General features: G+C 46.8%; 5 protein-coding genes across 7 annotated transcripts; 3 read left to right on the top strand and 2 right to left on the bottom strand.

Moving 5' to 3' along the window:
- Positions 1 to 11,226: 11,226 nt before the first annotated feature.
- LOC101769685 (G-type lectin S-receptor-like serine/threonine-protein kinase At2g19130) lies at positions 11,227 to 14,020 on the bottom strand. The gene has a single exon (XM_004957918.4). It carries the CDS (start codon positions 13,982 to 13,984, stop codon positions 11,510 to 11,512), a length of 2,475 nt encoding a protein of 824 aa, XP_004957975.2. The 5' UTR covers positions 13,985 to 14,020; the 3' UTR covers positions 11,227 to 11,509.
- Positions 14,021 to 14,026: 6 nt separating this feature from the next.
- LOC101768466 (mitochondrial pyruvate carrier 4) lies at positions 14,027 to 25,698 on the top strand. Of its 3 annotated transcripts, none has more exons than XM_004957917.3 (6): positions 14,027 to 14,164; positions 17,142 to 17,260; positions 17,678 to 17,776; positions 17,903 to 17,955; positions 25,160 to 25,233; positions 25,321 to 25,687. In XM_004957917.3, the coding sequence occupies exons 2-6, from the start codon at positions 17,209 to 17,211 to the stop codon at positions 25,370 to 25,372; spliced, it is 330 nt and encodes a 109-aa protein (XP_004957974.1). In that variant the 5' UTR covers positions 14,027 to 14,164; positions 17,142 to 17,208; the 3' UTR covers positions 25,373 to 25,687. The 3 variants fall into 3 exon arrangements, with proteins under 3 accessions (XP_004957974.1, XP_004957972.1, XP_004957971.1); XM_004957915.3 differs by lacking the exon at positions 14,027 to 14,164 and adding an exon at positions 14,975 to 15,125 and having other exon boundaries at positions 25,321 to 25,698; XM_004957914.3 differs by lacking the exon at positions 14,027 to 14,164 and adding an exon at positions 15,133 to 15,463 and having other exon boundaries at positions 25,321 to 25,698.
- Positions 25,699 to 33,607: 7,909 nt separating this feature from the next.
- On the top strand, positions 33,608 to 34,861 carry LOC101770089 (serine/arginine repetitive matrix protein 2). The gene has a single exon (XM_004957919.2). It carries the CDS (start codon positions 33,762 to 33,764, stop codon positions 34,428 to 34,430), a length of 669 nt encoding a protein of 222 aa, XP_004957976.1. The 5' UTR covers positions 33,608 to 33,761; the 3' UTR covers positions 34,431 to 34,861.
- A 2,597-nt stretch (positions 34,862 to 37,458) lies between these two features.
- On the bottom strand, positions 37,459 to 40,896 carry LOC101770485. Its single transcript, XM_004957920.4, has 5 exons — positions 40,360 to 40,896; positions 39,686 to 39,749; positions 38,616 to 38,780; positions 38,137 to 38,202; positions 37,459 to 38,043 (listed from the first exon to the last, which is right to left on the bottom strand). Exons 1-5 carry the CDS (start codon positions 40,845 to 40,847, stop codon positions 37,816 to 37,818), a joined length of 1,011 nt encoding a protein of 336 aa, XP_004957977.1. The 5' UTR covers positions 40,848 to 40,896; the 3' UTR covers positions 37,459 to 37,815.
- Positions 40,897 to 42,468: 1,572 nt separating this feature from the next.
- On the top strand, positions 42,469 to 46,046 carry LOC101770897. Its single transcript, XM_004957921.3, has 2 exons — positions 42,469 to 43,801; positions 45,643 to 46,046. The coding sequence occupies exon 1, from the start codon at positions 42,577 to 42,579 to the stop codon at positions 43,795 to 43,797; it is 1,221 nt and encodes a 406-aa protein (XP_004957978.1). The 5' UTR covers positions 42,469 to 42,576; the 3' UTR covers positions 43,798 to 43,801; positions 45,643 to 46,046.
- The last annotated feature ends 16,274 nt before the right edge of the window (positions 46,047 to 62,320 follow it).

Below are 62,320 nucleotides of genomic sequence, written 5' to 3' on the forward strand. Positions count from 1 at the left end.
TTTAACTTGCACGGAGTCCTTGAATATTGGTTGCCAACTTACAAGCCTTTACATGATTCTTCTCAAATAACTTTGACAACTACTGCAGTACAACTGATACTGAAGATTAATATGATTTCTACTTTTCGGTAAAGCTCACAAAACTGCTAGACAAACAATATCCAAACTGCCTACTTTTTTTTTTGATAAAAAAACTGCCTACTTTTTATTACTCATTCAAAGTTTGCTTTGGACTCATAATCATTCCCCAAGGCAGAAAAAGCCCATACAGCACTGCAGCAGATATCTCTGTTCCAATTGGTGCATATCATCATATGAACCTTTTTGTTCTGGAAAACTTTCCACAAAAGTCATATATACGTGAAACCATCATTATACATGTTATATAGTAAGTTGGAGTCCCACTGGCATCTATCTGCCCAACCGTTTCACAGTTTAGAGTGTGAAAAACATATTACCGATTAGCAAAAACATCATGGATGGATAAAGTTGCTACAAGTTACTCTACATATCGGGCCATAATTTTTCTACGAAAATATGTCAGAATCATGGTGAATTGATACCTGAATTTTCCGTATATGAATTGATCTTGTTTTGTCTACTCAATGAAATAGACAACCAAAAGATGATGGTTCTAAGAAATTTGTGGCTTCAGAGTGCAGAGTTGCATCTAAACTAGTGTGATCACAGATAAATGGATCCTCAGCTCAAGCCTGAATCAACATTAGGTACCTGATCATAGAGACACCCATACAATGTTTCTTAATCAAGTTACCTTCTTTCATCTCATGTCTTAACTATCGTACTAACTTGGCCATAAAATAATCGAGATTGCGCCTCGTTCAGATGCATGCTTTCGTAGTAACAAGCTAGAAGCCTGGCAAACAGGTATGAGGGCTCCATGTGCAGAATACATCGGGTGCCCTATACGCTGGATCTAGAAAAGATGAGCTTGCTGTATACACGCATCGGTCGATTTGAAGGTATCTGAATATTCTATCGGTGGTTCGTTCAAAAAAAAAATCTATCGTTTGGTCTTAGAATAAGGGTATGACACCATCGGCCCTTCAAGCGGCATCCATCTGTGATGCTACGCAACTGTTTAGGTAATGTGGAAAAACATTTGCAAGTTTTGTCTGCGAGAATAGGGAAGTTTTTTTAAGAAAAATTATTTGGATGATGGAAATAATTGAGGCCCTTCACAGGGATCCGATCTAGTTTGGCAGTTTGCTATGATTTTAGAGACCAGCACTCAGCAGCCCATGCATGCTAATCAAATCGATGAAATGAAATAGAGCAATATTCCAGCCCGGTGCACTAAAAAAGAAAGGAACATCACTGGGCTAAATATGGCCCAGGTGACGAACATCCCAGTGTCCGCGGGCCCATAAGGTCTCCTCCAACAAGGACAGACAGGTCAGCTAGCTCATAAAGATCCACATCAGCATTTTGGTTACGAGAGAGAATACCCGGAGAGAGAAAAACGTCCACGCTTAGCTCGAACGGAATACGAGGTCCGACGGGCCTGCTAGCACACCCCCTCTCTCTCCGTGTCTCGCTTCTCCTCTTCTCCGCCCCTTCGCATCACCAAGGACGCAAGAATGGGGCTATCGGCGTGCGAGGTGATGCAGAGCTTGAGCGCGGGCTTCGTCGGGGCTGGCGGTCGCGGGGTTGGGCACGAGGTGGGGCGGAGCGTGGGGCGGCCACGGGTCTGGCACGCGCGAGCCGGGGCGGAGCGCGGCCGGCCTCATCGGGGTCGGTGGCCAGCATAATCACCGCGCAAGGCGAGCGTAGTGCGGCCGACTTCACCGAGGCTGGTGGGGTGGTAGCGGCCAGCACGCCCGAGACGTGTGTGACCCGACTGTGGTGGTGGCTGGCGCGCGAGGCGACAGGGAGCACGGCGGACGGCCTCGCCAGCGGCTGGCATCGTGTGATGCGCGTGGGAAAGGATGGAACAGCGGAGACCCGGTGTCTCTTGGGCAGATTCCTAGCGATCTCTGACTCCATGTTCTTGTTGTACGTCTGCGTGAAGAATTAGATGGAGCCATGGAGGAGAACGAATCTGATGGAAAGACAAGATAATACACTGTATCTGGTGGAAACCAGAGCCACTGTGCAACCTTGAAAACTCTGAATCAAGGCTACAAGATGCTCATCCAATGGATAGGGTTAGAGATGGGGTTAATTTGCACTTAAGCGCCCGCCGGCTAGCAACACAAAATGATATTTTGCGAATCCCCCCTGGACCCTGCCCCCTCCAAACCCCCCTGCCATGGAGTCCGATGCGTGCGGCGTTTCGTCTCTCACACGGACCGAACACGCCGCCGCCATGGACCCTGTGCACGGGCAGCGGACGGACGCACTCTCTCAAGTCGTTGCCATTGATCCCATCATCGCCGTTGATTCTGTCTCCATTGACACCAACAATGTCAGACTTACAGGAAGAAGTTTTGAGGCTGCCGCCATGGATCATGCTGTCATCACCGTCGACGCCGAAGTTGGAGGACTCATAGGAAGAAGGTTCCATGCTGCCAGGCGCTCCGATGTCCAATGCGCCGTGTGTAAGCAATATAATCACGCAGAGTTGTTTATTTACACCCATTGCAAAGAATATTTGAAGCCCATGGTTGGAATGATGTTTGATACACTCACGGATGTGGAGAAATTTTACAAATCGTATGCACATGAAGCTGGTTTCTCTGTTCGTGTTGGTCAGCACAAGAAGCAAAATGAGGAAATATTAATCAAGCGGTATTATTATTCAAGGGAAGGGTACGGAAAGGAGAATGTAAAAAATATTATTGATGAATCCGGAAAAAAAGAGAAAGACACATAATATGATGGAAACCAGATGTGGTTGTGAGGCACATATTGTTGTCAAGCTTGGCAGTGACAAGAAAAATCGGATAGCTTCAATGGTTGAGGAGCACAGCCATGGTTTTATATCACCAGATAAGAGGCATTTGCTAAGATCCAACCATAATGTTAGTGACAGGGCAAAGAGTGCTTTGTTCAATTGTCATAGGCTAGCATTGGCACCTCACAGGCATATAGACTTCTCCATGTTAGTGAGGGTGGGTTTCAGAATGTTGGGTACACGCTGAGGGATTTGCAAAACTATTACCGTGACCTCAGGACCAAAATCAAGGATGCAGATGCACAAATGTTTGAGGCACAACTTGAGCAAAAGAAGGAAGTAAATCTTGGCTTCTTTTATGACTTTATGGTGGATGAACAAGGATGACTTAGAGGAGGAGAGTGGGGTGTGCCAATGAACAAGGAGGGAAAATCCTGGCTTCTTTTACAACTATTACCCTATAGCTAGCAGGGTGCCACGTCAGCACGTGGAACCCACTAACCGTTGACCCATTGATCGGGCCAACACTGACATCATCAGGGCCCACTGATGACGTCAGCAAGACGCGTGGCACGCTCTAGTGTTGCCACGTGTCACGCCTGTGATTTTCCTATTTTTCGCAAATTATTTTAAAATCTTGAAAATGATTTCAACTTCAAAAATTCATAACTAATTCATCTTAACTCCAAAAATTATGAAACCAATTTCATAATTTTTCTAAAATCATAAAGAACACAATAGACTAGTCCTTGGACTTGCTCCTACGGAACCAAGATTGAAAGGATGAAATGATTAACGAGCATTGCGATACTGATCCAATGTGTTTTGCAGAAATGTTTAAGGATTGGTCGTGGCTGGATTTATTGTAAATTTATTTCAAACCTAAATTTGGATTTTATGCTATTTTATAGAAAATAGAAATACTTCATGATGATGGATCATCAGGTTAAGATCGAGCTAAACCAATCCATTTTTTCTATAAACATACGACATGCCAACGGTTAAACAACTTACTAGAAATGCAAGACAACCAATACGAAATGCTAGAAAATCGGCCGCGCTTAAGGGATGTCCTCAGCATCAAGAAACATGTGCTAGGGTGTATGTGCGACTCGTTCAGATCATGAGTTCAAACAAATAAGAATTTTTTTTGTTTTGGTCTTCTTTGGTTCTCTTTTGGTTCTTCTTTGCAAATAGACCCTTGGTAATTATGATAATCACGTAATTAGGAGCTGCTGAAGACTCGGAGTTGAACCCGGAGCCGGAGCCGTTCAACGATCACTATGAGGAGGAAGAAGACTCGGAGCTAAACCCGGAGCCGGAGCCGTTCAAGGATCACTACGAGGAGGAGGACTACTCAGGTTCACGCCCATTCGATTTGAATACCCATTAGGCATTGCTACTAGTACGCTAGTGCTTTATTTCTTCGTATGATGATGATGAACCATGCATAGCTTATTTTATGCCTTGAATCCTTGCTTGACCTACTACCATACTACTATATTGCGATGTGCAATGCTTGCATGTGTATAGGATATCGTGAATAGGATTCTTGGCGTGAGTGGGGTTAAAACCGGCAGGAGAAGGTGTTTTTGGAATACTTGACGAGGGTGAGCTTTACACTAGTCAATCTTTGGATTGGGGGCTTGGGTTCGTTCTCGGACGTTCCCTATTTGGTACTTGTTGTGAGTACATGGTTGAGGAGCATATGAGTTGGTGGTGATACCTATTATGGGTACCGTTGCGATTCATGTGGTGGAGTCACTTTGTGGAAGTTAGGAGCTCGTCCCGGTCTGAAACCGAGTGGGTCGCCATGCTTCACGGGAATATGTTAAACATACACGCCACTCGCCGAAGTATGGGTTTAGGTCCGAGTCAAGACTGGCAAGTGCGGTACCATACCTGCCGCAAGATAGACTATCAGTGTAGGGGGAAAAGGTGTTGACCTATGGCCCCCTGATTTGCTTTTGCCTCTGATTGGCCCTGGTGGGAGTGCTTCACAGTTCTAGGGTGGTCCACTACAGGGGATCGCATCCGAGCTTGGTTGCAGGATGGTATCGTAACTCTCAGGTTCTTCGCTCGATAGGGTGATGTTCTCTCGGTCGACGAACCGTTTGCGCTCACCCCGAGATGTGTCCAGGTGTATACGCTCTGTAGAGTTGAAACTATACGTATAGTCACGTCCTCGGTCATGGACAACCATGTGACATCACAACTCTCCATTGTTTTAGGATTCTCTACCTTCCCCTTTTAGCTACATGTGTGTGATGTGAGCCGCAACTACAGACGGGAAGAGGGGAAGTTGCTCCCTTTTTCTTTAGGATCCGGCTGTAGTTGTTGAGAGGCGAAGAGAGGGAGTCTTCACCTCGAACCTAGTTTGGAGTTAGGATGTTGGTGATAGGGATCCCATTGAGGCAGGTGGACCCGATGTGATGAGAGATTGGGATGATGGATATATAGTTTATCTTTATGCTTGCTGCTGCTTAGGAAACCCGAGCCTACTCCTTGTCTACTTTTTGACCCTTAGACATAGGCCACTTAAAGCTTGCATACGGATGGTGACGTGGACCTGTCCTATTCCTTGGGACAGCTCGTGCGTTTGCAGGTTACGAGTCCAACTTTGACAACAACTTCGATGGATGGTACGATTGAGGGCTGACTGCTACGCTCAAGGATGCCTGTGGGGATGATAGTGAAGCTAGAGGCACCGCCAGAAGCTAGTTACCACTGCGTTGGTTTTTATTTGTGTCGTTTAGCCCAAGGGGCATGTACCAGATTGTACTCTCATATTCTGAGATGTAATAAATAACTTGTATTGTTATCATTGTATGGATGTGATATTATGCTGAAATGAGTTCTATATGTGATAGCTACTGATCTAGGGATTATCACGAGGATACATGGAGTTAGGCTTTCAGAAATGAAAACCCGGTTCGTTTCAGTTTGACACAGCTTTGGAGTGCCAGCGCCAAGAGTAGTTGAAAGCCGACAATATAAGTCTTCACACCACTCCTAAATTGATGACACCATGGGCCATGAAGAAGCAATGTAGTGTGATATATACACATGAAGTTTTCAGTAAATTTCAGGGACAAATCGTAGCTGCAAGAGACTATTGCATTATTCAAGGCATTACAGAGTGTGAGATATAAAAATTGTCACCATTAGCAGTCTATCTGGAAAAGAGCTAGTGGTTAAGTTGAACAAGTCAAACATGTTTGGTAGGTGCTCCTGTAAATTATGAGTCCTATGACATCCTATGCCGTCATATCATACAAGTGCTTAGAGCCGAGAAGCCAAATGAGATACCATTGATTTATATTATGAAGAGATGAGAGAAAAGATGTAAAATATGTGTATTGTATGATTTTTTTGTTGTTTTGTACAATACTTCCACCAAATGATATCAAGTTGAAAGGGAGATGCAAAAGAATTAAGGAGAACAAGGAGATGAAGACTGTAAGTAAAGGTAAAAGTAAATGGACGTGTGGAAAATGTAAGCAAGTAGGGGATCTTGATGCACGCAATTTCCCAAACAATATTATTGGCTGATATTTCAAGTTCGTGTAACCTTTTAAGATGCTTCTTGTAAATACTTTTTTTTACTAGTGACATCATTTAGCTTATTGCTACTAATTTTCAATGTTTCAGTGCATTATACAACATGGACATGGAATTCACTGCAATTTATTTGATCAATGCATTTGCATAAATGTCATTGCATTTACATCCGTACACAGAAGTCAATACACAGAAGTCAGTACATATTGCTCAGATTCTATCTCATACAGCTCAGATTGGATATATTGCTCAGTGCATTATACACAGAAGTCAGTACATAGTTCAGGCATTACACAGAAGATAGAATTGGCATTGGCAATACACAACACCGAGCCGCCACCCATCTCCGATGACATGGCCGCACCACCCTAGCCACCGTGGATCTCTACGCTCGGGCGGCGGTGGGTGGCGGTTGACAAGCTCCTTGAAGGCGGCTCAATCACCAAGCCGTCAAATCAACAGGCCGGCAGGGCGGCGCCATAACCATGCCGGGCGGAGCGGCACGCCACGAGCGGAGGGCGCCGATGGGCCAGCATGCCACAGGTGGAGGGGTGTCGACAGGATGGCACACCATGGGCAGAGGGGCGTCGATAGCGCCTTTACCAGGCCAGCAGAGCGGAGCACCGCGGGCGAAGGGACCAGATGGATGGAAGGGGCGGGGGGTTTAGAAGGGGCAGAGGCCAAGAAGGATTCGCAAAATACCGTTTTGTATTGTTGGTTGGCGGGCGCTTAAATGAAAATTAATCACATCTCTAATCCTATCCATTGGATGAGCATCTTGTGGTCTTAATTCAGAGTTTCCAAGGTTGCACAACGGCTCTGGTTTCCACCAGATACGGTGCCAAATTAAGAAATAGCTTATAAGTGGGTCCCGCAAAACATGGAGAACTGTGATAAAAGCTACTCCCACCATTCCAAATTATAAGTCATTACGATTTTCTTGGAGAATCAAAACACAAATTTGACCAAATTTATAGAATAAAGTACTAACATTCATAATACCAAATAAGTACCATTAGGTTCTTCATTTATATCTATTCGTATAATTTTGGTCAAACATAAAATAAACTTATAATTTGAAACGGAGGACCCGTTGGGTGTTCTATCTTTTGTGCTATCTCAGGTCTGTTTGGTTTCACGGACTAAAGTTTAGTCCTTTAGATACTAATTAGAAGTATTAAATAGAGATTAATTCCAAAACTAATTGCACAAATGGAGGTTACAAATCTATTAAAACTAATTAGTCCATGATTTGACAATGTGATGCTACAATAAATATGTGTTAATCATGAATTAATTAGGCTTAATAGATTCGTCTCGCGAATTACCTTCTATCTGTGTAATTAGTTTTATAATTAGCTCATGTTTAATCCTCCTAATTAGCATCCGAAGATTTGATGTGACCTGGACTGAACTTTAGTCAGAAGCGCCGGTTTTTGAGCTAACAGTTAGCTCTTAGGCCTTGTTTAGTTACCTCAAAATTCCAACTTTGGCACTATGCAAAAAGAAGATTTCCCATCACATCAAACTTACGGTACATGCATGGAGTACTGAATGTAGACGAAATCAAAAACTAATTGCACAGTTTGGTTGTACTTTGCGAGATGAATCTTTTGAGCCTAATTAGTCAATATTTGGACAATAATTCATAAATACAAACGAAACGCTATAGTAGTTAAGTGTTGGCACGGTGATTTTGGTTGTTCAAAATCGGGCAACTACATAGAGCCTTATTGTTGGAAGGGCCTAACCCAAATTCCAGCTCTTCCCCCTGCCCACCGCAGGCGGCGTTCCGCTGTTAGCCTCTCGCACCGTGTGGGTCCGCCGCACAGTGCCACCTCTCGTCGCGTCCGGAGTCGTCGGCTCGCCGACGCCGCCCTGCCGGTTGCGACGGTTGGCGGTTGCCTAGCAAGCAGCGGTGCTGGCGCCATTCGCGGGGCGTGGCGCCGCAGGCAGGAAGCTCCCGCCTGCTCCCGCTTCGTCTTCTCGCTCCAACCGAATCCCAAGGTTCGCCTCCCTCCACCTGTCCCATCCTCCCAATGTTTCCAGTTTTGCGCTTCCATTCGCCGACCCATCGTGTCCTCCCAGCAGTGCCTGTCCCGCGTTCGTTTGCGCGTGTGCGGTCCAATTAGAACTGCGGAATTTGAGCCCCAGATTTCACCACCGTGGTTGCTAGTTGCTTGTTGCTACGGAAAGTTAGTTGCTAAATTTTAGTGTTGTACATTGCAATTTGCAAATGTCGGCTGGAGTGGGCACAGTGAATCTCCTGACAATTGGCGCAAAATATGTGGGCAAATTAGTTCTCATCATCGCCCTGCCATACAAACTAGGATGAGGCTATTCTGCAGAATTGCCAACTTTGTACATGAAGCAATTGAACACACCTTAAGAGCTGCATTAGTTTTACACGGGCCGGATGTGCCTCCTTTCTCATTTTTATTGAGTTTACTTAAGGGACTATACCCCCTGCCCATATGCATTGCAACAAGACAAACGTTCAGTGTTATTTTTTGAGGAAACAGAAGGGAAACCCCTGCTGATTATATATTAATTGAAAAAAAAGGACAGTACAAAAAGCTACAACCTATGAGACAAAAAAAGAGACAAAAAAATCAAGAAAATTACAATGTGTGCTCTAGCCATTCAGACATAGGTTGCTTCCAAGCTTCTTTCACACGGTGCAAAAGCAAACTAAACAAATGCCTGAATCTAAAATTTGTTCCTTGAGAAATGCAAGGTGCGGCAACACTTGCCTGAATGTTCCCCAAAAAACAAAAGCCTGAGCCCCACGGTTGATAGATAACCCCAATTCAGTTCCAGAAACTGAAGCATTCAGACAACAGTGATCATGTTACTTGTGCAGTGTTATCGTGTTAATTGTCTCTGATGAAATAGTGAAGTCTGAGCTACAGCCTTAAAGTGATTTGACTGCTTCTAGGAATATAGTCACTGCTTTAATAAGGTAAAATTATAAATTCAAATAACAGGAATATATTGTTGATTACATAGCAGTACATAAGCATACTGATTGGTGAGTACTGCTCTATATTTTCACCCAGCTTGAGTTTTAGAAATTTACAGTGCTGTCCTGTTATGAGTGCCGTAATAATTAAATTAGGTATTACTGTATTTTTCCTCCACTAGTTGTTGTAGAAGTACGGGTACTGGGGCCACACTGACATCTTGCCCTGCAAGATTTGAACTATTTGTTGGATCGTTGGCCTGTGAGCCTCATTGGTCTGAATGCACCGGCACGCAACCTTGCATGATCTCTCTAGCTCTTGAATATCCGCATCATTTAGTCTGTGATCCAAGATTTCAGAAATGTCACCTTCACTTATCCTAATTGTGGCCACACTGGAAAGTACCTTACGGTTCAATTCTCCATCAACTTTGAATTCCTTCTGCCTGAAATTATCTCGAATAGCATCATTCATAGCTGTACACATCTGCTTTTGGTGTTATGGGAAGACCTCCAATCCATTCTAGTGCAGATACTCTATTGCTCCTCTCATAGTTGTCGATGCCCTGCTAAAATGTCGATCCATAACTACATAAGCTTCGCCACACCAAAATCAGACACTTTTGGACTGAATTCTGCACAAGAAGTACATTTTCAGGCTTTATATCACAACGTATGATGCGGTCATGGCATTCATCGTGGAGATAATGTAATCCCTTTGCAACACCTAGAATGACTAGGAATCTTGTGTTCTATCCAATATCTTCTCATTCTTGAAGAGATGAAGATGATATCTAGAGATCCGTTCACCATAAAGTCATACACCAGCAGCCTTTCGACTCTGCTCAAGCAGAACCCACTTAGGTGAACCAGATATTATGGTCAATTTTCCCTAAAGCCCTCACCTCAGTGTGAAATTTCTTCTCTCCTTGTTTCATGCCTTGAAGCTTCTTGACAGCTATTGGTTTGGAGTCTGGGAGCAACCCTTTGAGCACTGAACCAAAGCTACCTTGCCCCAGTTTATCTGAGAAATTCTTTGTGCAATGCTGTAAAAAGGAATAGTCATAGATGATGAGAGTGTCATTATCTGATAAAGTCTTTTGAGATGAAGTCCTCCTTTGGAATGTCTTAACAGTTATGCCAAAAGCAAATAGTGCCATAAAAATACTACCCTGGTGCAATTAACACAGTAAGCCTCTCAGGAGGATCGTGGAAGCAGTGGTATTGTTGTGTCCAGTCCTTTATTGTATTCAGAAAATAGGTTGGGTGCGTCTCTCTCATTGTTCCATGCCTACAATCTACTAGCTCTTCTTAATCTGGAGTCTATAATAACTTGACCAAATCTTCATCTCTCTCTAAATGATCCCATGGTTCCACATACATCTTGAAACAACTCGAGTGATGAACAATACTTTGAAACATTAGCGTAATAACACTGAAATCATCATGCGTACTGCAAGAGTGATGTTGTAATTTACAGCTACCATCCTTATAATGATGCCAGGCTGTGGCTATTCAGCCTGGGAAATAGAAATTCATCAGCAAAAGAATACATGCCCGACTCAGATGTTACAAAACATAGCCCCTGTTTTTTCCCCTCACTTAGCTGGCTATCTCATCGAAGTTGATTGATTGGGATGCTTAAGTTTTCATATAAACAAGGAAACAGTAACACGGAATTTGTTCGCACAGAAATTTGGGGTCCGCTTGCTTATTTTGTTATTTTATTTTCATTTTTGAAAAATCAATCTGTACCTCCTTTTTTTAGAAAAAAATAATTTCAGCCTCATTCACCAAAGAGTATGCGCACGCCTGAGCTGATGTTAGGAGCAATTAGTCAAAAACATAACTGTAACAAAAAAGCGTCTATATTCAGATTCCAATATATGGTTCAAAGGTGAACTCATCAACTCAATTTTACATTTAGTAGGACAAATGGGGAAGATTGCATGTGTACATGCAACAGTGGTCCCTTTGTTATATTGGTTACTACACTCTGCACTAGATCTACAGTATTAAAGCATAGCACAGTACAAAAGCGGAGCATATTAGGTTCTAATTTATGTACATCTTCACTCACTCATAACACTCTCCAAGTATTTGCCCTAACCAAGTGCAGATTATCTGATTTATATACTTTGGAAGTGTGAACCGCCTGAAGTAGCACTGTGTGTCTGGGAAGTTGTCGTGCTGTCCTGTGTCTGAGAAGCCTGACTTGAAGATATATCTGAAAAGAAGTTCATAACATCAGGGCTTTCACCAAGAACTCTCAATGACCTTGGAACAGGAGGCATGTTAACGTCAAGGAATCCCTCGAGGATTTGAACAATCTGGCCAGTTGTGGGTCTAGCACTTTCGTCATCTTGGATGCACCAACAGGCAACCTTACAAGCTCTTGTGAGTTCATCAACATTTGCATCTCCATTTAGCCTGGGGTCCATCAAGCTCCGCACATCCCCTTCATGAAGCTTGCTTGCAGCGAAGGTTGGGAAGAAGGTGGATCCACACTTTTCACCATGATCAGAATTTCTCCTGCCTGATATGAGTTCGAAGAGCATCATACCGTAGCTAAAGACATCTGCCTTTGCTGTTATGGCCACACCACTGATCCATTCAGGTGCGAGGTAACCCCTTGTTCCTCTCATTGTTGTCAATACACGACTGAAGTCTCTGCCTAAGAGCTTCGCTAGACCAAAATCAGCAACTTTTGGCACAAATGACTCATCCAAGAGTATGTTTTCTGGCTTGACATCACAGTGTATAATGCAATCCCTACATTTTTCATGCAGGTAATTTAAACCTCTTGCTGTTCCAAGTGCTATTTGGTACCTGGAAGCCCAGCTCAGTTCCGTTGTCTCACCAGGAAATAACTGCAAGTCCAGGGAGCCCTTCGGCATGAACTCATACACAAGCAGTCTCCGTGATCCTTCAGAGCAAAATCCAAGTAGACGGACCAAATTGACATGCTGGATTGTCCCAATGGTGCTCACCTCAGCACGGAATTGCTTCTCCCCTTGGTGAACTCCGTCTAGCCTCTTCACAGCAATGGCAGTTGAATCTGGGAGCTTCCCTTTGAACACTGAGCCAAAGGCACCTCCACCAATCCTCTCTGAGAAGTTGTTAGTAACATGCTGCAGATCACTGTACCTAAAGGAGATCAGTGTGCCCCCAGCAGTCTTGGATATCCGAAGAGTCCTGTCTCGGCGGTATTTCTGAAATAGGAAGTACGACACAGTAGCAATGGCTATTAAAACTGCAGCAACTCCACCAACAACTGCGCCAATGATCACTGTCTTGCTCTTTTTGGAGTCTGGAAGCTCAGAAGCTGCAATCCTGAGGAAGAGTGTGCCTCCTCCATTTCCACTGTATTGGTCTTGGAGGTTAATCAGGTCCCCATGCCAGACAAAGCAGCCGCTACTATTGTAAGTGTATGCATTACAAGAGCAATTGCTCAGACAAGTCACCTGACAGTCTTGAGAGCTCGCAGCCACAGCAGTCTGAGCATTATCAGGTAGCCTCACACCTGTCATGGTATAGAACTTATCAGGCTTGGCTTGTGCAGAACTCGAATTTGTCTGGCACTGCAGTGGTACTCTCCTTTTACAGCCACCACTGAAATCCTGGAGGTCCCAATCACTCTGAACCTTCTGAGTGAACCCCTTGATGCAGTTGCAGAATGGGAGGGCATTGAGGTTGCAGCTGCCATATGCCCCGCAGACAGCATACACCTCACACTGTGTCCGTGGCTGGGCCCAGAACATGATCCACGACTGTGAGGCGGACACCCATGTCTCCTGCTTGATCTGCCCATTCACATCAATGATGAACCGTGAGATGACATTGTTATCCTTCATCGAATAGATGAAGTAGCTCTCTGTGTCGTTGTTGATGAATTGGAAATTGTAGTTGTAACCGGCCGTCATCTCTGGCACAAGGCTGAAGATATTGCCATTCCAAGGGCCACTGGTCCAGTAAGTTTTGGAATCCTTCCACTGGATGAAGTACTGTGTTGTGCCGTTCGGGTCCAGCTCCAGCGAAAACAAGCCGGGAGATGGGTTTGCCATGTTCCTCCATGGAACAAGACGCTGACTGACCCCTGTGGTCTTGTTCAGCCCAAGTTTGCCCCCCGGAAGCCATGTGTTTGTGGGATGATCTATGCTTCGCCAGTAAACTATTGATGAATTGGCATCAGTGAGGTCAAGGCTACCGTTATCTTGGAGGACGGCAATGGTGGAGTTGGATCCAATGCTCACGTTGGTCGACCACAGCAGCCGGTTGTTGGATCGATCAAGGAGGACGAGGTTGCCATCGTTGCCGATGGTCAGGGCTGCGGTGGTCGGGTCTGTCACCGGGACGTCGGAGTTGGCCGTCCACACGGTCGTCTGCTGCGGTATGTTGCTGTACCATATGGCGATGTAGTAGTTGCTGGTGCTGGAGGAGGAGGTGGTGTTACCTTGGGTTGGGGTGTAGAAGCCCAAGGTGAACTTGTTGCCCTTGGACACAATCTTCTGCGGCCCGGACAACGGTGTGGAGGAGTTGATGGTGTCGACGGCTGCACAGAGAAGGATCTGGCTGAGTAGGAGGAGGAGGAAGAAAGGAGCCATGGATGGGAGCTCGAAGGAGCAGCCAAGGCTTGGGAGGTGGGGAGTTTGGACTTCTGGAGTAATTGAAGGTGGTGGTGGTTGGGCACAGATGTTTTGATGGACAGCAATGCTCCACTTCATCATGGACTAATACAAAAGGTGGCGTCTTTGACCTGGTATTGCAGCTATGGTCTTTGACAGGTACACATCCAATGCCCTTCTGGTGTGGGAATGATAAGAGCGATTAACATAACTGCTGTCATGTGCTGAAAATGATTGCACAAGAATAAATTTAGGTATTTTGCTAATGAATTCGAAGGAAAGAAAGGTGCATGCAATTTTTTTTGTCTTCTGAAAACAGTGGCTGGTCATTTTAATTGATTTCTGCAGCGCATTCAATTGGGTCGTTCTACAGCTGTAGGCGGCTTACATTATCTTATCTGATATTTTCTTGATTCATACCTGTGATTGAACAGAAACGCCAACGTCTGCTATGATACTGACCGTTGGTTGAAACTATCGTTTCTAGAAAAAAAGAAAGCGAATGGTTTGAAGCCGGAGAAGTGCTGCTGACTTGTTGCGGCGGCGGCGGCTAAAGCTCCTGAAGGCAGGGTTGCTTGAATAGTTTAACGAGGCTGGTTGTTCACGGCGTATGTTTTAAGACCTCTCTTCAAAAAAAAATGTTTTGAAGACTTTGTCCTCTTGCGAATACTTGCTAAATTTTCCGGTTTGGACTGCTGATTATTCAATCTTTGATCTTTTTTTTTTCAAAGAAAGTTAAACATATGATCTGGTGGCCTCTTTCCTGAACACTCGTGATGTTGCTGCTTTCTCAGATAAGGTCTTCTAGAATGGCACGGTAAGACAAGAGAACATGGCAGCACGCCACCAGAGTTTTGGGTGCCTATCTCTACTCAATGATAATGCTGTCATGTGGCACATAGAGTATTTTTTTAACGAGTCATGTAAGAATCAAACTTATTCATGTGAAATTCCAGCGAATATCCTGTATGGAGGCGGAAAGGAGATATTTTGGCTAGAGAGCCAAAGCTGGTGGGGTGGCTGGGCGCAACAGACTAGCTGGAGAAGAGAGTGGCCGAGCTTTGACGATGGGCAGTCTGGTCGCGGTCCTCCTTAACTCGCCTGTCAAAAGCATGCATCTGTGAGCACTCTCTTTCCATGCATTCAATTCTGGAAACGTCATTTTAGGGAGACCCGGCCCACCCTTGTCTTCTTCTTCCTCCCTCGTTAGTCAGATCCGAGCGTAATCACCAATCGCCATTCGGCCATTCCCCCAATCCCTCTACGGCTCGACCTGCCCCATCCTTCCGGGCCCCTGGTCGTCTCCGCCGTATCCTGCCGCCGCGCCCGGACTCGCCGGCGGCCATCCGTATCCGGCCACGGTTCGGGATTGCCCGTCGTATTGGTTCCTCCCGCTCAGCACGTCGCCGGCACCACCCGCCCCCTCTCAGCCCGTCGCCGGTGCCGTCCTTTTCACCCGTGCGTCCTATAACCCTCCCATTTGGACTCGTTCCCGTTTTGCAATTCGCGTGGCGCTTGGAATGTGCTGGGTTGTGTCTGAATTATTGTGAGCGCAATTTCAATTGGAATGGCAAGCAGGAAGCGACCCTTTTTGTCGAGAAAGAAACAGAAATGAGACTGAGTCTACGATTGCCGGATGATGAACAACCTACCGACTTTATTTGATCCACTTGTTGAGTTACATGCATAAGTATTTATGTAGTCATTGAATCAATCTTGTCCATTTTTTCCTTCGCGCAGAATTCTGATTTTTTGTGACATTGTCCTGATATATTGATGTTATTGTATCAGTGAAAACTCATTCTTACTACCAGTTATGTTCTAGCTGGAGTTCTCTAACTACTTGTTAGCAGTGCATATTGCATTTTCTGCTTGAGCAGTTAACTTGTATTTATAGAACCTATATCAGAATGGTTCTGAATCATATAGCTATCATTGGTTCAACAAGGTTTCAGTCAGGTAAATTCGATCTGATTGTGCTTGATGTTCCTGGCAATTGATGAGTACACTGTTTCCTCATGGGATGTATTAGCGAAAGGGTCTCTAGCTGATTTGGTTAGATGGCCTCAGAAGCACTCCTCAAGTCGTGGGTTCGACTCCCCGTGGGAGCAAGAATTTAAGGCTGGGGTTAAAAAAATCCCCTCGTCTGTCACCGTAACCAAAGCAAAGGTCAAGGCCCGGCCCAGGTCGTAGCTGTGGGTGGTTTGGACCCTTGTGTAAGGGTGGGGCAGAGGTTCGGGGGTTTTCTCTGCCTGTGTGAGAAGGTCGTCTTCTTAGCAAAAAACCCGGGGGCTGTCTTACCCCCCGCAGGTCAAGTTTTTTTTTTTGTATCCTGAATTCCTGATATCACACGACTTTGATCTCCTTGCCCTAATGGTTTACCCATGTCATATGATATCCAAGTTGTTGCATCAGCAATTAGCATATTCTGCTCGATTCTGTTTATACCCTGTATTTAAATGGCCTCTCCAGAAATTTGTAAATTGAAATGGTGAGCAAGAAGATGTCCTTTGTTCAGGAAAGCAACAAGGATAATGTAGAGGCTCTGATTACTGGTTGATGAACAAACTGCAGTATATTAAGTCTTGGAATCAGCCTTTTCCTGTCTTTTTACTATAGAGTGCTTATTTTGTATGTCCATTTTAGTGATATTGGTGTCACTATTGCAGTGAAAACTCATTTAGTCCAATTAGAGTTATGTTATAGCTATAATTCTCCAACTACATATAAGTGCATGTATTGCAATTTCTGTTTTAGCGTTTGGATTTTGTTTGCAAACTTATATCAAAACGATTCCAAATCTATATAGTGACCGGTTTGATTTTTTTTAAAAAATCATTGTAAATCGGAGCTGATTGTGTTCTGAGTTCATGGTATCAGGTGAGTATACATTTTTTTTTATGGACTGTGTTATAGGAGCATGTACCATGATGCATTCATACAATGTATCGCATGCATTTGATATCCTTGTCCTGATGGTTTATCCATATGATAAGATATTCAAGTTATTGCGTTATCATACTCTGCTCGAGTTTTTCTATGCCATAAATGGGTGTTCAGAAATTTATATGCCTATTTCTATGACATTTCTCATATGTTGAAGGTGATAACCATGCTTCTATTTTTTTGCTTGCAGGGGAGCAGTAGAACAAGTGACTGTAAACAGGTTGTTCAAAAGCACAGAAAAGTGTGTGCTAGTTTAAATGGCTTCGAAGCTCCAAGCCTTTTGGAACCATCCTGCTGGCCCCAAAACCAGTTAATTATCTCCACATCGCTCCTTTTCTTTTGCCGCTTATTGTATCCATGATCAATGGCATTCTTATTTATCGTAATCTTCCTTTTGTCATTTCTGATCACGGTTATCTGCTTTCCTCTCGTTACACGCACATAGCTATATAATGATCATTCTAGGCTTCAAGCTAGCTTATGGCATATTTCATGGCATACCTGAGATGCATTCTTGGGTGTATGATATTGAATTTAGCCTTACATTAGTCTGGATTGACTGATTGAGGCAAGTGTAATCTAACTTGTGACTGTGAAGCATGGAACAATTCAGGCGGCCCATATTATTCTGCAGTTCCTCTATAGTAAAATGGGATGCATATATCAGATGCTGCATTGTGCTAGTAATTGCTACCTGAGACTTTAATCAAACATTCTCTATTGCAGTTCATTTCTGGGCTCCCACATTTAAATGGGGTATCAGCATCGCCAACATTGCAGACTTTGCAAAACCACCTGAAAAGATATCCTATCCTCAGCAAATTGGTATGTTTAAGCTGTCCAATTACTTCATCCTGTTTCTGATTTTCGAATTACAAGACCACTACTTTGATTTGCTTCCTCATGCCATGCTGAGAACATAGCATGCTTATTCTGTTGAATTGTATGCAGCTGTGGCTTGCACTGGAGTCATTTGGACACGCTACAGCATGGTTATCACACCAGTAAGGCCTCTCGTGTATTTGCACAATCCTTTGTCTCTATTTTTCTCTGGAACTCGTGATTCAGCGTTCATTGTATCTTCATCTGAAATTCAACTTGTAAATTATACACCTTTATCTTGCTGCTGTGATATTGATTTAGTTATATCTATCTTCCAGTAATGTTATCATATGCTTTTCTAATCAGTGTTCATGCAAAGCTGCTTGTTGGATCTGTTTTAACTACTCTACAGCGCTTCTGTTTCCCATCTATCCATGTTATGCAGTGTTGATGTCAGAAAAGAACTATTAGTTTACAGTTATGAACAGATACTTGAATAACTTCATGGTACTAGTTCTTCTACTGACTTATTTAATAACCAACCATCCTTCATCCGAAATGAGCTGGCATACTTCTGTAGGGTTTATTGGATCTTGATTGTGAAAAAAAAGATGCTGTTTTTTTTTTCTAGAATACGCAGGAGAGCTGCGCATCATTCCATTAAGAAGAGAATTATGATGCATAATACAACGCGGGCCTATACCGGGCACACGCACACGGGCAGTATAGCATAGAGTCGATTACAGGGTACTGGGGCTACCAAAGAAAGAAACCTTAGGCCGTAACCTTACTGGCTCACAAAACTCCAACCGACACTATGGAGACAAAGCGCCCCGGCCGTGTACCAGGTCGCCGCTTCCGCCGCGACTGCATCCGCAAGCTGCTGCGGTGTCCTTTGCATGTTTCCGGCGAAGACCCGATTATTGCGCTCTTTCCAAATGAGCCAGGAGACTAAGGTGAAAGTGGTGTCAAATCCTCGCTTACTAGCTCCGTGAAATCCTCGTCTCCGGAGTAACCACCAATCCAATAGTGAAGACCCGGCTGCTGGTAAGGATGAGGCATTTCCGGTCAGTTGGTCAACTACGTACCATACCTGCTGCGTGAAGCTGCAGGTTGCAAGCAGGTGATCGGAGGTCTCGGACTCTTGGCAGCATAGACAGCAATCGTCCCAGCTTTGTAACCCATGCTTCATCCGACGAGCCGATGTCCAGAGCCGCTGCCTTGTAGCAGTCCACATGAAGAGCTTAACTCGGAGGGGAGCCCATGCACGCCAAATGCATCGGAAAACCGGAGATTGAACAGACCCCACGAAGAAGAAATTGTACGCTGACTTGGCCGAGTATGAGCCTGACTTCTCCCAGCGCCACACAATCCTGTCCTCAACTCCTTCCTGTAACTGGACATTGGATACCGCATGCCATAGCTGAACATATTGAGCAATTGCAGCCACTGTTAGTATCCCTACTATGTCCCGGATCCAACTTTTCTCCCTGAGGGCAGACCCCACTGTTCTTGTACTTCTGACAAGAGGCTTAACCATTAGGCACAGATCAGGAGCAAGAATGCAGGGGGATAGGGAGTCCAACCATTGATCCTCCCAGAAAAGTGCGGTGTTCCCACTGCCCAATTGCACCCTAGTGGAAATCTGGAAGGCTTTCTTCAAGGTGCTGTTCTTTTCCAGGGTGTTGGCCAAGCATTTCCAAGGTCGCCGATCGTCAGTTCTCTTGAACCACAACCAGCGCAATCGCAGAGCCACCGAAGCCCGACGGAGGTCTTGAATACCAAGGCCCCCCACTGTTTTAGGGCGGCAGGCAATTGGCCAAGACACAAGGCATTGCCCACCATTGGCAGTCGGCTTACCAGCCCACAAGAATCCTTTCCGGAGTTTGTCAATTTCCTGGAAGACCCAAGCTGGGATGTCTAGAGAAATAAGGTTATATGTGCAGGTGGCCGTCAGAACCGATTGGACCACAGTCATCCTCCCCGCCTTATTCATAAGCTGTGCCTTCCAGTTCGGAATCTTGCTGGCCACTTTATCAATCAAAGGTTGGAGCTGATTCTTCCTAAGGCTCCGTACAGACAGTGGCATACCAAGGTATTGTATGGGGAAACCTACAACTTGGGCTGGAAAGATGCCACGGATTCTCTCAACCTGCTGATCACCGCATGCAATTGGTGCAATAGAGCACTTCTGCAGGTTTGTACGGAGTCCAGAAGCATTACCAAAGAAATCCAGAATCCCTCTGATAGCAATAGCATCCTTAACCACAGGCCGTGCAAAGATGATCACGTCGTCAGCATACAACGAGCACTGATGACAGATGGTGTTATCTGCAGGAGGGGTGAGGACACCCAACTCCGTTGCCCTCCTGAGGAGCCGGTGCAAAACTTCCATGACAAGTATGAAAAGCATCGGCGAAAGGGGGTCGCCTTGTCTCAACCCTCTAGCATTGTCAATTAGTCGACCGGGGGAGCCGTTGAGCAGCACTCTGGTGGTAGCCGAAGATAGCAGGACAGAAATCCAGTCCCTCCATTTAGTCCCAAAGCCCCTCGCTTGGAGGACTTGCAGGAGAAATGGCCAGCACACCGTGTCAAAAGCTTTAGATATATCTAGCTTGATTAGCAAACTTGGCTTTCGTTTTCGGTACAGAGTCTTCGCAGCAAGCTCAACAAACTTGAAATTATCATGGATGGATCTTCCTTTGACAAAAGCGCTCTGATTAACATCCACCAAATTGTGGAGCTCTTTGCTAAGCCGGTTAGCAAGCAACTTCGTAACTAACTTCACAAAGCTATGCACCAGACTGATAGGCCTGTAGTCAGCAGGTGAGATGGCATCTTGTTTTTTCGGTATCAGTGTGATTAGAGAGCTGTTTAACCGGCCCAACTGGATGCAAGCCCCATGGTAGAACGCGTCAAAGCAGGCCAGGATGTCGCGTTTGATCACCGGCCAAGCAGCTCTATAGAACTCCGCGGTGAAGCCATCTGGCCCAGGGGCACGCTCTTTAGGTAGGTCGACGATGGTTCGCCAAATCTCCTGTTCAGGGAATGGAGCTTCCAGGGGCTCCAAGTCCAGTGGCAGTAGGCCAAGTGAGGCAAGGTCAATAGCCTCAGTTCTGGAGGAGGGTGTTCCAAGGATCATTCTGAAGTAATTGTATAGCAGTAGTTCCTTTTCATCATGTGTGATAGCAATGACCCCATCGTGCTCGAGTCTAGCTATATGTTTCTTCCTCGTGCGGTGACTGGCATGGAGGTAAAATAGTTTAGTATTGGCGTCACCCTCTTTTAGGAAGAGAAGCCTGGATCGTTGGCGTGCGATGGTGCGCTCAAGGGAAGAGAGGCCCAGGACTTTGCATTTGAGCTGAGCCCTCAAATGGGCTTCCTCAGATGATAGGGGCCTGACCTCCAGCGCCCGGTCCAGCCACAGGATTAGAGCTCTGGCTGTCATGAGTTGCACTTTGACATCCCCCACTTTTCTACCGCTCCACTGCTGCAGCGCCTTGGATGTCCTCTTAAGCTTCTGATCAAGGGAGATGAACGGGTCGTTGGTGGCCGTCGGCCCATCCCAGGCCGCCTGGACAGCTTCAAGGAAGCCGGGCAATCGAACCCACCATGGTTCGAAGTGAAAGCGACGCTTGGGGAGGTAGCCGGCGTTGGACGCCAAAAGAAGTGGGCAATGATCTGATATATCCGTCGATAGCGCCTGAAGTGTTGCAAAGCAATAACAAACTTCCCAATCCACCGACACGAGGACACGATCAAGTTGTGCCAGAACCGGAGTTTGCCGCTCGTTACTCCATGTATATCGTCTGCCCTGGAGGTAGATCTCCTTCAGGTTGACATCCTCCACGAAGCTCCGAAAGCGGCCGATATTGCGACGGTTAACGTTGGAAGTGCTTTTCTCCGATGCTCTTAAGATGAGGTTGAAGTCCCCCGCAACAAGCCACCTGGACGATGCCAGCGAGTGAACTAAGCGCAGTTCGTCGAGGAATTCAGCTTTTTCACCGTCTGACTGAGGTCCGTAAACGTTAGTCAGAGTCCAAGGCGAGTCATGGCCTTGTATTTGAGCTGAGATGGTTAAAGAGTGACGCCCCCTATGCAGGCGCACACCAGAGACATCCGGGCTTTTGCAAGCAATCAGAATGCCTCCTCTGGTTCCTTCGGCCGGCAGATAGTCGAACCATGAGAAGGAGCCGCCCAGCATGCTAGCAATCGTGAAAGGTGTGATAGCACTCAATTTAGTCTCCTGAATACAAACAATAGACGCCCTCGAGTCGGATACCAATGAGCGCAGAGCATCGCGACGGGAACGAGCATTCAGACCGCGGACATTCCACACCAGCATATTAATGTTTGCAACTTCCATTAGAAAAGCGTAGCCCCAGTCAGCAGAATGCAACAGCAGCGCAGCGCTAGACGCTGATCACCTCAGATTGGCTCACCAGGTGCCGAAGCTGGGCATCAGTGAGGCCATTAGCCATTGGAAGGATGTCGCGGAGTGCAGCAAAGTGCTGGGGCTGCACAGAGGACGATAGAAACTTATCAAAGTTGCGGGGAGTGGCGCAGTTGTCATCAGCATCCTGGGACAGAACTCCCAGTTTCTTCATGGCGAGGATCTCTCCCTTGCGGGAGGGGCGAACCGCAGCATTGAGCGGTTTGGTGGCGAGCCGGTTGCTACGGCGGGGAGTCTCCTTGATAATGGGCGGCGCCATCTGGGTCCGGGGACAATCCGCCAGCGGGGGGTCCAGGGGCATTCGAACACTGTGGAGGAAGGCCTCAGTTCTCGCCCGCGCCACCGCGGAGGAAGAGGGAGATGGAGGGTCTGGAGGCGAAGTCATCTCCTGCGTCGGCGGCACCTGCTCGGAGGGAGAGGGATCCGCCAGCAACACCGGCGAGCGACGAGGACGCCTGGAGTACGTGCAGGAAGGGGTCGGGTGCTCCCAGGCCTGCAAAGCTCCCGGCGCATCCGAAGCCGGCGAATGGTCCCTCGGCAACAGAGATACAATAGTAGTTTCAAGCAGCATTGGATCATCACGAGGCGGGAGTGAAGAAGACGACGTGGACGGGAACAAGTCGGGTGAGAGGTCCACCGGAGGGCGCCTGTCACGGCGATCATGCTCCCGGTGCTCACCACCTTGCAGGGCTGCATCATCCGGGAGTGGCGGCGACTTGCAACGAACAGAGAGGCCAGACGCGCCCACATCCGGGTCCGGCTCTCCAGGAAGAGATATGAGAGGTTGAGGCCGAGCAGAGGCCGTCGCCGGGCCCGCCGTCACAGGGGCTTCAGGCCGCCGCAGCGTCCGAGACGGCGGCGGCGCCGAAGAGACACGCCTGGTGCCGGAGCCCGAAGCAGTGATGTTGTCTCCGCCGAAGAAGGAGCCATCCTCGAAACCATGCCGCGTGGGGAAGCCGTGCAACCTCGGTCCGACTCCGCCCCCTCCAGGGGCGAAACGGTCGGGGTCGCCATCACGATCAGATCCCCCATCGCTGGACGGAGGGGATGGAGTCGGCGAGCGCGAGCGGAAGTCCGCGACATGGCGAAGCCGGATGACAATATCGTAAAACAGTCCCTTCTTCAACCTTAGATAAGGCGGAAGGTTCCCCCAAATCCTCTGCATCTCCAGGTCGTCGTAGGATATTTGCTGTTCATTCTCTGCAATCCAGAGCCTACATCGCTTCGGGATGCGGGCCGGGTCGTCAGTCCATCCCTGTACCTTCAACGTCCGCCGATTCAGCTCGTCGCCGGGAGCAGACGCCACCCGCTCCACCCAGCATCCAGGAGCCAGGATTTTCCTCGCTGTGCGGGCGCACCAGGCGTGCGCGGGGATGCCATCCAGTTCCAGAGACACTCGAAAGAGGCAAGAGCCGGCGTTCGCCCGGACCAGCCGTGTCCAAGGGCGGAGGGAGAAGCGGAGGTCGCCAACCTGCACGAACCGCGCATCCATAGCCGCATCCCTGGCGCGCTGCGACGTGAAGGAGACCAGAAAACTCTCAGGCCAGAATTGGCGCACCGAGAAGTTGTCGGACCCAGCCACCGGCACTTCAGCCAACGCGCGGCGAAATCCCTCGATCGGCAGATCCACCGGAGCACCTGGAGCCGCAGCCAGAAGAGAGAACCGCAGGCGCTCCTCCTCCGCATCCATCGCAACATCTCTGGATAGGAAGCAGGTGACTTCCCCGGGGCGGTAATCAGGGTGACCGGGAGGGAAGTCGTTGAAGAAGAGCTCATTGCCGATGTCGTCATCTGAGGGGGTGCCAGAGCCCGACGGCCCCTCGTGAAGCGGGGGCCGCGGCGGGTTCTGCTGCCGCGATGACACAAACATGGATCCACTCGGATTGGAGGTAGCATTGCCCTCCCCCGCAACCGCCCGGGGGGCCGGGGCGTCCGCCGAGCGAGCACCAGGGAGAGGCGGTGAGGGAGTGCGGCCGCTGGCGTCGCGCCCACGAGGCGTCGGAGGGGAATCCCGCCGGGCACGCACGAAACGGCGCTCGTCCCCAACGCCGGAGGAGGCGGAGCTGGCCGGGCTACGCGGTCGCTTGCAGTCGCGGGCGAGGTGCCAGAACCCGTGACACCGGAAGCAACGAATGGGGCGACGGCATTGGGCAATGAGGTGACTGAAGGAAAGGCAGTTGAGGCATCGGCCATTGAGTTCCGGCGGAATGCCCTTCGCCGCTGGCCGGGGATTGAGGGCCTCCAAGAACTGGCGCTGCGCCCGACGTTGACGCCGACGCCTCCTGGACCGAGTGCGGCGACTCTCCGCAGTAGTCCAACCCTCTTCCGCTGCAACATTGGGCGGAGGCGGAGGAGCGACTACAGATCGAACCGCCGGGGGGTGGTGGCCTCGTGGAGGGGGCTCGAGGGCCACAGAGGTCTGGCCGCGGCGCCCAATGGGGCGGCGGCCGGCACCTCGCGGCCCAGGGGCGACGACCCTCGTCGGGGGAGGGAGGCACGGGGGAGGCGCGGAGGGGCGGGATGGAGGGGGGGCCTTGGCGGGTGGGGGGGGCGGCGGGCTGGATAAGAGGATGTCGCGGTAGGACGGCCGCGGGGATCCTCCGTAGGAGGACGAGTCAGATCCGGACTCGTCCCTCCATCGGACCTGCTTGCCACAACCGCCGGGGGTCCCCCCGGGGAAGAAGGGTTCCGCACGGGGGGAGAGTCTTCGGGACGGGGAGGGGGATCCTCCCAAGGTGGGGTTGGTGGTCACCGGTGCCGGAGTGGCCGCCGGTGAGGGGTGGTCGTGGGGACCGGGGGCGGCGCTCAGCGGGGAGCGCGGGGAGCGAGGCGAAACGAGAGCCATCGGAATGTTATCCCAAATGACATTCAAGATGCTGTTTTGATTCCTAATCTTGCTCATCTTGTTGATTCCTAATGTCATGATATTGCAGAAAAACTGGAACCTGTTCAGTGTTAACGTTGCAATGGCCGGTACAGGCTTGTATCAGCTTTCACGCAAAATAAGGTATGTTATAAAACCATGCGGTGTTTCACATTTTACTGTTTGGCTCATAAGGGTAAGACAAGTGATTCATGTTGATTGCCTTTGCAGGCAAGACTACTTTTCTGATGAGAAGGAAACTGCCCCGTCGCTTGAAGGATGATGCCGGATGCCACTGCACCGCATGAAGGATGATGACGACAAACAAGAATAATCGATTGAGAAGAGAAACACACAGCTTTGGAGCCAAGATAGGAATCCATTGCTTATTTCCCTGTTTCTTCTGTTCTCTACTCATGACAGATCCGATGTGAATTCACCAAAAAAAAATGTAGGTAATAACCTTTTGTGCACCTGTTAAGCATCATGCAGATACATCAAGCCTTTTGTGCACCTGTTAAGAATCATGCAGATACATGAAACAGCTTCTGAATTTTTTTTCATGTGATGTTCAATCGATCCAAATTTTGGAACCTCATTTTCTTCTAAGCCAAGTCTTGCAACCCACCGTCAGTTACCTCTCCGTTTTGAATCTGAAGCTACATGTTATTACCTCTGGAAAGTAAATGCAGAGGAGAATCTTCTCCTCCTTTCTTTTTTTCGTCTGGACAATGTAGCGTACTAGCTTTGTACTACCTACTCGTACATAATTTGCCATTGACTACCTGGTTGTGGTGCCATTCGTTCGGCACGGTCAGTCGGTCATTGCCGGTGGTTGTAGTTGTTGCAGATTCGGCAGCTATAAGGGCTAAGAAAAGGCGTTCCTTTTTCATCTTGAGAAAGAAGAGGAACAGTTGAGCTGACAGAATGACACTGCTCGTGTCGACGGTTCAGACGATGAAGCAGAGCCAAGAACCTCACGCCATCTCGTCGTCTTATGTATGTTGATGAATGCGTCATGCCGACTCTCCTCGCCCTCTCTTCCGGTTCGTTCCGTCGCCTGTTTCACCGGCCCCGAGTTCCCAACCACCCGTACACTCTGCAGCATTGCAGTTACATACACTGTGAAGAAGCGAAGGGATCGGATCGGGAGCAGTGATTTCGGGCTGGACCGAAGGAAGGCACGAAACAAGCGAGGGGCGGGTTCCAGACCCCGCTGTACGCAGCACGCTGTCCCCAGGAACCGGGGGCATCTATGCGCCCGCGTGAACTTTTGACGCTCCCCCCGCCGGCCTTGCGGCCACAACAGCATCCTCTCTCCGCTGACCGACTTGCTGCGTTATTTGTTTGTTGGTCACGCGAAACGGGACGCCGCGTGCGCATGGGGCAAGCCACCAAAGGCATGACTGCATGCCCGTTTGTGAACAATCACCAAAGGCATGCCGTGCTTTCTACTCTATACTACTCCACAAAGCGAGCGTAGTTACGCCTACATTTGAAAGGTCGCGCGCGCGCGGAATCTATCTAGAAGAAACAGAAAAGCCATGGTCGGATGCATGAGAACTTGGAAGACACGGGCTGGACTGGCTAGCGTCGTCTGCGTACTGCGCATGGTCTTTTTCCAATGAATCGTCGCATTGCATGCATGCAGTCGTAGCTGTCAAACACGAAACGACCGTGTTAGTTCCTTCCTCTCGATCGGGTGTCCTTGCTTTTGCTACTCCCTCAAATCACAACTTGTAATGACACAACATATTCTGGCGAGCTAGTTACCACTAAGTCTTCGCCACAACGTTTTTTTTTATTTAAAAAAAAGGGAAAGACTGCATAATTATATCGTTATCCTGCGTACCTTCCCTCGCAAAATACTTTGGTTTCTGCCGCATCTTTAGAATTACAACAAGTCGTCCAAGTCTGAAAAGCAGAGGTTGGCCACAAGATCCTGTGTGCTTTTGAACGATGACGAGGTGTGAGCCTGTGTTCCCCCAGCACCTGTTGTATGTGGAATCGATCACGTGACACTCTCGGATATGAACTTGACAAACGGAAACCGAGTAGCGAATGAAAGCGAGAGTGCAAGGGGCCGGGCAAGGGCACAAGCACAATCAGTCACCGAACCGGTACACGTGGGACCCACCCGATCCACGACGAGGCCCACTGCGCATCCGAACCCAAAAGCGAGCGTGGCTTGCCGAGACCAAGTCAAAATCGGTCAATCCCGCCCTACCAATCCACCACCCCAGGTGCCGAGTCGAGCGCGCGCCGGCGACCCAATCGACACGATAGAGCGCAGGCGAACCGTCTCCCTCCGCCTCGGCTCACGGCCTAACCACGCGCCTCCTCCCTCTTCCTTTTCCGGCTAGCTCCCACACACCCAACAGCCAGCCACTGTCCACGTCCACACCAAACAGAGACGCGCGCACCTACATATTTCAGGCGCGAGCCGCTGCTTCTCACTCGGAAGCGGACACGGCCCGGATCGATCGGGAGTCCATCGGTCGCCTTCGTTCGTCTCAACCGACGCGGCCGCTCGCGGCAGGCGCCCGGCGGTTCTACATCATCTCGGTCCATCCATCCACCTTCTATTCTAGCGGGATCGGAATCGGAAACCCCCCCTGCCGTGAGAGTTACCAACACCACCGACCGATCGGAGCCTCGCTCTCGTCTCCCGCGAGCGCTACTACGAGTCCCACGATTCGGTGCCGCGATGAAGTTGTTCGTGTGCTTCGGCGGCTCCGCGGCCGTCGTGGACGACGACGCGGGCGGCGACATGGAGGCGGCGGCGGTACTGGCAGCTCGCCACCAGCGAGAACGGACGCGGAGCCGGTCGTCCCGGGGGAATTTCTTCTTCTCCAGTAGCAGCAAGGGCAGGACGAAGAAACAGCCGGCGCCCGAGGCGAAGAAGCTGGGGGTGGAAACCGACGACGACGCCTACGTCTCGTCCGCTGCGTCGTCGTCGGTGCCGTCCTCGGCGCCGCTGTCCTCCGCGGCGTCGCTGGACTCGGACTCGTCCTCGTCGTCCCGCTCCTCGGCCTCGGCCTCCTCACCCGTGTCCTCGTCGCCCTCGGTCTCGGGGGCGCTCTTCCCGCCTCTCGCGGCGAAGCGGCAGGGGTCGTCGGCGTCGTCCCCGGCGGCGGGGGCCGCGGCCGTGGTGCTGTCCCTGCTGATGGTGGTGTTCTGCGGCCGGGTCGGTGCGACGGTGCTCACCTCCACCGCGCTCTACCTCTTCCCGCTGCGGTGGCACGCGAGGCCGACGGGTAAGGAGGACGGCGTGGGCTCGCTGGAGTGCGACGACGACGCGGAGACGGCGAAGAGGACGAAGGTGGGTACAGTCTTACGGAGGGGTTCTTGGTGAGGAACCGCAACAATTGATCGCCTTGGTTTATTCTTTCTCCTCTTTTTTGTTTGAATATGAAGAAGAAAGAGTTTTGCACTAATTTATTTTTTTTGTCCAAGAGTTTACTATGTAATTATAAATTGCGGGCGTACATAGTGTAATTAAACTTATATAAAGAGATGCTAAGATATAAAGTTTGTGGCTTGTATGCCATTTTGTTTATGTAAACATAAATCGAGGAATTAAATGCAAGAAAATTTTAACAAAGATGCTCGATTCAAAAGACAAGTCATTGCGGCATCGACACGATCAATAAAGTGAGGAATATAACCGATACTTTCGTTCTATTAAAGGCGAAATTCTTAAGCAATGATCTAAGTTTTTCTTATATATTGATACTCAATATTTAAAAAGTTTGACCAGCAGAAATCCTAAAACGAACTAGACGGAGTAGATTGTGTATGGTATTTTGGTAAGAAATTGGCAACGGGGGCCACAACTGCACAATGTTGTGTGTAACTTTATCTCCACCCAATTACTGCAATAATGAATAATCTTTGAGGTATGGGCCCACAGTTTGCACATCGCGACGATCCATTGCAATTCCATAAGGCTTACCTGTTGCATTCACGCGAGTAGTTAGTGGAAAAACTTTGGCGACCTTTGCCATCACGAAAGTATATGGGTATATCTGCACTCAAGAACGAGTAACTTTTCATGAACTCGCGAATGATTGACGCTTTGCGCTCGTATTCCTCTGGCGTCTTTTTTTTTCCTATATGCAGGCAAATTATAATGCAATATTTCACATACAACACGAAAATGTTTTTGAAAGTAAAAAACAGTAAAAAGCCATGCATGGGACTCCGAGGAGTAAACTATACTACCCAGACGCATGTCCTTTTCTGTAGCTCACTATCATTGGTCGGTCTACTTATATGTATATGATTATAAGCATGATTGATCGATTAACTTTAGTATGGCCATGTGAGCTCGTGGAGTACGTGCAATGCATGCATAAGCTGGGACGCGCTAATGAACAGACGTGGCTTAACCGCACTCCATGCGAGGATTTGAGAGGCTGCGCGCGAACGCGTGTTTAACTCCCAACCGTACGTGTGCGTCCCAGCTGATTACCTTTTTATATTACCATCAGAAAATGGTCACGGCCGGAACGTCCGTCCGTGGCAGGGCCGTTCCCGGCGTGACCAACGGCGGCGCCGGCCGCCGGCCGTCCCTACACGCCCCTGCTCCCTCCCTCGAACCAAGGGCCACTCCATCCGGTACGTCTACTACTATCATTGATGTGTGCACTACTACTAGCTAGTATACTACTAGTAGTCATCATGCATCTTGCCTTCGTCGTCGTTATTGCTCGGTTTTTTCCTAGCGTAGTATGTGCATGATGCACGCATCCGTGACTAACAATCATGACCTCTAGTCTTTCAACAAAGTGGGTGTAGCTACGCCAAGATTTCAAAGGCAATCTCGGAATGTAGACGAAGCAGAAAAGCCCTGGCCGGGGTGAACAAAACTTGGCAGACACGGACTAGAGATCACCAGACCTCTTTTAGACCGTTTGCAGTCGGAATGTAGACGAAGCAGAAAAGCCCTGGCCGGGGTGAACAAAACTTGGAAGACACGGACTAGAGATCACCAGACCTCTTTTAGACCGTTTGCAGTGGTCGCAACCGTCAAGCACGAAACGACACTGCTAGTTCGTCCTATCCGATCATCTCCACGTGCCAAATCTTGAGACAGTAATAATTTGACCACATTATTAGGGGCTGTTTGGATATGAGGTGCTAAACTTTAACAGTGTCACATCGGATGTTCGGATGCTAATTAGGAGGACTAAATATGAGCTAATTATAAAACTAATTGCAGAACCTTGTGCTAATTCGCGAGACGAATCTATTAAGCCTAATTAATCCATCATTAGCAAATGGTTACTGTAGCACCACATTGTCAAATCATGGACTAATTAGGCTTAATAGATTCGTCTCGCGAATTATACTCCATCTGTGCAATTAGTTTTGTAATTAGCTTATGTTTAGTACTCCTAATTAGCATCCAAACATCTGATGTGACAGGTGTTAAACTTTAACAGGGGTTTCCCAAACACCCCCTTAATTAATCTTCATCGCAACATTTCCAAAAGGAAAGGTGCGTCGTAATTGTATTATTATATCGCGGCGGAGACTTGCCAAATGCTTCCCGCGGCATCTTTGGAGTTAAAGAAGTAAACGAAGTTTGAAAAGCTCGGCCAGAGCCCAGATGCTGTATACCTTTTGAATTAGAGGGAATAATGAGCATGTCTCCATCTCCCGGGCTAATGTAATCGATCACGCGGCACTGACAATTTGAGCTATAGCTCGCGTACGTGCTGAACTGAAACCGAGTAGCGAAGGGATCACGCGAGACGGCGATAGTGCATATGGAGTCCGACAGAGGCCTACCGGTACCCAAACCAAAATTAAGGTGTGTTTATTTTGAAAATCAACTATTTCCCGTCTTTACCAGCAAATGCAGTTTAAAAATCCTGTCTATTTTTGGAAAAAACTTTGGCTATTGACATCTAGGACCTCAGGATTCTCTCGGGTTTGCAACCATGCGCACAAGGATATTATAGTCATTTGCCATTTTTTTATTTGGCTCACAGTCTCTGTTTGATATGAATCTAGTCTCTATAATGGTTGAGTTAGTCCAAGAACCACTTTGAGCCCTCCTCCATGACCTCCTATTGTGCCACCTTAGAGCAGTTCGTACCATACCAGCTATGCTCCGCAGAGTTTAATAGCCACACTCGTATTGTTCTATTTTTTGGAGGCCACATTCAAATAAAGAAAACAGAACAACTTATCTACTCCCTCCGTCCCAAATTACTATTTGTTTTGACTTTTCTAGGTACATAGCTTTTGCTACGTATCTAGACATGCATGCATCTAGATTCGTACCAAAACTTTTGTATCTGTAAAAGTCAATACGAATAGTAATTTGGAATGGAGGGAGTATTTCACTAATCACGTTAAGACTTCACAACCCCGACATCCACTCCACAGCGTCAAGTATTCGCTTGCAAGTTCCAAATTCGAAGTTTACTTGAAGGTCGATTTTCCGTTCTGACACAGAACGTACAGTCGATGTCTGCTATGTGTAAGATTCTGCTATGTGTAAGATTCGGTTTTTTTGCTTTCACGATTCAATTTTTATGACACTGGAGCTGCCCTTGCTCGACCTTGCATTGCACCCGTGGAGCTGCTGCTAACCATTTCGCAAGAACATACCTCTTGTTGCTTCATTGTGATTTATTGTTGGAGTTGGAGGTAGCCATCCCGCACATTTTATGGTGATACTATATTAATAAAAAAAATCCTACGTGATGTTTATTTAATGCGCATGAGAATTACATGTAAAATTCTTCGGATATGCTAGCGCTCGGACGTCCGATAATTTTTTTATCGGACGCTCCGTCGTAACATTAAAAAAATAACTATGGGAACATCAAAAATCAACACTGGCAACATGAAACACATTGCACTAAAAATAGTTTTGGAACTCATGCATGCCATCCATCTCTTTATAGGATAAAAAATCCCCTGCGCAGCATTTCGTCATATTTCACGCAACGTTCATCAGAAGATAAATTTGCAACACCTTTACGTGCATGAAACATCTCGGATGGCTTCTTACAACATTCAAAACAGACACGTTGCAACAATAAAAATCACAAGTTGCAACATCTCAAATAGAAAATCTCGAATAACATCTGATCTGAATCTCTTTAAAAGGATCACAACTTTGTAAAATTGACCATTGAAACATTGGAGAGCATCTTATGCAACATCAAGAAAGAACGCAACAAAAAAAATCCTCATATTGCAACATCAAAGGAAAAAGTTTGAAACATCCAGAATCACCTATTGCAACATACAAAATGATATAGTGACCATTGAAACATTGGAGAGCATCTTATGCAACATCAAGAAAGAGCGCAACAAAAAAATCCTCATATTGCAACATCAAAGGAAAAAGTTTGAAACATCCAGAATCACCTATTACAACATACAAAATGATATAGTGTAACACCTAGAAATAACATATCGCAACAGCATATTCCACGCACCAGGTCATGCTGTCGTTGCCATCCTATTACTCCAATCAACACCAACAGATCTGACTCCACTTCCGACCAGAGCACTCCCTATGTGTTGCACATCTAGAGGAGGGAAACGAGCTCGCGAGCTCGCCATGCACCATCTGCTCGTCATGTCACGACGGATGAGCTCTCCGCGCACCGCCCTCTCACTCATTGTGTTGCGCCGCGCTGCTCAGTCTGCGTCTGCCATCCACCTCAACCGGGGGAAAGGGAGGAGGAGCTAGGGGAAAGGGACCTCCACCTCCATCTCCACCACCGCTCTCTCGACGGAGGGTCGCCACCCATGCCGAAGCAGTTCGTGTCGGTCACCAACACCGCCGGGGTCGGAGCTGCCTGAGGTCGCACCACTGGCCTGGGACTGGACGCGGGGGAGGCGCCATCGTAGGCCGGGAGGTGGCGCATCGCAGGTTGTTGCGCCGCGGGAAGGCATCGTGGCCGCGGCCTGCCCGCGCCGGACCCCGCTCCTGCTGCCGCTTGCCCAGCCACGAACTCGCGCGAGAGAGAGGGGAATGGGTGTGTGGCGTAGAAAGATTAGTTGGCTTTTTTTTACGGGAGAAGGTGCTGGAAACGATGGATGTGGAGGGGAAGGATCCACGTGTCTTTCCAGAGCCAGCGAGGCGTCCGATTATTTCTCAGAGCCCGGACGCCCGTGTCTTAGCGTTTCCGAAAATTCTTTCATCCTCCTATGCAAAAACTAAAAGTTTTTTTTTTCATATGGTTGGCATTTGAGATCGAGCGCATCATTAGTATGGTTGGCAAATGCTCCGTTAGTTGCCCTAGAGACCGTAGTCAAAGTCAGTCAGCAATCCCGCTCTACACGCTGGTACGCGGTTACACCACTCCGCGAAGGCGCGAACGGCCGGCGACCCAAGCAAGCACGAGTCGATGGAACGCACCGAACCGGGCCCCACTCGCTTCCCCTTTCCTATTCCAATTCCCCGCACCACACGCTGTCCGCACCAACCAACACGCGCGCGCACCTATATATCCACCCGCGCTCCGCTTCACTCCGATCCGAAGCAAGCAGACACACGGGCCGCAGGTCGATCGCCTCAGCCGACGCGATCCTACTATACCATCTGACCCACCCACACGAGCGGATCGGAAACCCCTGGTGCTTGTTACCACCGTCCACCGACCGATCGAGACCTTTCGTCTCGCCCGATCGAGCGCGCAATGAAGCTCTTCATGTGCTTCGGCGGTGCGGCCGCCGTGGCCGACGACGAAGCGGCTGCGGAGGCGGCGGCTCGCCACCGGGACCAGCGTGGCCGGAGCATGTCGTTCCGGGCGAGGTTCTTGTCCGGTAAGAAGGGCAGCGGCAAGAAGAAACCGTCGGCGGCATCACCGCCACCGGCCAAGTCAAAGAAGCGGGGGATGGACGCCGATGACGACGTCTACGGCTTGTTCGGCACGGCGTCGTCGGTGGCGTCCTCGGCGCCGCTGAGCTCCGCGGCTTCGCTGGACTCGGGCTACTCCTCCTCCTCCTCCTCCTCGTCCGCTCGCTCCTCGACCGCCTCGTCGTCCTCGCCGTCCGTCTCGGGGGTGCTTTTCCCGCCAGCGGCGGCGAGGCGGCGGGCGGCGAAGAAGGGGTCGTCGTCGTCCCCGGTGGCGGGCGCCGCGGCCGTGGTGCTGTGCCTGCTGATGGTGGTGTTCTGCGGCCGGGTCGGAGCCACGCTGCTCACGTCCACGGCGCTCTACCTTTTCCCGCGGCGGTGGCCCGCGAGGACGGCGCGTGGGGACGATGGCGTGGGCTCGCCGGAGCGCGACGCCGAGGAGGAGACGACGACGGCGAGGAGGAAGGTGGTTACGGATCAGGTGTTCTTGCTGAGGAACCGCAGGAAGTGATACCGTCGCTTCTTTTTTTTTTTTGCACTTCCTTTTTGTTCGGATGAGAAGGAAGAGTTTTGCACTAACTAGCTGTTTTTTGTCCAAGAGTTTATGTGATTATAAATCGCGGACATAATGTAACCAAACTTGAATTACACAAAGATGCTACAATAGTTTGTTTATGCAAATATAAATATGCTAATAAGATCGTTTGTTAAACAAAATGTTGAAAGGTAAAAAAGACGAGTTGTTAATTAACTTTAATTTTCTTCATCCAGTTACTGCGATGGAACTTTCAGAAAAGAAAGTAAGGTTAAAGAAGCAAAAGGGCGTAGGCAGAATTGTGGGCGCCAACAAATTCCACAATGCGTGATATAATTACGTGTCGCTCCAGCATGAAAAGCCAGTGGAATTGAAATGAAACTTTGGCAAGCTTTGCAATTATGAAAGTATATCTGCACTCGAGAACGAGAGTTGCTTTTGAGGAACTCATGAATGATTGGTGCTTTGCATTCCTTTTCCTCGTGCTTCTTTATTCACATTTGGAGGAGTAAAGGGAAAGCACTCAGAATTTTTGGTTGGAAATCCATCAAGCACCCCGAATAAACCAGCTACTGGAACACCCAAAATTTTGTAATCCCACAATAGTCTCCTAACCAATTTACTGCAAGGAGAATAGACATGCCATGCACCTAGTCAAGACTCAAGAATAATAGTCCATGAAAAGTTGAAAACAATTTCCCCTTTGTTACATGCTGTGTTTTACACTTCTACTGTATGTGTCTTGAAATTTGGAGCCATATAATGTGGCAAGAAGAATACTATTGCCTGCTGAAAAGCCCCTTCTGAAATCGCCATCGCCAGTAAATCGTAGTCACGACTCACGACATGGTGTCCAAACCATTATTGGTCAATTCAGTAAAAGTGACAGGGAAGGTTGATAAAGCACTGCTCATTTTTAACTAAGACCAGGTCCTTATGTTAATGGGGCGTCCACTGTCCTGTATACTGATGTGATGTAAACGGCTTCACGTGATAATTTAGCGTTTTGTCCTGGTTTCGGCTCAGCTATATAGATGATGCATTTCACTCAGACGATGCATGCATTATTGATCCATGATCCGGCTTTCTGCAAAACGTCTGCAGAAAGAATTGCCAGAAGCTGCTAACCATCCGTCCTGATCCGATGGATAGAGTTGCTCCTACACACGTAGTAGCTATAGACAAAGGCAGACTATGCATGATGATATGCCATGAACCCATGGGATTCAGACAGACAGTGCGTGAGCCCATCGCCATCTCCATCCATGTACAGTGCACTGTGCACACTTGCAAAAAGCGCTTTAGAAGATCGTCGTTAGTGATGCCAAGACGCCAACACGCCGCAGCTTCTCACCACGCATACCTTCGTTACTAAGGAACGGAACCGGAGCTGGGGCCGGTCTTGGCAAAACCCTAAAAGCATGTCGTCCTTAAAAAAACCGTAAAAGCCATGGGTCGCTGTGGATAGAGCTACAGTTAACAAGGCGCATGGCTTTTTCTCCTTTCTGCTGGCATCCATCCACTAAGAATCTAAGATTGATTATTGAGCGCCGGAATTTACCGAAATCAGAAGGTGACAGAGTATGGTTGCACTGATTAATTGATTGAATATATAGTTTATACTACTGGAGTGCATGCATGCGCACGGGACGCGCTAAACGTGGTCTTGAGAGGAGATGATTGTTTTCTTTAAAAAAAGATTTGAGAGATTCTAGCTAGGCACATGACCTTCACATGCAATTTACGCTCAAAGTCAACATGTACCTGAACATGATACTTTAACGGGTCGCTTTGCATCAGAATATATAAGGTTATTGTTCTTAAGCATGAAGCATCAGGTTGTCTTTTGGTTCATCCGGCCCGGCCCCCTACTGTCTTGTACTCTTGTTTATGTCAAAAAGCACAGGATGCATCTCATTGCAACCTACTCTGTTCGGCTAGCTGCTTTGCAGCTGGCTGCTGCTGCTCGGCAGAGAGCAAGCATTGTGTTTAAGACTGTGAGACAGCAGCCGCAGCTTCGCACCATTTTCTTAGTCCTGTCTTACTGTCTTAAACAAACTGCACATCTATATTCCAAAGAAAAAAGACCTATCAAGTAGCATTTTAAGTGTCTCTAGTAAACTTTTCATGTCCTCCAAACATTTGAGAGAAAAAAATACAATGATGCGCAGTTCTCCTGCGTATTCAAGAAAAAAAAACTTTTCCTATTCTCTTGAATTTGGTAAGGTAATTAACTAGATCCATCAAGTAGCACTTTAAGTGTCTCTAGTAAATTTTTCCTGAACTTGGTAAGGTAATTAACTGTTTCACAAATAAATTAGTACAGTAGCACTAATTAATTATTCACATCTGCTGTCAGTCAAGTAAAGCGAAATAAAGCCAGACTGAACAAAATAGGCTGATCATGACAAAGACAAAGTAGGCATGATGATTGATCCAGAGACGAAACAATAATTCAAAAAAGTGCCACCCATGAACTTATTAAAGATGTCAAACCGTGGCACACGCACACGCATTCTTTCTAGGGCGAGTCGCTAATGGTTCGGTTAGCAAAAGGTGAAGCACACTCCGGAGCCCGGAGCCACCACACTGAGAGATGCCCACCTGGCCGCTTTCCTTATCCCTCAGAGATCAGAATTTAAAACTTAAAAAAGATCATCCCACATGAAGAAAAAAAAAAGGGGGCAGAAAGAGACATTTTCCATTCGCCATGACCCACGAGGCAGCAGCCAGCAGACCTGCATCATTGCAGCTTTGCGAAGCTTTAGTAGGCTTAATAACCCCTTTCAATAATTTTACTGACGCTCTGTTTCTGCTTATACTGACAAGAAACGTAACCACAGGTTTCTGAGATCTCCAGCACACGCCTTCTCTGGTGGCAGGTGTGGAGTTCAGAAGTGTTAACCTGTAATATTTTTACACATGCAATTTGTGTTACGATAGAAAGCAAAAGCAAAAATGATGCTAACAAAGCTCCTGGAATTAAGTTTGACAAGGGACAGCATGGAAAGAGAAGGAATCCCATTTCATTCATGTCTATGTATCGTTGAAACTGCTAAGTTACATCAGAAATTTACAGTTGGATTCAGGCAAAAGCCCTGAGCTCGTGTGACATTATGCAGATACGGTCTTGGACCTAAATAAACTGATTGCACAATAGAAATATCACTGAATTTTACAACAACAGGCCGATTGCGCCCATCTCCCATGTATGGTTGCTGCCAAGTCCAGCATCAGATCACTGGATGCAAGCACACAATAAGAAGGCGCAGAAGTGCAGTAACCATGATTTTTCTCGCAGGACAGTTGAAGCCCTTCTTGGAATGTGCAGAGGTTGTGGTGATGCAGAATAGCAATTCTATTACACCTGCTCCGGTTGGGCTGATGGGACGAGCGGCTCGTGCTCGTCAGCTGCATTTGATGTTCTGTCCATGCAACACAACCCTGGGGACTTACTAGGCACAAGTGAGGCCTTGTTCAGGGCAGCGAAAGCCTTGTTTCCTTCACCGTTGCTCCCTAAACAAATGGTATCGCCACGTCCATGCCAGACACCACACTGGACATTATTCATCTCCAAAGTTCTGGCCTCCTGAATTCAGAAGATAGTACAGGTGAGTTCACAATTGCCAAAAATAAGAAGAGAGTAAAATTGGGGACACAGATGGGCTTTTGCAGATATAACCTGGCACAGCGTACAGCAAGGACATATGAGATGGAGAACACAATCATCCAGACTGCTCTCAGTACCCTGTAAGCACAAAAGAGGGTGGATGGTCAGGACGTCAGGTTAGCTTCATCGGAATGAAGACTTCCAATCAATGCAATGAAGGACTTCTCCCTAAAATTTTATTTTTACAATTCTGGAATTAAAATACATGTACTAATTTACCCAGATGTTGACAGCATGTTTATGCCGATAGATATGACCTTGATTTACTTAACCATCAACATACTTCCAAGTTTCATTTACTTTCATTTTAGCTTTTGCAAAATGATGTAGCAATTTCAATAGTGTCCAAGGATGTCAAGGATGGTGTAATTCTATAAAAGACAAGCACTGTAAGCAACTGCAATAAGTGCAACGTCTTGGCTCTTGTAGAAAACAGAAAACTTTCTGAATACTATATATATCTGAAAACAGCTATCCCAAGAAATACTAACCCGGATGTTGAATTGCTTCCTGATTCTTCTCCGGAAGTAACCAGTATAGATCGCTACCAAGAGAACAGAGGCAAGTCCCATATATAAATATATATGATGCTTCGTTACTGAAAAGGCAATTAGGCTGACCAGAACAGCCGCTAACAGAACGAAGTAAAACATTCCCTGAAAGAAATTCCATCTAGCATCAGCAGGATTAATGAGAGTAAAATACTAAAATTAACTACACCAGAGGGAGCTACACACAAGCAAACCTACAAACACAGAAAACTCAAAAATCAATGCCAATGAGATCAACACACAACACCTCAATTACGAATGTATATAACAGATACAGAGGATAGAATAGAACCATCCAGTTTGAAATAGGCAAGAGTCATCTGTGCCCTTAATATATACAGCAGGAGATATGTTGAAGTAAGGTTATAATATCCTAATGCCACTTTGTTAAGTATAACAAACTGACCATATAATTAAATATAATAAACGTGAATAGTTGATGCTGGATGAAATGAGAAGTTCTGAGAACATTTTTTAAAAACTATATAATTAAGTTGGTCTTTCAAGACTGATAGAGTGGTTAAATTGAGTAAAATATACTGGTACCGATCTGTCCAGCAAGTCCAGCGTGCAGTCTGATTCCCTCCATAGAATATTACAACATAACTAGCGAAGATTTTACTGGAACTTATGCTCTATGCAGCTTCAAATAAAAAAAGAAAGGCTATGTAGGTAGACTAGGTCTAACACATGCCACAGGAATAAAGGATTGTCTAAAATGCTGTTCACATTGCCAAGTCAATTCAAACGAGTTACACATCAGCCACGAATTGTATAAGCACAAGGCTGAGAAAATGACAGCTTTCCTATGATTGCCCAAAACTCCAAATAGCAAGCGTGATACCAGCTTGCCTTTCATGCCTTATCAAGAATACAACAAGAAACTATAGACACAAAGCAGCTAACATGGTACCTGCACAGCAATCTGACTGCACTTTTGTTCCACACTAAAGTAACAACAGAAAATGGATGAAACATGCTCATTCTGTAGTTTTGCAGATTATCTGTACCTGAAGGAAGCAAGATCCGAGGTTGGCTCTCCGCATGTTCTTGCCAAACCGGTAGCACGGGCAGCTGCAAACAGTTGCAAGCAAACGAATCTCAGCATAGTTTAATCACAGTTGACCACGGAAATGTAGTATGACGAAAAAAGGTGGCATATTTTTGCAGAAACACTAGAATAGCACCAAAACAGCAGCTAAGACATCGTTTTGGGGAATGTTCTCTGCTGGTAACAATTCATCTTAAAATATGACGATTTTTCATCCACAGCTGTAGCAAGGGGAATTAGCAGGATTGTGATTCACAATCTCAATCTCTAAATCCTGGCGGATGCCACCCATTTCAAGAGCTAACTTGAAATTTGAGCCAAAATTTTCTGACTTTCCTCCGTTGAACTTCCTCCTCTGAACGAAAATCTCACAACAATTATGCCGTTTCAAACGATACTTCTCCATTCCTAAAACTTAGCACGAAGAACGACCCTCTTGTCTCCCAAATCCGCACAAAAACCAGTCCGTCCGCAAGCAAAAATGAATCCGCGTTCATCCAAACACCAAGTCCCAAAGCACTGGCTTCCCAGCCAACTACGACGAGGTCCTACCAACAAGGCACCCACCCAGCCAGAACCGACCGACACAGCTGTATGAAACAAGGAAGAAGGAGAAGAGTTAGCTCCACCTACCAGGCGGCCTCGAGCGCGATCCGGCGGTCCTCCAGGCAATCCAGCACGACGTCCCCCTCCCACATCCTCTGCACCCCTCCGCCTCCGACTCCGCCTCCGCAGTCGCCGGCCGCCTCCGCCGCGGCGGCGCCCTTCCTCCGCTCCGCCGACAGCGCCACGGACGCGCACAGCATGTCGAAGTCCAGCACCGCCGCCATCCCGGACTCCTCCCCCTCGCTCTCGCTCTCCCCCCGCCGCCGCTCCTCCTCCTCCTCCTCCGTCCCCAGCGGACCACCACCACTGCTCCTCGCCGCCGTCGACAACTCCTCCGCCGCCGCGGCCATTACCTCCTCCTCCGCCTCCTGTACCTCCCCTTTTCCCTCTCGCTCCGAAGCTTTCCGTTTCGTACTGGCGTTGTTGCGGTTGCGGGGGGTTCTTCTCGGTATCGCGCCGGGTTTTTTAACGTCTAATAAATCGCCTCCGATTATGAGAGGGAGGGAAGAGCACATTCGGATCGGTAAACTCGAGGGGGCGCTTCAGCCTACGAGACGCCCCGGCTTCCATGTCGACCGCACCCGCCGACGGGTGGGTCAAGAATGGGAACCAGGGGAAGCGTTTGCTGCTGGGCCCACGAGCCAGCTAAATAGGTAGGAGAACAGGTGGCTCCGGGGAAGACAGCGGGTGATGGTTAAAACGGGCAATCAACAGTGGGGACGCGGACAATAACGCGCGCGTGGTTGGGGTTAGTTTAGTGGTGGTTGGGGCGGCTCGCCAGGCTGGTGGTGGGTCTGTGGAGCCCGTGTGTCAGCGGGAGTAGGTGGCTGCGTTTCCCTATGATCCTATCCACTGCCGCGTACACGGGCAGGCGGCCGACCAGGGCAGGGGACCAGCCGCCGCTTCGGCGGCACCAGACGTGTACCTGAAAATTTTGCCAGCTTGGGCAGTCTCGTTTCTGCGGTGACGCTAAATTCGGCCGCCCCATGCTTTTGCACATTGTAAGAGCAAAAATTTTGTTATGCCAGATTGTAGGACCAAAATGGTATGCCACACACATGACACATTCTTTCTCACGGAGCATTGAATCTATTTTAGGCGAGCACACAGGTTCGAGCTTCTGTAGTATCTGTCATCACGTTGCTTATCTGATTTTAGCAAAGGATCGTATCATTACTCAATGTGTGTTTATTAATTTGCTATTTCGGCAGCGCATAATAGATGGCCATATCCGCACTATGTTAGTGTTGGTACTTTTGGCAACGAAAATCTAATTGAATAGTACTACCATGTATACAACTTTTACCATGTATAGTACAACTTTCATAACAGTCATGAATTCATGATGTGGTACGAATATCCTTCTATTAACAAATTAAGTTTCTAATAAGATGAAATGGTACGCCGCAAACTTAGTTTTCTCGCCCATGAACTATAGCAATTTTCTCAGCCTAACAAGTTCACGGTTTTGAGTGTCAAGGTGTACAATTACAGGTACGCTTAGCTATGAATAAAAAACAAACAAGCAGCCACAGTGCTGCTACTAACCACCTTCTTAACTCGTGGTGATGTTTGCTTTCACAAGGTAGACAGGCAGTGGTCGGCAGGCGCGAGTATAATACACGAAGCAAGGGATGTCGTGCCGCCACAAGGAAGTGCGGGCGGAAAGCGACGGCAATCCCAGCCGTGCGCCGTGGACCATCCCTAGTGCTCCCCCTCGTGCATTATTGAGATCTGATGCGGATCTTCGTCTCCATAATTCTTAAGCGTACACGGGAACGCGTCGCAAAGAGGCGTTCAGGCCAATCATTTGCACCTTGCAATCCCAGAAATGTTTATTGTCGCTCAAAGTACTCGCCAATCTTGGAACCAAAAAAAGAAGAAGAGATTTTTGGCTCAATCAGGGCAACAAATCGTCATGGCCCATTTTGGAATGATTGGACCGTACGAGATAGCCCGTAATTTCGGCCCGAAGAATTCGGCGTCGAGCGAGGTCATGTGGGCTGAGAATCGCCATGGTCCAAATGGTCCGTTGTCCGTAGACGCAGTCCAACACACTCACTCCTTCGCGGTCTTCGACAAATTTGACCTGGCACGGTGCCACCAACCGCCAAGCGCCACCGTTGACCTTTCAGACCAAGCGAGCAATGGAGCAGCCATCAATTTGAGTATTTCACCGGCGATCCCGATCCCCGAACGGCCTCCCAAACCAATTCCCGCTCCCTCTCCCCCCGCCGGCACGACATGGACTCACCGGCGCTCACCGACGACCTCCTGTCGGACATCTTCCTCCGCCTCCCGGAGCCGGCCGACCTCGTCCGCACCTCGGCCGCCTGCGCCCCCTTCCGCCGCCTCGTCACGGACCGCGCGTTCCTCCGCCGGTTCCGCGCGCTCCACCCCGCGCCGCTCCTCGGCTTCCTCGACCACAATGGCTTCCACCCGGCGCTCCCGCCCCACGCCTCCGCGCCCGCCGCGCGCGCTGTCTCCCTCGCCGCGGATTTCTCCTTCTCCTTCCTCCCATCCTCCTCCACGGGCCGCGGCTGGGTCGTCCGTGACGTCCGCGACGGCCGCGTCCTCCTCGACCGTTCCCCCGAGGACGGCGACACAGAGGCGCCCTCTGTGTTCACGGAGGTAGCGGTGTGCGACCCCTTGCACCGGCGGTGCGTCCTGCTCCCCCCGATCCCCGACGACCTGGCCGCCGCGGTGGACCAGCCGCTCCGCGTGGAGTTCGACCGCTGGTGCGAGCCCTTCCTCGCTCCCCGTGGCCGCGGCGACCCGGAGGAGGACGAGGCGTCGTTCGGGGTGATCTGGATGGCGCAGTGCAAGGCCAAGCTGGTCGCCTTCGCCTTCTCTTCCGGCACCGGGCAGTGGCGCGCCGTCGCGTCCCTGGCCTGGCGCGATCTGATGTCCGGCGTGGGCGTGTCGTCAAGGAGCCCTGCGTTCTCCGGCCGTCAATACGCCCGCGGCTGCTTCTACTGGGTGATGGATTGGCGGGACAAGTTGCTCGTGCTTGACACAGGGAGGATGGAGTTCTCCATTGCTGACCTCCCACCGGGCTGCCATAGGCGACAGATCGCCATTGTTGAAGCAGGGGAAGGCAGGGTCGGGATGTTCGCGCTCCGGGACCACGTTGCGGACGGCGCGGTCAGTCTCTATTATACTGTAAGGCAAGACGATGGCAATGGTTCCAGCCATTGGCAGATGGAGAAGACGATCCCATTGGATCCTGAGTTCCGGCATTACATCAGGGGTGCAATGGAGAGGTACATACTCCTGCTGAGGTTTCCTGAACACCTAAGCTCAGCAGGGGTGCGTGTGAGCTCATCGACAGAGGTGGCAGACGAATGTTTCTCAATGGACGTCAGGACCTTTCAGCTTGAGAGGGTGTGTCAATTGAAGCACCACATTCCACGCGCCTACATATATACCAACTTTCCTCCATTGCTGTCTCCACAGAGTATCTAAAGAGGTAAACTCCTTCCTTGAATAGTTATTCCACAGCCTTTTCCGATTCTTGATGTTTAAGACTATCTTCAATTTGTAATTGGCAATCTTGTCTATCCAGTTTCTGTAGTTGTGTTTTCCCTTTTGTGTGGTGTGATTTGTAGTTTTTTTGTTATCGCTTAGGAGGAACGTTTAATTGTAATTTATTGCCTTATTCTTCCATTAGCATATCTTTCCGTTTAAGGGTCACGGGTCACGTGAATGAAAGGAACATTCATTTTAATGAGCTCATGGAGTCGTAAAGATCACTATTAATTTAAGTGGATTGTTTTCATGTCCAAGTCATTGGAGGATGGACATTAGTCTGAAACAGATTATGCTTATCTATCGGTTGCAAAATTTTCCCTTAGAAACAACTTACTCCTGTTAAACATGCCTTCATCTAAGGAGGAATCATTATAGCAGTTAGAATCACTCAACTCTGTTCTTGGAATCGAAGACTTTGCTTTCAGTTTGTTCATATGAATTTTCCTGGATTTAATATAAAATTTAAATTAATACTGCTTGATTTGAAATCAACACATGTTTAAATGTGTGGATGGCACTCAGAATTTTTTGGAAGTCCAAGTTTGAGCTTCTCACCAATATTTATGTTAGTCTTCCAAGGATTCAATGGATGTCTCTCAGCTCTCCGTACTGTGTTCAAGTTTGGAAATTATTGCTTGATTGTTCCACTGAAGTATTATTATTCCATTTGAGCATCAGTCAAGTAAAGGATCATCTATGCTAGACTTATGAGTAATGTGTCCACTATTCTAGTGATATCACAGAATAGTTAAAGTCATGAGATCGCAAATATTATTTTGTTTGAGGGCTTTTTGCGTTCAAGTTATTGGAGAGGGGATAATAGTTTGAATAGTTTATGTTTGGATCATATCATCAGTTGGAAAATTGTTCCCTTGAAAAATTTCGTTCTTGTTAAATAGGACTTACCTTGCTCAGGATCTGGAGAAGGAAGTATGATAGTTTATTTTGTCATCCTCTGATATATGAATTTATCTCTTATGATGTTATTTTTGAAATAGAGGAAATATCAAGTGCACAAGAATGTATCGGTGAACCTATGCACAATCTGAATTTTCTCCCTTGGATCCAATCCGACTGGCCCAAGTGAGAGGTGGGGAATCAGCCCATCCCCTTTGTGCCAGCCACTCAGACTAAATCTAATTGGACCTAAGTCAGCCCAAGAAGAATGGAACTCCCAACTTCTTCCACATGGGCCACTCGGACCAGATCTAAAAAAGGATGAGATTGAGTTTGTACATATATATTCACTAGTTCACTAATATACTCTAGCGCACCTGATTTTTCCTATGAAATAGTCTTACGTTCATAAAATGCGTAGAATTAAGATTTTCAGGTCATTGCTCTGAATAATGTTGGTTTGATGTGTGTGGTTATTTTTTTCATGAACGTTGGTGTGAGTGGTTGGAATAGCCAAACCCTGCTTGGAAACTGATGACTTTGGTTTCAATTTGTACATTTGAGACAGGAGATATTTCCTGATTACTAAAATAGAATTGCTCTGAATACTGTTTGATTTAAAATCAAAATATCACTTAAAAAGTGTGTGAGGCAGAGCACTCTGAATTTTTCTTGCGACAGTCAGAGTTCGAGCTTGTCACTCGCCTCAGTCCTACTCTAACAATTACCTTTGCCATTCTTCCTTTATTTTGTTTCCTTTTCTCCTAAGTAGAGAATATCTTTGTCTGATTTAAAACCTAACTTTTGACTCATTTTATCATGTAATTTTGGATATGTGCGATATGGCAATATTTACTCATTATTGTCTATTTTGCTTGCCAGCTTTCTGGAGCCGTGGTCAGAGCAACATTCTATTTTCTCAAGGCTCAAAACAATTGGGTGTGAGCTTGCTGTATGAACTCATATACTGTCCCAGATTTCCATATTATCATGGTCCTCACAGAAGATGTTGCCATGTTGGTTTAGCCAGAGTGATGATCTAGTAAGAAACATCCGATTGTAGTACTGCATATATACCGATTATAGTTATACTTTGTGAAGCTAGTATTGTGCTTGTGTATAAGTAAACAGTCGTGGGATTGAGTTTATGCCATAATCAGACTGTCTAAGCATATCTGCGATGTTTGTGTGCAGTATGTATCCAAAATGTCCTAAAAGTTCATCGGTATTTGACGATACTTATATTGAGACATGTATATATGTTTACTTATGTGGTGTTCAAATTATTGATTCAGCTGGAACAAAATGCACTGAACTTTATTTGTAGTGGCCTTGTGTCTGCAGTCTTCGCCCTTTTATCATAGTCCATCCATGCAAACAACCTTAAAACTGATCCAAATGGTACATCACTTAGATATGCACCGACAGTGCTACCTGCCAGTATTTTTCTTCTCCGGCCACCAAGAAACTCCATGGGCATATATAGATGGGTGGTGAGCGTCATCTAGGACTCAAGAAGGCACCACACGCACACCCCCACAACCCACAGCCTCTCTTTAATTTTTTGTGAAAAGGAAAGTTGTGTAAAAATCAGCTACACGAGGGCATCAGTTAGATTGGTCAACGACTACAGCAGTCGAAACACTCTTCATGCTTCCACTACTACAGAAATACCTATCACCGCCGGCTCTAAACCTTACATCACCGCCGGTTTGGGGTTCCGGCGGATTAAGGTTAAGGTTGTCGGATCTGGATGCCCTGCCTGCCGAGCCGTCGCGTCGCTGCCCGTCACCGCACCGTCGCACTTGTCAGATGTGAGGGAGGGGGGATGAGGCGGCGCACTGGGCAGGGGGTTGAGCCCACGCTGCTGCGCTGCTCATCACCCGTGCGCTGCCGCGGCTCTCGCCCCGCGCGCCGCTCCTCACTACCACGAGTGAGGGGCGAGTGAGGAGGGGAGGGGCAGCTGAGGGAGGCCTGGAGGGAGGGAGGGCTGGAGAGAGGGCTCGCAGAGAGTCGGAGAGAAGGCTCGCGGCGGAGGGAGAGAGGGCTCCCGGTGGAGGAAGAGGGAGGGCCAGCGGAGAGAGAGTTGTAGGGAGACCCTGTAGAGAGAAGGGGCTGGTGGGAAGATAGAGCTGCGGGGAGAGAGAAGGGGCCGGAGAGGGACGGGAAGTAACTTTCGAAGGCAAATTTAAGAAAAATTTCAAGTCCATACACGATTACACCGTCGGTCCTTGTCTGCACCGAAACTGGCGGTGAAGAGGCATCATCAATAATTTATCTAAAACCGGCGGTGGTAGATCGTTTGTGAAGACAAGTTCTGTAGTAGTTTTCGTGTATCTCATGTCATGTTTAAATTATGATTGTCCAAGTGACACATGCTGAGTGTTTTCCCGAGAGCCTAACACTAAATTCATGGTCGTTATGTCTTCCTTCAACCTCTAGCCAATCTCCTTCCAATGCTGCTTCTTCCACGAGCTACCTCCCCCAGCCCCATTGCCCAGAACACCACGCAGGCGCGGCGGCATACTAACTTCTGCCCTATTGCCATGGCAGATGGAAATATGTGCGCTAGTTTAAGTTCAGCATAAAAAAACAGATTGGTTATAAGCATGTGCTGCCCCGGCCGGGCTGCTCAAAATCCAAGATTATTACCACGGTGCCATGGTGACGGCTGATGAGCTACACGGCACTGTAAAGCTTGACCTATAGGAGTACACCAGTACAGTCACCCGGGGTGACTGTAGTAACTGTACGACCCCCAGTCCCAAGCTCATTCAAAATTCACGTGACACAGTTCACCCCCAGCTATCCCCCCAAACCCTCAATTCCCATTTCACACCAGTCGCCGGCCGGATCGGATGCGGCCGGGAGGCCAGGCAGCGCTGTCGCCGCCGCGCCGCCGAATCCTCCCCCGCCTCGAAGCCCCGCCGCCGCCGCCCGTCCTCAGCGAGGATCTCCTGGAGGACATCCTGCTCCGCGTTGCCTCCCCCGCCGACCTCGCCCGCGCCACCGCGGTGTGCAGATCCTTCCGCCGCCTCATCACCAATCCGTCCTTCCTCCGCCGGCACCGCTCCCTCTACCCGCCGCTCCTCCTCGGCATCTTCTGCGACGGCATCCAGCCCGCCGCGGCGCCCCACCCCAACGCCCCCGCCGCCCGCTCTCTCGCAAACCACGCCGGCTTCTCCTTCGACTACCTCCCCGGCGAGAGCTGGCAGCTCTGCGACGTCCGCGACGGCCGCGTCCTCCTCGAGCGCCTCCTAGAGCACGATGAGGACAGCGTCGTCTTCTCCCCCGAGCTCGCGGTGTGCGACCCCGTTCACCGGTGCTTCAGGCTGCTGCCTCCCATACCACAAGACCTAATCGCCCATGTCCAGGTCCAGGGTAACAAGGCCCGCTATTTTGAGGCCTTCCTCGTGCCATCCGGACACCAGGAGGAGACATCGTTCAAAGTGATCGGCAGGACACACTGCGAGGAGAAGCTGGCAGTGTTTATCTTCTCCTCAGACTCTAACCTCTGGAGAGTGGGCACATCTACCAGCTGGGCTGATCTAGGCTTGACCACACCACCAGACGATTTCGTTCTGGGTTGGTCACAATATGAGCATGGCTGCTTCTACTGTAAAATTATCTGGAGGGACAAGTTGCTCAAGCTCGACATGAACAGCATGGAGTTCTCCACTGTGGACCTCCCACCAGGCGACAATGATGAGCGGGAAGTTGTCATTGTGGAGGAAGGGGAAGAAGGTAGGCTTGGCTTGTTTGTTCTCCCTAGGGATGGCGCATCTGTGTATTATTTCACCGGTATGGAAAGTAAGGGTGAGGAGGAAAATGAGTGGCTGGTGGAGAATACAATCCTTTTGCCACGCAATTGCAACATCGTTGGCGCATTTGAAGGATACATTTTCCTGCAAGGTGTTCAAGAAGACCAAGGCAGAGTTGCGGCGGTGTGTTTCTCCCTTGAGATTAAGACATTGAAGATTGAGAGGATCAACTCGATCGACATCCTTTTTGTTCATAACCATCCTTATTTCGGGTACCCACCATTCATGTCACCGAGAAGGACAGAAGTGGTAGGCCTCCTATCATAGTCTCTCAGTACCATTTTGTGCTTTCCATTCATTTGCAATTCTCTCATCCATTAACTTGTTGAATGAATATATGTTTTGTAGTGTGTGTGTTTTAGCATTCCACCATTCATAAGTACTTCCTTCGTCTCAAATTACTATTCATTTTGGATTTTCTAAATACATAGCTTTTGCTATGTATCTAGACATAATATATATCTAGGTGCATAGCAAAAGCTATGTATCTAGAAAATCCAAAACGAATATTAATTTGGGATGGAGGCAATAGCTTAGATCTTGGTTGCATCTGATCCATCTCTGGATATTTGGTACGGTCCGCTATTCAGACATTTGCTAGTGTATGTTTTAACCATCCACAATTCATGTAAAAATCAGATCATGGGTGGATCTAGGTATTCTCAGGATATTGTAATCAACTTGCAGGTAGTCATAGGTTAACTGTTTTTGGGGACTGTTTAGGTCAACATGATTTTCTAAAATCTTTATTGTAGTTAAAGTAAGTCACTTTCAGGAAAGCATTCATAATCTAGTTCCATGCAAATGGAACTGCTTTTACTTGGAAACCATCTGTCATGGTCCATCCCACAGCATTCAAGAAGTCAAAAAGGACCATTTTACAGGAATAAATTATTCACTATATTTTTGGACAAGCAATGTAAATTTATATTTTCGTTTGCCACGGTCCTGAATCATTTCACTGATGTATCCTTTTCTTTAATTTAAACACTTCAATTTGGCAAACGTTGGTTCTTTGCAATAATAAAATACATGCAAACAAAGGATATTACAGTATATGATATCACTACCCGCACATTTTGCTTTTCTTGATACTTTACTATTCCACTTGTTGGGTTGTAGCAATATTTGAGGGTTTGTCACCAAGATGAATATGTTTTGCCTGCTTATATTATGAACGTATGTATACCTTGAAGGAAAGTAATTTAATTTATTGGGGGCATTCTGCTCAGATAGTCCTGTTTGGTTAGGTATCATGCCTGCTAATTAATTTTCTCCACTAACTATAAAATAAATATATGCATGTATTCTGTTGCAGACTCATGGTTAGCACTTGAACTCTAATAGTTTTATCTATATATAAGCTAGCAGAAGTCTCCTTCCATCCAGTTGATCATGTTAGGTGTACCCTGTATTCTTCAAATTTTCTTAAGACAGCTATGTAGCTAGGGACAGATAAGGCTGTAAGGAGAAGGATTTCAGGTTTGTCAGTATCCTTGTGTGACCTTGATGGAAAAGTGATTAGTCACGATATTGTTGGATTTTGATGTGTTCATTCTTCACTACCTGCCTGGCATCATTATGCATGTTTAATAATATGTAGCATAGGATTGTGTGGAACTTACATTTTCCACTGTCTGGTTAATTTTGTTATATTGCATGTATGCTGGCATAACAGGTAAAGGAATGCAAGTTTCCTATTGAATTTTGTGGAACCAAATGTCTTACGAGCAAATATCCCAATCATCTGCAGTATGTTATTTCAGTGAATGAAGGGATCTGGTTGGTAGGAAGTAATGCACATGTCATTATTGTGATTGATATATATGCTGGAGTTACCTGACAATGCAAAATCAGTGCATGGTGAAATGGGTGCTTTTTCATAGTTTTCTTGAAGTGCATGTAGTTTTGTGAAATTGAATTTTTACCATGCAAACATGTAATCTGAGTGGTAGTACTAACAAAGATGCATTTTTTCACAGAAATATGTCTCATGAGTTTATGTGGTAAACAACTGTCTCATGAAAGAACACTAATCTTGGTTGAGGAGGCTACATTGGTTCTTATAGCTGTTGCTTCTCATGCATGTACCTGGATTCTGCTCCTTTTCTTGTCATAGATAAATGTATAGCCATTTTCAATGCTTTTTTGCATGCTGCTGAAATTTCGTATTGTGTGGCAACTAATCCATCCCTAGGTGCTATACTGGAAATTTTATATAAAGCTTAGTAGATTTTGCACTTATTATTCACAGTCATTTTAAAGCAATTCACAATTATTCTTTTTTCTTGGTAACTAGAAATACACATACAGTAGCTGCATACAGCAAATTGCTTGAGCTAAGGGACAGAGTGTGCTGGTTACCATTCTTCCATGTAACTTGATCCATAAAAGAAGATAGGATAGTTGAGTCGATGCAATGATTTCGATATGTACTTAGTTGCCTCTTAGTTCTTTCAGAAACCATTCCGTAAAAAAAAGCCCACCATGCATTATTGGTTTTTGGTAGTAAAGCTAGAATTTGGAATGTAAGGTCAATAGAGCTTAGAGGTGAATAGAGCTTAGAGGTGGTGTATGTCAAGAATGCCATTGTTTCATCCCATTTCTATTTATAGAGCTTAAACCACTAGTTAATTGGATTGTGGATACTACTACAAAAAGCTAGTGTCCTTTGCAGAAACATATAAAGTAGCAAATTTATTGAAGCTAGCTACACGGCCGTCTTATCGTTTGTTGTCCTTCATGGCTTCAAATCCATGATGTAAATTTATGTCTGCTACATTATGCTTACTGCATCCGAATTGCTACATGTCTGGTAAAAATATTAGTGTTATGCAACTGGGCAGTTATGCCTTGCATAGACACTGAAAGTACTATATATATGGAAAGTAATGTTATATACTGTATCTATGCAATGGTCTTTTCTAACTACGTCATCCTGTTGCAGGACTAAATTCACATCGAAGATGGGGCATCTGTTTCATGTTGCTAGTCTGGAGCTGGACGATGTTGTAGACCTCTGTGTTGCAGTTTGTGAAGATGCTGGTCTGGAGCTAGGCGATGATTGAGGCTTTTGTATTTGCCCTTCTGTTGGGGCTGTATGGTTAATCCAGTCTACTGTTTTGTCGAACTCTACTGTGTTGAATGTGTATGGTTATCCTAGTGTACTCATACTGTCTATGAAACTCTACCGTCTGTTGTGCTTGTATGGTCATCCCAGTCTGCCTGTCTGTCGAACTCTACCTTCTTCTGTTGAGTGTGTGTATGGTTATATCTGTTGAACGTTGATACTGTATGTTATTGTTGAGCGTGTATGGTTATCAGACTTTGGCAGAATAATGACATGTTGTTACTAAACTCCCTGTATTAAGTACCAGTGCCAACTTTTACTAGCTCTGTATGCATGCTGCAAAATCATGTGATGCTGATGTTCTGCAGAACCAGGACCGTACCGTGTGTTGACGATAACCTCCGAAGCCATATATATATATGGCCTAATGTCCATGAGTCTCACTGCTGGAGAAAGCATTGCACAATCTGAGACCTCGAGATGATTGCATATACTTCTAGCTTGATCGTTCTGTCGCCGAAAGTTTTTGTTACGTTCAGCAGCGAGTGGGGTATCAGTGGCGGCGGAGCGGAAAACTTGCTGTGACCTGTGGGGGCTAGCTGTTGCCCTGGTTGGGGCCTGCGCCAGCAGGACCTGCAGGCTCGCTTAGCTTGTGCGTGCACCGTGCAACCCGGACGCGTGGTCGTCAGCTTTTGTGTTTGGACTCAACCAAGTCTCACGAGCCAAGTCACGGATCGGAGAGGCCCATTCGTTTCGTTTCGCAGAGGCCCCCAAACCCTAGCTCCGATCCCCTTCCTTCGCCGGAGGGGGGTCGCGGCTGCTGGGAATGGCGGCGTCGCCGAAGCAGCCGATCCTTCCCAGCCCCGAAGCCGCGGCGCTGCCGCAGCAGCTGAAGGACCTCGCCGACGAGCTCTGGGAGGAGATCTTCCTCCGGGTCGCCTCCCCGTCCGACCTCGCCCGCGCCTCCACCGCCTGCTCCTCCTTCCGCCGCCTCATCGCCGATCCGACCTTCCTCCGCAGGCACCGCTCCATCCACCCGCCGCTCGTCGGTCTCATCATCTCCCATCGCGATCGCTTCCGGTTCCAACCCGTCGAGGCGCCCCACCCCAACGCTCCTGCTGCCAGCGCTCTCGCTGCCGCCGCCGGCTTCACCTTCGACTACCTCCCTCACGGCCCGTGGGGCCCCTTCGACGTCCGCGACGGCCGCCTCCTCCTCGGGCGTCCTCCTCAAGGTAAGAAGGACGGCTACTGGTTCCCAGATCTCACGGTGTGCGACCCCTTGTCCCGGCGATCCCTGCTTCTGCCTCGCATCCCCGGCGACCTAATTTCCTCTGCTGCCGAGAAAAAGAGATGTATTTTGCCCGCCCTCCTGCCTTGTGGGCATGAAGAGGAAGACACATCGTCGTTCAGGGTGATCAGCACGATGTATTGTGTGGAAAAGTTGGTCGTGTTTATCTTCTCTTCAAGCTCCGGCTGCTGGAATATCGGGAAATCTACTACCTGGGATGCTCTGGGCTTGGCCATACCAATACCACCAGGTAGAAACATAGTACCATTGAGTTTGCACAGTGATTATGCTTGTGGCTGCGTCTATTGGAAACTGTTAGGCATGAACAAGTTGCTCCAATTCAACATTAATAGTTTGGAGTTCTGCACTGTCGACTTCCCGCTAGATCACAACATGACGACGAAACCTGTTATCGTGGAGACAGCAGAAGCAAGGCTTGGGATGTTTAATGTAACTAGCAATCAAGAGTCTCTATATTATGCCACTAGGCAAAATGGGGGGCTGAGGTCCAATGAGTGGAAGACGGAGGATATAATCTCATTGCCTGAGGGTTATCGCTTTCTCATTGCTGGTGCACTTGGAGGATATATTATCCTATTAGCCAGTCCAGTAACAAGACCACACTCAGCTTATTTCTCACTTGAGGTTAAGACTATGAAGATAGAGAGGATTGGCAGGGCGGAGAGGTGCAATGGCCGTATCTACCCATATATTGGGTTTCCACCATCCATATCACCAAGAGGACATGAAATGGTAAGCTCTTATCATAATATTTGCTGTATACCTTTATGCTTTGCAAGTATTTTTTATACTGCCCTTTGACATGGCATGGCAATAAGTTTATGATTGTAGTCTGTTGTAGCCCGTGTGTTTTGCTCCTCCACCTTTCATGTACAGCTTGGATTGTTCGTGCCTCTTGGTCTTATCTGGATCTCATGGTCACCATGTAGTTGTAGCATGTCTGCTATTTGGAAATTTCTCTAATGTTGGAGACTTGTTAGTTGTTCATGTTCTCGTGTGGTTGGATTATGACCAATAACTGATCACTAGTTTTCTACCAGGATTAAAGTTGCATGCCATATCAGCTTGTAGCTTGATCATATAGATCTTGAACTAAATTGCTTTGATTTTAGCATTTGGGGTATGCCGTCATATATCTCTAAGTAAACCTAAGTTTCCTTTCGGACCAGAAATTATAAGTGCCATTTGAATTCCACATTTTCATGAAGCATGCAATTTCTTAAAGTTATTCAGAGTATGGATGATTATGCACAATTTTCTTTTTTCCATTAGAGCATATAAGCTGAATGGAAATAGTGTTTTACCATAGTCCAAATAGCACTTGAGGATTACATTTTCCCTGTTTTTATGAGTTGATTTCTTAACATTGCATGCATTTCATACTGAATTTGTCTGAATTAGATGTACTGTAGGTAAACATGTCAATTAACTGCAGATGTGTTATTTTCCATTTAATGCAGTGCAGTTTGGCTAGCAGGTAGGACTCACATATCACTGTAAGTGACGTGTGAAACTCATCTGCCAGTAGCCTATGTTGCCAAGTTGATGCTAGCATTATTGTTTATGTTTGTAAGTGCTTGCCCTTAGTTTGGTTAGGATCAATAAAACCTTTTTTTTTCTAATACCTCTATCCATTGATTTGTTGGTGATAAAGGTACAGATTGAGATTTACAGTTAATTGAGGCAATGCACGTTAATGATAAAATATTAAATACATTCCATGTCTACGTAAATGGATCTAAAATAAGAAGCAAAATTAGATCAGCAATCCTAGTACATCATGCTACGGCTGTCTGCATAAGCAAAATAGCTGTTGAAGCTACACCTTTTTAAGTTGTTTCTGTACTGTAGGAGACATGTGTTCATTGTTTGTCTTCTTATGCGGTTGGTTAATTTATGGCAATAATCACATATTTAGATCACTGCTGGTTTGCTAGTAAGATTATTATAATTTGTGTATCATGTCATTATTGGTCGATCATACATCTTGAAGAAAAGTGCTTTTGCATTTGGGGCATGCCCTCATATATCTTTTAGTAAACCTTGAAAGGTTATGTTAGGCCAGACATTATTACAGCCAATTTGCATTTCAAAAAGCATGCATTTTCTCAAAGTTATTCAAAGTATGCCTAGTTATGCAAAAATTTCCCTTTTCCATCAGAGCATGTAATAACCTGAATGGGAACAGCTTTTACCACACTCGAAACAGCATTTGGGTATTACATTTTCCCAGTTTTTGTGTTTGTAAGAGTCTGATTTTTTAAAATTGCATGTATTTCATACTGAATTTCTCTGAATGCTATGTCCTTATGCAACATGTCAATTAACTATATGTGTTTTCCATTTACTTGCTTATTTATTTGTTTATGAAACCTTTTTTTATAGAAATACCATTGTGCATTGACTTTTTGTGATAAAGTTAAGTAGTATTGGGATGCATAGGTAATAGAGGCAGTGCACACCAATAATAGAACATTAATCCATTCCGTATTTATTTTTATAGAGCTAAAAATGTGAAGTAAATCTGGTCAGCGATATTTATTACTAGGCCAAGCTGGGTGGACTGCAGAAGCAAAGTTGTGATTTTGTTAGCTTTAAATTTTTTAAGTTTTGTCAGTATTTCATAAGTCATAACTGCGCAAATCAGCGTTGGCAACAGATGTCTACTACATAAATGCTTACAGCAACCAAAATGGCTAAATGCTAGAGGAAAAAAAAAGTAGCTGCGCGTACCCTTTTTTGGGACGGGCATACCATTATACTACTTTAGTTAACTGAGAAATTATGCCATCTCAAAAAAAAATCTGAGAAATTATGCCTTGTCAAACTTTGAAAATTATAAATCCTATAGTTCTTTCTAATTACATCCACGTGCAGGACTAAATTGGCATCCAAGTCGGGGCTTCTGTGCTATGCGCTGCTGGTCTGGAGCTAGGTGGTGTAGCAGGCCTTTGTATTGCCCTCATGTCAAGGGTGCCTAATTATCCTAGTCTACTTAGTATGTTGAGTCTGTCGTACTGTCTGAACTTGTGGTTGCTCCGAAATTTTTTAGTGCTATTGTTAAGTGTCATGTTACATGTAAGATGTATACATCCCAGAGTTTAAAAGTCTATGGTACATCGTACATCCTAATCAGACTACCAGAGTACCAGTAGCTATTACATAGAGCCAACCGCACAACAGAAATACCTTCTACGGTATGTATGATAAGTTACTTTAGAGTGGAGGATGACCAACAATTAGCCAAAGTGTCAAGCACCAACCTGGTACAATGTCCACCTTGCAGCATGACATAAAAGAAGTTGAATCATGAAAATGCCTGCAAATCTGCAATCAGATGGCAAGTAAGAAATCATTTACAGCGGATGTATTGATAACATTTAATCAATTTTGTTAGATGCTATTGAGAAAATTTTGTTTCACAGACTCATTAAAATCACTATGCTGAAAGTTGGGTGTGTGGTCTGCCTCATGCTTAAAGCCATATATATGCTGTACCAAAAAATATGTGTGCAGGCAGGCAATACAATAGTGTTCATGCATAACAGGCACCACTGCTTAAAACCTTAAAAGCCAATCCTAGCAACTATAAATAAATTCTTACCAGTTCTACTCCAAGTTTTTAATTTTCAACATAGACAAACGACAATGATGCCACCAAATAAACAATAAGCGTCATATGGTATCAATCAGATATGGCGCTACCAATGCAATCAATATAAAAACCTAATAAAAGTGGTTAAGAAACAAGTATAAATGTAATTAATAGTAAAACACAATGTGAACTATATAAAACATAAATATAATAATAAGAAGGAATATTCCTTATATGCAACTGAAGCAATGAAATTGTTCATGGCAATGGTCTACAATGCATGACCTAAACATTATAGGGGCTATTGCGTTCTTGCCCCTATTTTGAACCCCAATTGCGATTTTACCCCTATTTTTTTCCACTTTGTGTTTTTACCCCCTGCATTTCCAAAACGAAGGTTTAGTTTACCCCTACTCCGTGAACAGCACGTAACGGTGTTAAAAAAGCTGAAAGAAGACAAGTTTGTCCTTGCGAATATGCCCCTACTTTTTTTGACAACTTTGTGATTGTACCCCTGTTTAATTATATATATATTTAAGCAGCATTTTGATAGATTTGAACAGAAATTTGCCAACAAAAATTTGACAGAAAATTGCTAACAAAATTTGGCACAAATTTATCAAAATTCTGACAACATCATGACACAAAAGCAAATAGGTAGCGATTGGCCTCATCTTTACTTTAACTCAATACTTCTTGCTGCCACACGGAAGCAATATTGGATTGCAATCAAATCAATTTTAACGGTGAGCTTTCTAATCGAAGCAAATCCATCAGGCATCAGTTGCACGCAACATCTATCTATGGGCAGCCATACTATCTCAGCCATTTTGGATCAGTAGGGGGTGTTTGAATACCACCCGTTAAAGTTTAGCACCTGTCACATTGAATGTTTGGATACTAATTATGAGTATTAAATATAGGCTAATTACAAAATTAATTGCATAGATGGAGTCTAATTCGTGAGACGAATCTATTAAACCTAATTAGTCCATGATTTGACAATGTGGTGCTACAATAACCATTCACTAATGATGCTTAATAGATTCGTCTCGCGAATTAGTCGAGGGGTTCATGTTTAGTCATCTTAGTTAGCATCCGAATATCCGATATAACACTACTAAAGTTTAGCACCTAAGTATCCAAACACTCCCGGATCCCAGCGGACGAAAAATTTTGTACCTAGGCAACACCAAATCATAGCTCTGGACCTGTCAGTCTCCGGCTCCATTGCCTGGCCGCACACGCCCACTCGCCGCGCACCGCCCAACGGGCCCGTTGTTGGCCTTCCGCCACCGCCGCACCCAGCCATCCGCTAGAGTTGAGAGAGAAAGGGGCGGGTCTTCGGCTCCATGGTCGGCTGCTTTCTTGGGACGCGCGCTGGCGATGCCAGCCAAGCCGCGTGCCTGGCCGTGCGCGCCCACACCAAGCAGAGCCGTGTGCTTGGCCGCACGCCCACGTCAGGCTAAGCCGCGTGCGCCCGCGCCACTTCCTCCACCTGGCCGCACGCGCTCGCCCGACGGCCCGACGCTGCCCTTCCGTCGCCTGCTAGTGTTGACTGTTGAGACGGACGACCCCGAGAGAGACGACCGAAGATAAGGGGTAAGTTTGTCTTTTCACAGGGCTTTTGTTAATTTTTAATTGCTTTGGTCCGGATGTAGATAACTGAGTTAAGAATAGGGGTAAACAGATCCTTCGTTTTGGAAAAGTAGGGATAAAAATACAAAGTGAAAGAAAGTGGGGTAAAATCACAATTGAGGTTTGAAATAGGGGCAAGGACGCAATAATCCCGACATTCTATGGCATATAAGAATTTCCAGCATCAGACTTTGTATGCATGCATGAAATAGAAACCCAGAATTACTAAAGCCATTATTCTCAAAAAGAAAATGGAATGACATGCATTCGTACTTCTCCTCCCTGAAGGTAATCTATAAAAATTTGAATAATTATGCAATCAATTTTATAGTAGACATTGCTGAACAAATTGTATCTTAAAAAGAAAGGAATGTTGAGCACTTGAGCAAGACAGAAAACAAATGAATACTCACAATCATTCGAAGGCCACCGAAGAACTAACATCTAAGAAACTACTATTTAAATTGGGTGGGCATTTGGGTAATTCGGGAATTTTGGGTGGGGTAGTTCGTGTATTTTATAATTCGGGTTTTATAAATAGCTACCTGAACTTCACCTGAAAAAATTACTACCCGAAATATCAGGTTTGGGTTCGGGTTTTCCCTGAACTACCCGATGAATTGCACTCTCTCTGTCACTCCTCGATAGGCAAAAACTCAATGATGGGGAATTAAACAAAAACTCGAATCAGCATACCATAGATCAAACAAACAAGCAAACACATAGGTCAAACGAACTAGCAATTCAATATGCTAGCTTCTTTTGATGTGGAGGTGAAGATTGATTGGGCTTTTAGTAAAAGTTCGGGTAAATCGGGAACTCGGGTACCGGGGATTAATACTCGAATTTCCCGAATTAAATTCGGGTTTCTCGACTTCATACCCGAAATAATGATCGGGTATATTAGGTTCGGGTTTGGGATTCGGCTTCAGGAAATTATGCCCACCCCTAATCTAAACAAGAATTAGAAACAAATACGATATTCGTATCTAGTATCTACTATCATAACAATGGAAGCATAACAGGACACACGCCCTAAAGTTCACGTTCATGGCAGGAGGGTCCCAGTGGCTGGAAATAGCAAAGCAGAGTACTTACTGCTTCATATAGTAGGCAGTGACAGTGATGGTGGATAACCAGTATACAAGGATACCAGGGGACAATAGCCACTTTTAAGGATCCCTCTAAGCCACTGAATCTTCAAAGTCTTGAAATCTAGTGAAATACAACCAAAATCTGGTGCATCACAAGCATTCGGCGTTCTTTGCAGGACTAACTGGCCATCAACCACACCTAGCATGTAATAGCGATACGAGGGAAGCAGTGAGACCTTTTTTTGTAACGCCCACTCGTTGGCTTCCTCACCATGATTTTGCCTGTTTGCACAAAAGAGTTTCAATTGAGAAACTTCAATGGAAGTACTGGCAAACATCCCAAGTCTGCTTTCCTGTAGCCCCACAATAGCAAACTCCTGAACCTTGTCCCCAGATGGAGGATTGACAGGTGAGAACTCCATCCTGCCCACATCCAGCACAAGCAATTTTGAGCGCCTGGGGAAATTCGACAGCAGCCAGTAGAAACAGCCATACGCGTAGTTGCGGCAACTTAGGGAGCGTTGCTCAGTCATTGCCGGCATCTCAGGGTTCAGATCGCGCCAGCTGGGAGATGATATTGCTCGCCATTGCCTCTTGGCAGCAGAGAAGACGAACGCGACTAGCTTAGTCGAGCACTGTGCCATCCAGATCACGCTGAATGACTCCGCATCCTCTCCTTCGCCGCAGGGAGCGAGGAAGATATCGCATTTGCGCTCAGGCTTCACCCGGTGGGGCTGGTGAACGGCGGCGGCCAAATCTCGAGGAATTGGAGGAAGAAGCACGTAGCGCCGGAACAAGGGGTCGCATACCGCGATAGTGGTGAAGGTCTGGTTCATCCTCTCATCGCAGTGGAGGAGGAACCGGCCGTCGCGGGCGTCGCGGACCATCCACAAGCCCCACGAGGGGAGGAACGAGAAGCTGAAGTCGGCGGCTCCGGCGATGGCGCGGGCGGCGGGGGCGGAGGCGTGGGGCGACTCAGCGGGCTCGAACCCGCCGGAGATGGTGTGGAAGCCGAGGAGTGACGGTGGGTGGAGCGCGTGCAGACGGTGGAGGAAGGCGTGGCCGGTGATGACGCGGCGGAACGCGGCGCAAGACGCGCAGGCCCGCCCGATGTCAGCGAGGGTGGGGAGAATGTATGCAAATTTGTGCTTAGTCATGCTCATGTTTGCTCATGTGTGCTACTTGTCAAGCTCATATTCTGCCTGTTAACATTTGCCATTTGCCTTGCTCATAGTTTGTTACAACCCAAGATGGATGATCTTACTCTTGAGCCTTTGACTAACTCTAATTGATATTGAATTCTTCTCCAGCTTGAACTAATGCTTAATCAGAGTCTGTTCAAGGAATGTTTAAGCTTAACTTGTTGGTTGTCTTTGAGTTTCTCAAATTTTCTGTTGTAAAGACAGAGCTCCTAAAACTCTAGGTGCTAGCCAGGCCATGTGCTCCTTTGAGTCTGTTAATCTTGAGCTTGGCTGGTTCTTTAATTCTATCATGTCTGTGTATTTTTGTGTCCCTTAAACCAAAGCTTTCTTGAGGTAGCCAAGCTTAATTGCAGGACTCAGTCAGGCTGTTGCCATATCCATGAGTCTAGTGTTCAGTCCTCCACAGGGAGCCCAGGACTAGGTATTAGTTGATGATGACCAATGCATGTTTTGGAAATATGAAGTCTACCTGCAACTTTTATCTGTACACTTATCCGTGGTGGTTGCAAACTGATCATCTTGATGTTGAGCTCAATTTGAAGGCACCAGTTGAGTCAACACATGCATGTCTCAAACATGATGGAAGCCTCTTGGGGTTTACGGAATTTCTTTATATACAAAAGCTGGCTCTATTGGAATATTAACCTTAGGTGGCACCTAGCTTAGCTTGCTTAATTGTTGAATTGATCTCTTTAGGACTCTTCAAAGTCATACTTTTTGTTTATGAAGTTTTGATCTCTTTAGCTAATAAGCTAATACTACCTCGATCAATTATTGACATGAGATTTTGCTGTGAAACTAGAGAGCAGGATTTTTATTTGATTTTGATCAGTAACAGGATATCCGACTACATGTATGTGCAGGGAGGGACTGGTACGCGACCTCTGCTGGAATTGGTGACGCTGCCTCTGCTGGAATGGGTGGCAAAGCCTATGGCAGACTCTGGTTACCCTGTAGTAGTTTGAATGCTTGATATGCGCTGAACAGAGTACGTGTAATCAAAACATGCTGTTATGGAGCTCTCATCTATCTAACACTGATATGCAGTGGCCAATATTGTGACGTTTAAGTGTTTGTGGAGAATTTCAATTATTTGGTGGTGGGACTGCTGCAAAAGAAATTATGTTTGATCTAAATTTTCATTAGGTCCGCGCTTTTGGTGTGGATGTGCAGGTCATATATGACCTACATGTAAGATTGGTTTCTTCTAAGAGACGACGACAACAACAACATAGCCTTTCAATCCTAAGTAAGTTGGGGTAGGCTAGAGTTGAAACCCAACAAGAACCACAAATAAGAGCTCGAGCACATGAATAGCTTTTTCCAAGCATTCCTATCCAGGACTAAATCTTTGGGTATATTCTATCTCTTCAAATCTTCTTTTATTGTCTATTCCCATGTCAATTTTGATTTTCCTCTACTTTTCTTCACATCACTGTCACGCTTTAGGGTTTCACTACACATCAGTGCTTCCGGAGGTCTTTATTGGACATGTCCAAACCATCTCAGCCGGTGTTAATTCTTAGAGAGAAAAATAAAATATGGCAATAGAGTTTGGTGCATTGGGACGCTTAGCTTTGTGTGATATATGTACCATCTTTGTAATACAACTGTGGTTCGGCAGGATTTGATCCGGTCTATTCGGCAGAGCCTTACAAGCTATCCAGTGTCTGTCACTTTGTTCTTAGCCATTCCAGTTCTGCCAAATATTGGCGTTGCCACATCCGCAAAAGGTTTGTTTGGAAGGGGAGCTAAGTACCTCCTTCTTAACGAAAAACGTGCCAAGTACCCACCATCGGCTCGTCCGACACCAATGCTGGCTTCCCTAGCT

The sequence above is a fragment of the Setaria italica genome, chromosome II, assembly GCF_000263155.2.
Source record: "Setaria italica strain Yugu1 chromosome II, Setaria_italica_v2.0, whole genome shotgun sequence".
Taxonomy (NCBI): Eukaryota; Viridiplantae; Streptophyta; class Magnoliopsida; order Poales; family Poaceae; genus Setaria; species Setaria italica.

Excerpts from the sequence above, each read along its gene's own strand:
- LOC101768466 (XM_004957917.3), top strand. The coding sequence starts at position 17,209 with ATGGCTTCGAAGCTCCAAGCCTTTTGGAACCATCCTGCTGGCCCCAAA. Across the intron at positions 17,956-25,159 it reads ACAGCATGGTTATCACACCA|AAAAACTGGAACCTGTTCAG; the intron begins GTAAGGCCTCTC and ends ATGATATTGCAG. Across the intron at positions 25,234-25,320 it reads CAGCTTTCACGCAAAATAAG|GCAAGACTACTTTTCTGATG; the intron begins GTATGTTATAAA and ends TTGCCTTTGCAG.
- LOC101770089 (XM_004957919.2), top strand. The coding sequence starts at position 33,762 with ATGAAGCTCTTCATGTGCTTCGGCGGTGCGGCCGCCGTGGCCGACGAC.
- LOC101770485 (XM_004957920.4), bottom strand. The coding sequence starts at position 40,847 with ATGTGCTCTTCCCTCCCTCTCATAATCGGAGGCGATTTATTAGACGTT. Across the intron at positions 39,750-40,359 it reads ATCGCGCTCGAGGCCGCCTG|CTGCCCGTGCTACCGGTTTG; the intron begins GTAGGTGGAGCT and ends AACTGTTTGCAG. Across the intron at positions 38,781-39,685 it reads TCGGATCTTGCTTCCTTCAG|GGAATGTTTTACTTCGTTCT; the intron begins GTACAGATAATC and ends AATTTCTTTCAG.
- LOC101769685 (XM_004957918.4), bottom strand. The coding sequence starts at position 13,984 with ATGGCTCCTTTCTTCCTCCTCCTCCTACTCAGCCAGATCCTTCTCTGT.
- LOC101770897 (XM_004957921.3), top strand. The coding sequence starts at position 42,577 with ATGGACTCACCGGCGCTCACCGACGACCTCCTGTCGGACATCTTCCTC.